The following is a 72,089-nucleotide window of genomic DNA, read 5'->3' on the forward strand; positions in this document are numbered from 1 at the left end:
ACCAAGCAGCTACTTGATGGAGTACTCGTCACCATCACCCTCGTTCATTTTCCCAACCTTGCATGTTTACTTTAGCATTGTCGCTTGTTTTTCTTTTGTTTTAGTGGTTTTCCTTAGTGCTTTTAATGTTTACTTTTTAGTGATTTTTCTTATTTCTTTTATATGAACTCATCCAAGTGATCTTCATTTATGTTGCGATTTTAGTGTTTCAAGACTTCTTAAAGTTGAAAATTTATCACTTGGCAATGGATTTGGATAGCGCAAGTTCATTAGGGGAGTACTACTTTCTCTTCCTTCCGTTATTTTTCCTTTCTTACATTAAGGACAATGTAAAGTTAAAGTGTGGTAGAGGGGAATAATTGGCTTTGCTATTTATGCCATGTGACGATATTTTGAGAACTTAAATGCATTAGAAATGTTGGAATTGTGCTTGAAAATATTGCCATGTGGATAATTTTCTTGAAATTGGGTTTGTTGGCAAGGAATTTCTTCCAGTTACAAAGGAAAACTCTATCAAAATTTTTCTAAAATTTTTTTCAATATTTCACTATAGCCCAAAAATTCTTCAAATTTTTGCACTTTTATTTAAAAAGAGCCAAATTGTTCCAACTTTAAGTGTCTAATTCTTCCATTTGTTGAAACTTTATATGTATTTTGAAAAATTTAGTCCTCATTTGACTTGAAAATGGTTATTATGCAATTAGAATTTTTGCATTTTAGAAAGTATATCCGGGAAAGTAAGGAGAATTATGCCTATAACTTTGCATGTTTAATGAGATTTCTCCTCTTTACTTAATTTTGCAAGTAAGTGATTGATATAATCAATAAAAGTTATACTCTTCCTTTGATTATTCTTATATATTTTCTACAAGAAAATATCTATTTATTGTCTTTTACTTTTGAAAATGAAAAAAAGAAGAAGAAGAAGAAAAAGAAAAAAAAAGAAGAATAAGAGTTTTTTGTTCTACTCCAATGATTCTTGTATCGAGTAACCGGGGGTTGGCATCTACAAATGTTGATACTCGCGTTAAAAGGTACTTGAATTAAGAGTATGCATAACAATTTAAATAAATGAAATGTTGAGTAACCGGAGCTCTTCACCTAAAAGAGCCAGTCTTCGCGTCAAAAGATGTTTTCACAATTTAAATAAGATATCCGGCCGTAAATCCCTCTTAGTTAAAAATTTTGAGAAAAAGATGATTATAGGAAAAGAAAAATTATAAATTGACTATGTGATTTGCTTACTTGTGAAATTAGGTTAGGGTGAGAGATTAAATTTAATTTGTTAAAATTAGGGTATAATTATCTTTCTTTTTCTTGATATTATGAGTATTTAGTGTAATTTGAACAATTGTATAATGATTGTTTGCCAAGTCATGAGGAATTAAATTTGAAAAAAAGTGCATATATTGTTTCACCTTTTGAATCATTGTAGTTGATTATGTGTTAATTGCTTGAGGACAAGCAATGATTCAAGTGTGGGAGAATTGACAAGTGACTAATTTACACTATATTTGAATGATATTTTATGTTATTTTTAGTCACATTGGCTATATTATTGGAAGAAAATGGATCATTCTGGCTATAATTAGTTTAAAATACTTTCAAGTGATTAAATGAGATTTTTGTCATTTTTTACTTACATTTTGTCCATAATTTGTATAGGAATTGAATATATACTTCATTTGGATGCAAAGGAAAGTTGAGAGTTTTGACATATTTTCGTATTTCTGCTATAACTTGAGTTACAATGATCGGATTGAGATGATTCTTGAACCATTATGAAGATAAGAGATAGATCTACAAATCTTATGAAGACATCGAAATCCAGTTTGGAGGTTTTCCAGGTCAAAAATCTGAATTACAGTAACTAATTTTCTATGATCGAACCTGAGACCAGGCAGTGAGCAGTCAAGAGTATTTCTATCATTTCTCTGCCTACACAAATCCAAATGAGGTGATTCTTGATGCATTGAAAGATAACTCAAAGGGCTACAAGTTTTATGTTTTTGTCAAGAGTTAATTCAGCTTCTATCATCAAGAAAAGTTCAGTTGAAGTTGAGGCAAAATTGGAACAACATTGAAGATTGAACATAAATTGGACAAGAAGACAGGAGAGTAATTTGGCTAACAATCCGGCCAGATTTTGGCCTGATTCTTGGCCAGATTCTGGTCAGAAATGGCTACTCTCCACTTACACAACTTGTTTCTTCCCCCAATAATTCACAGCTATCGATGGACGTTGACAACCACTTTGCAACTGTAAAAAGGGATGTTTAAAGCCTCATTTCTTGACTAGAGTCCTCTATATATAGCCCTGGACTTTCAAGATTAAAGAGAGTTTAGAGAGTGCAAGAAACACCACAAAAATGTAGTTTTTTGGTTCTTTAGTGTAGAGTAGTGTAGGATAATTTAGTTTTAGATAGTTTATCTTTTCTTGTATGTTAGCTACATGAAGATGAGGGTGGAGATGAAGAAGGCAAGGAAAGAGGTCATGTGATAAGAGTTACTTTACCTTTCCAACTCTTTATCTTTTGTATTAGATTCTAAGTTTAGTTAATATTCAAGTTTTGGATTTTATGTTTATTATGTGTTTCTAAAGTTTATGCCTTGGGTTGGTTGAATTTTCTATGATTGTTAGTGTTTATTATTTGGCTATTTGATGCTATTATTTTGAACAAGTTATTTAGCACTTTAACTCTTTAAATCATGACAAACTTGGTACCATTAATTGTGATTATCTAAAGGTATTGTTTCTTTAATGAAAATTGAGATTTAATACTAGTTCAAGAAGTGTTAAACCTAGGGAGTACACTCACGAGAGTAGAGGTGCACCTATGTAGTTTTAGTGATTCATTTCATGTAATTTCATAGAAGAAATGAACTTGTAGCTAATTTCATAACTACGAGAGTAGGAATGGATTAGTCATAAGTATAGTTTTTTTTTTCCTGCTAACCCCTTATGCGGGAAGGGACGCCGCCCCCTTTTATTATTAGAGACCATAAAGCAAAATTACAAAGTCTTTAATTACGAGCAACTCTAACACGAATAACGGGTAGCTGTGACCTATCTAAACCCAAGACCCTCATTGCCAATCTTGGTAAATCTAACTGTGATGTATAGAAGACAATACCCTCTGACAGTGCCCCCATCTTGGCTAAAGCATCCGCCACTTGATTTGCCTCACGATAACAATGCCCCACTGTCCATCCCAAACCCTGGATTGCCACTAACGCATCTTGCTCCGACTGAATTAACCACGGGCACCTCGATATTTAGCAATATGTTGATTAACACAAGAGAGTCCACCTCCACCTGAATCCGCGAGAATTTCCGAAGGAGACATTGCTGCACCCCAAACAGCAAAGACTTAATCTCTGCTTGGATACATGTCAGCTCCCCAAACGGAGTAGAAAACCCAAACAACACTGCACTGGATGAATCCCTGAGCACACCACCCCCGCCACTAATGCCTGGGTTGCCTAATTAGCAACCATTCGTATTTAGCTTGAAATTCCCTTGGGCTGGAGCCTCCCAACAAACCAGTCTATGTGAATAATGAGGCCTCCATCCAGAGATATTGGAGTAAAATGCCAACTAGGAGCCAAGTCCAATAACCTCCCCTGCATACTTCCCGCCAAATAGCCCCACAACATCTGCCAGGATACGATCCCCAATGGTCTGACTACTCAGGAACTGCCTTTCAAAAATTGCAAGATTTCGTGCTAACCAAATATGCCAGTAGATTATACTAGGCAGCACTGTGTGTATTGATTCCATACGAGAAAGCCAGTCGTGAACGCACCCCTATCCCTCGGTATATCACGCCCGCGCCGTTCCCAAAAAAAGTCCACAAGAACTGAGCTAATTCTCCTTCTGCAAAGAAATGCTCCAATGATTCGGAATCCGAGGCCGAGCAACAAAAACACTTAGATGGGCCATACACCTGCAATCTCCCTAGCGATGACGCTAAAGGCAACCGATCCCGCAACAATAGCACCATGAAAAAAGATATCTTTATTGGTATCGAAGGATGCCAAACCTTGTCAAACATGAATGAAGAAGGTGTCTGCCTACTGAGTAGCACGTAGGAGGAAGCAATCGAGAAATCCCCTGACTCCGTCAACGCCCACACCGCACAATCGTCCGTGGACCCTATTGGGGCCGACTTGGTAACGATTTCTGAAACTATGTCATCCGGGACCCAGCGCCACAACAACTGTCGATTCCACCATCCATTCAACACAAAATCTGATACTAAATGATCCGAGACACTTTGTAGGCGCCGACATAAAGGACCAGAGCCCAGCCAATTGTCAAACCAGAAGTTACACTGACCAGACCAGACCAGCCACCAAAGCTTTTGCTCCGCCATCTCACGTATTTGAAGCATGCGACGCCACACATATGAGCTGCCCTGCATCGCCCCCACCATGCATGGATGACTCTGTCGACAGTACTTTGCCCGCATAAATGTTGACCATAAACAATCACTTGTACGGAACCGCTACCATAATTTGAGCGAGAACGCTGAATGGACCTCCAGTAACGAATGAACACCTATCCCTCCCGAGACGAGTTGGCACACAAATCTTCCCACTTGATCCAATGATCCAAGGAGTCACCACCGCAACTATGTCATTCGCCTTGAAGACCACCGCCGGCTCTCCACGATGGGTAGTAATTGACGCCTGAACTTTCGCAACCTCCGCCGGCGACTGGTGCGCGAATAGCTCAGAAAAAGCCTTTTTTCGAAACGTGGGGGAAGAGGAAGTCGAATGCCCTCCACCCGGAGGTGGAGGGGCAGCCTCAGCTGCCATGCCGCCAAGATGCCGAACCCCTAAACTTTCTAAATAAGGAAGCCCTAAACTTGACAGAGAAATATTCGTTTGCCCTTTATGTGTTCTTGAATATATCAGTATAGTTGATTCACTACAAAAATAGGTTTCACATGCATAAGGAAATTACGCCATAACTAGCAAAGATAGTAGTACTCAGATATCCAAAAATAGCACTTGCATGAGTAGTTAGGAATACCATAACCTAAGGAATTTTCATTTGTTATTATATTGCATAAGTTTAGTATAGTTTTATCTCTTTTAATTCATTGATCAGCTTGGGCAATTCAAGGCTTAACCCGGTATAAGCCTATCCAATATCCCTTAATGTTTAGTGTTAAAATTTTGTATACATATGTATGTTCAATTATTGTATCAAAAAATTATGTTATATGTTGGTTATTTTTAACACTAGTATTATTTAAGAAATTGAGGATACTAATTAAAAGTATCCAAAAATTTAAGTTTTTTCCCATTAAAATCTTACATCTTTGGAAAAATATCAATTTTTAACGATAAGGAATCTGTTAAATATTTTGTTTTGGGTCAAGCCCATTTTGAGCCCAAAGCCTCGTCATCTAATAGGGCAAAGCTTGGGCGGTATTGTTTTGAGCTCGAGCGGGCCAAATTCGGGCTCAAGAATAAGTTATGATATGAGCTTGGATTTGGATTTAATAGAGCCCAACCCAAACGACCCAATTGAAAGCTCTAAACCTGGGGTTAACAAATTGGCCAGAAGAGAACTTTGCTCCATTAAGATTTGTTTTGAGTTGATTTTTTTTTTTTTTTTTTTTGTATAATGGCACATCTAGACTAACCTACTTAAGCCTAATGGTGAACTACAATCGGCTAATTTACTCCTACTCAAGTCTAACATGGTGAATCATCATCGGACCAGAAAGGTGCACCATGCCGTATAAATTTAAAAAAGTCATATATAGTGGCATATTGATGGGATGTAAGGTGTGAATCCTTGACCTCCCACCCCACAATTCACGTGGTGGCCAACTCCTCTAAAGGAAGTTGGTTATTCTTGATGCTTGACTTGCACCCATAATATTAGTTCTGTAACTTTCATTTCCTTTAGGACACTAAAGTGTAAAAGGTAAATGGCTAAAAGATTGACGTCTGGTTACCCTTCCAAGGAAAAGGCTGGAGTGTCATATACAAAAAGCAAAAATGGGATTCCATCCCGACCAGACCGAAAAGGTATCTTCTTCGTCTTCCCAATAAATTTGCTATAACCTTCGTTGTAGCTTCTCAACTTTCTCAAAACAATTTCTTTGTCCAGCATACTTACCCATTGCTCTTTTAAGGCTTCACGTAAATTATTTCTCCATCTATCTTTCAACAAGTCTCTGTGAAGGATTAAAACTCAAGTTTCCACTCCTTCAAACTAAACCAGGTACGTGTTTTATATTTTGCAATCTCTAGTATGTTTTGATTGAGCATGCAAGCAAACGCTCTAAGCATACTTTTGCATAAGTTCCACTGATTTTTATGTCTTATCAAAGTAGAAATATAAGAATAGGAAAGCTCGGTGGTAATATGTATACTTCTTATTAAAATCTTTTATACGTCTTGATTTCTCTTTTAGTTTGTCCAAAAAAATATTTTTCATGGTTTAGAAATGGAAATAAATAATGCCCAAGTTTTCTAGTGTACCCTTCATACGATTTGCGAGGGGAAAAAAATTTAAGTCTTGTTCTTCCAATAAATAGTGTACATACATATCATCTTTGTATCTGGTAGTTGTGTGGTTTTAAAATTCTAAACTGAACTCACACAATGTTGAATATTAATAGATGGGCAATAATGGGAAAAAAGTTGCTTTAATAGTTAGTAAGTTGTGGTTGAAATTTATACCTTTCTTGAACTGTATGCAAAGCTGACTATGATAGGTAAACTGGGACAGAGTACTAAAAAGTGTTAAAAGAGTTGTCAAAGATAAACCTTATTTAGTATAAGAACATAAATTGATTTTTTTTATTCTAGATTTTTTTTTAGCTGTTTCTAGATTTGAACAACTAAGGCACTCCTTTTTTTTTTTTCTTTTTTTGTGTTCAGCTTGACGTATTTTCCCAGATTAAGATTTGTATAAGTAAATTATTTTTATTATTGTTTCCTCTCATATAGTTTGTTTTTTATTTTCTAAACTTAAATGTTTTCTCTCAGTTCAAAAATTGTACAAGGAAATTTTTTTCCTGTCTTTTCCTCTTTGGCCAGTGTAATAGCCCAACTTCTCAATTTGATAATTTTTCTTAGAATTGTATAATTTTTTAATTACCAATTTTATTAGCATCAAAATTGAAAGATTAGTGGTGTTGTGAACATTTTTGTGCTTAGAAAACTTTCAAGTCGGCAACACCACTTTGAATCTCTTATGTCAATTAAAGTGATTCAAACTTGTTTACGGTTCTTTTGATCAATTGATCTTTAAATTTAAAATTTAAATTAGGCGATTAATGGTTCTCAAACCGTACATTCTTCACCATCTTTTGTATGGTGTACACACATGCACACACTGTCTATATATATATAGTATATGCATGTACTATGTAAATACACACATATATGTTTATTTGTGTGTGTATGTATGTCTATATATATATATATATACACATATTTACATACATACATACATACATAAACATATATTTGTTGAGGGTTTGACATCACAAAGCACATTCACTGGTTGTGCTCAGGTAACTTGGTATTAAAGTCTTACTCGGACTGTTTGAGTTTTTGGGAAGTGATAAGAAGCCCTCTATACCTACTGGTTATGACGGTCTCGCAAAAGATGAAGAGGAGTACGATAATTTTGATAGGAGAAGAAATTGATAAATATAAGATTTATTTCTATTAGTAGAAAAAAGTTTAATTTCTATTACAAGAATGAAATGCAGGAAAGAAAAACAGAAAATCTTCTAATAGGTACTCAAATGATATTTTAACATCTCCATATATCATCTTGGAGCTCTTTATAACTGATTAATGTTCTAGGTTTCATATATAAAAATAGTGAAATTGTAAAAAGGATTTAAAATGAACAAGCAAGGGATAAATAAGGACGGATGCCTACGAATCATTAAATTTTCAATTCTGGGTAAATTACTTAATTTAAACATTACATAAACTGCTTGATTAAAACATTACTTTGATACAAAATGATGTTTCATGTAAATACTGTTTAAGAAAAGGTTAGTCATAACATCAGGTAACCCATAATTTTATCCAAAAGCTACAATTATAGTTCATTAGTGGTATTAACAATGTTGCAGAGAGAATGAAAATTTATAATTTCTTGAGATTATTGTGTAAAATTGAAATAAAGCTCTATTAATTCTCACAAATGTTAACTCCATCTATTTTTCTTTCATTTTGTGATTGACTCATTAGTGTTATGCTCGGCAATAAAACGGTCACTTCTTTTACAATTAGTTGGATAAAAGACTTATAAAATAACGAGATGTTTGAAGGGTAAAGTACACCATATGTCATGAAAAGTTTGAAGGGTAAAGTACACCATATGTCACTAAGGCTGCAAACGAATCGACCTATTCCCAAGGAGCTCAAGTCCGAGCTCGGTCAATATCGAGTTTGAGTTGACTTTAAACTGATCAAGTCGAATTCAAATTCAAAAATAATCAACTCGTTAGCTCATGAGTCGACTTGATTATATATATATATTATTTTTTATTTTAATAGTAAAATTACATATATATTTCTAATTTTTTTATTATTTATTAAGAACAATTATTATTATTTTTTTAAGGTCGAGTTTTACATTTTGAGTTCGTTGACCTCGAATTCGAGTTCGAATTTCATAAAACTAAGTTGAGTCTCGGTTCGATTAGGTCAAGACTCGACTCAACTCGACTCGATTCGTTTGTACCCCTATATGTCACCACATTTTTTTAAAATCTCGTCTAATCCATTATAATTTTTTTTCATGCCAATTAACCGATCAAATTCCTAAAAAACTCTATTTTGACCAATCCATTAATAAATCGGTTAAACGAGATGGAACTTGCGGTCAAGTCCCACACTTTTCTATTATTTTGTATTTTTAACCCCAGCTTCTGGTAGTTTTACAATATAGCCCTATGTAATCTAATTTTAATGTAGTCTACATGTAGCATCCCATGAGGTGCAGCATATTCCATTTGGGTTAATCCATTTTTTAGACGGAGACCAAAATGAAGCAGTTTAAGAGTTCAATCGACTATTTGACAAGGAAAAAAAACCTATAGTTGGCCAGATAAGATTTTGAAAAAGTTTCATAACTTTTAGTTCACCTTACCCAAATTTAATATACAAAGTATTATGATTGAAATAGAAGAACTTGTTCTTATTTTTTGAACAAATATTTCTTTATCACATGCTTCTTCGATTGCAATAAGTATTTCTTCTTTGACCACCCTTTCAAATGCAACTTATATGTATACAATAACAATAGTAGTAATAATAATATTGATACTAATAATAACTAATAATAATTAATAATAGTAGGAATAATAATGGTAATATTGATAGTAATATCTATTTCCAACTGTGCAAATTGAAAGAGCGCACAAGAAATGATAAGATGAATTGTTCCTAGCCAATTAGTATTCCTTATATTAAAAAAAATGTAAGTATTTTAATGCATCACCTAAAAAAAAAAATCTATTTCTCTAAATTTTTTTTCAAGCAAATTATCAGCAAAAAGGATAGATGCAAACTCATCATAATTTGAAGTCAGAACAATAATTAGGTGGAGAAAAACAGGCAATGGTGTATTGTGTTTTGGAGATGAAATATAATTCAAAGGAACTGCAGACACTATATAAGATTGCTTCTTTACTATTTTGCGTTTTGCACCGTAGAACTAACATCTAATTAATTTCTCAGTACATATCTCTTATCGTAACCTCTTGACGTATAATCTTGATACATTTTAAAGGCCATTATGTTTAAATGAATAATGTCTAATCAAATTGATCCCCAAATTAAGGTTTTAAATGCGTGTCTGTTTGTGCGTATATGTATTTACATGTGTATGGAAACATTTAAATTAGTAGGTTTCTAACAAAGCATACAATTAAACTTCATTAAGAATAGGTAAAGTTGATCAAATGAATAGTTAGTTATCTACCTCAACAGATTCATGTTCATCATACTTAAAAATCTAGTTAGTCATATGGGTGCATAACATAATAATAATAGCTAAAATCGACATACTTTCAGTGACAGAGCTAAGAAATGTTCTTAATTAGTGGGGGCAAAATTTATTAAACTATTTGCTTAAAGGATAATTTCTTTTTTTTTAATCTCTTACATTTCCTTCATTTATTAATTTTCAAGTCCAATTGTGTATACCATTTTGGGTTGATTTTCAGGTTATCCAACAATTTTTTTTTCACTTTTTACTCATCCCAATTTTATTTTATAGGGTTAACTGTAGAATGCAAGAAAAGTAGACCCATGTACAACTTACAAGATGACAAACAGTTTATATTTAACTTGCAATTTGAAAAAATTATATTGGAATTGGAAACTTTATATTTTTCATGAATGTTCCTATGATTTTTTGTTTGTCTTCTTAGAAATATATAGCTGTGTAGACAAACCTTTATTCTAAGTAATTTTCTTCAATTTATAAAATAAAATTACCAGAATGCATGACAAAAGTAGAAACAAGAAAATAATGTAGCTTAGTTTATAAATGGTTCGAATAAAACTCACTGCAAATGGTATAGACCTTGTGGTTATTAATGGTCTAACATTGCCAATGTCCTGGTGATTGCAAATAGTTGAGTTTATCAATATGATTTTGAAATTTGCACAAGTTTATACCATGCTAGACAACAGGTCATGGCGGAGGCAGGGGGCATCTACTTCATTGATGAGACATAAGACGATCTTTTGAAAAGTAAGGAAATGGTTACAAGCCATAGTTGTGGTGAGGTTTACTTCACTTTGGCTTATGATTGGTTATTATACATAAGTGCAGATGTCTATATTGAGGTCAGGATGAAGATGTTAATTGCAATATAAGTACAGATTTCTATATTTAGGTCAAAATCAAGATGTTTATTAATATTTTCAGAAGTTATTCAGACAACTTGTAGCCACCTGCCCAAAACTTAGATATATAAAGGATACGAAAGTTCAAAAATTTTCAATTTCTTGTAGACTGTCTTATTTCTGCATTTGATCATCTAAAATCTAAGTTTCACCGGCGCAATACTCAAAAGAAAGTTATATATGAGGAATCCCGTCATTGACTTTGTTGGTGTGAGACTTTTTATCTTATATGTCATCGCAAATACGATTTTTTATTGTTAATTAGTTACTCAAGGACATCTAAATGAAAGCAAACCTACTAACAGAGTTATCGCAACAATTTAGCTCTTTTCTTAAAATTAAAGTTCAGAACAATTAGGAGATCTTTTTTTTTTTTTGATGATCTTAAGCTTTAGACCAAGGAGCTCCCCTATAGCTAGTATTTTATAGATTTGGACGTATAAAGTAGATGGGAGTTCTTAAACATTAGCTCGGCTACGAGATACATAATGGACACCCGTTAAGAACGATTTCATAGATTGTTTTTTTTTTTTTTGAAACAGTATAGCTAATTTTAATAAAGTGACTAAATGTAGTGAGTGGATTAAATGTGACCATGTGTTTTAGTATAATAAGTTAGGTGTAATTTAGGTGTGTTAATGAGTGTCAATTAGACACCCCTTAGAAAAATTCTTTAAACATTACCAATTGTATCTGGCATCGTTTCTGCAATATGCATGCTTAGACTAAAAGAAGAAGGATTTGAAAGGAAAGTTTTTCATAAATTTTTTTGAGAGATCAATTTTCCAGGCTTAATCTTCACATTAGGATTTCTAAGTTCGAGGGCTACAATGGTTTTACATGTAATGTCCCTTATGAAATTATTCAATTATTTCCCCGTTTCATATTAAGTCCTTCCTTTTATTTTAAATCTAAGGCTCCTAATTTTGATGTCCCGAATGATTTTTTACTTTTCTTTACTTTTCTAGTAAGAGCTCCCAAGTTTCTTAAACTTTCATATTCATCATGATTTCATTAAAACTAAAATAATCATGAACAAATAATAATTTACTCGTAAGACTTGAAACATTTTGAAGTTATCTTGAAATCAAGCGGGAAGAAAAAAGTAAATGAAGATTTGGAGATTTTTTGGCGGCTGGAGTTTAAAAATCCTCCTGTTTATTCAACTAGCCTTTTGAGATGTCATATCATATACATACAATTTTAATAGAGACTAACATATTTGAAACAAAATTAACAGGAAAAATCGTAAGGAAGGTCCCTCACATTTTGCAAATTGACTTTTTTCGCCCCTCACTTCTAAAAGTGTAATTTTACATTCTTTATAAATTCACATTGGTTAGGTTTGGCTCCTACCTAGGTTTTTGACTAGTTTTTGGCCGGAATTCACCACATGCCTTACACGTGATCACTTTTTAGGGGCAAAATTGTCAAATCAAATTTCATATAATTTGAGCTTTTCGTCCCTCACATTTTACAAAATGAATTTTTTCATACCTCACATCTCAAAAAATAAAATTTTCCATCTCTCACATTTCACAAAATAAATTTTTCACCTCTAATTGATCATGTGTATGAATAGTTTCTTTTGTTTTTTAAACCCATGTGTATATCTATTTGATTTCACACAAAATAATACGAGTAACACGTAATATATTTGTATTTGATTTCATCTACAACTACAATTAACTTATTCAAGTGAAGTTAAATAGAAATATATTATATGCTATTTGTACTGCTCAGGTAAAATTAAATAGACATATATATAAGTTTTCAAAAATAAGAAAAGACTATCGCCCACATGATCAATGAGGGATCAAAATTTTCATTTTGCAAAATGTGAGGGATGAAAAAATTTATATAAGGGACGAAAAAATTCATTTTATGAAATATGAGGGACTATGGATCAGATTATATGAAATATGTTTGACAATTTTACCCCTCAAAAATGATCATGTGCATGGCACGTAATAGATTCCAACCAAAAATTAGTTGAACACTAAGATAAGGACCAAATTTGACCAATGTGAATTTGTAAAGGACGTAAAATTACGCTTTTAAAAGTAAAGGATGAAAAAAGTTATTTTACAAAATGTGAGGAATATTTTGAACGATTTTTCCAAATTAACATTTTCCCTTACATTTATACAATATTTTGCTAGCAGGTGAACGTATTGAAATTTTATATTTTCTTCATAACATTAGTCTCAGATGAATACAAAATAAGGTATGCATAACATTTTTCTGGTGAGAGCAATCTAAATGTTACTAATATTCTTCCCTTTTTATGTAACCAAAACATTTCTGTGAACTTACTCTATGGCCTAGAATTTCTTTCTCTATCCTGAATCTTTACATTCTTTACTCTTTAAGTATTTAGTCTTCCCTCATTCAATTGTTACAAGGTTTATATTTATATCTCACATATTTAATTAAATCTCTATATCTCTATTTTCTAAAACATAACGGACATTAATTTGAACAGAAATATTGGAATAATGGCGATCAATGATTGTGCTCTTACCATTGCAGGCGCAATGGCAGCAAATTGTGTCGATCCAGTTCTGCACCAATGTCAGTATTTGTTTCGCTACAGAAGCAACGTTCTAACGCTGAGGGATGAGATGAAAAAACTTGAACTAAAGAAAGCTGATGTGCAACAATTAGTTGATGCAGCAATTAACAATGGTAAATCAATTAAACCAAATGTCATTGACTGGCTAAGACAAGTTGACGATCTAAAGAAAGAGGCAGACGCCATTTTTAGGCATATGGAAAATGTCAAGATGAATTGCCTTAATGTCAGGCTTCCAAATTTGAAGTCACATTATTTGCTAGGCCGAGATGCTGACAAAAGAAAAAATGCTGCTCAAAAACTTCTGAGCGAGGGGCAGTTTGATGAAGTTGGATACACTGCTCCATTAGAGAAAATGTCTTTTAGTGAATCAACCCTACTGTTAGAGGAAGGACTACCTACTCTGATGTCAACAAAGAAGGAAGTGATGAGAGTTCTAGAGCAGGACAAAACAAATCTTATTATGATTTGTGGTATGGCTGGTGTTGGCAAGACTACCTTGGTGAACCAAATTGCAGACCAAGTTAAGTATGGAAAATTATTTTATAAGGTGGCCATGTTAACTATGTCTAAAAATCCAAGCATGAGAAATGCTCAAAATCGGCTTGCTGAGCAGTTAGGGGTGCAAATTCCAGCACATATTGATGGTGCCAGATTTGGACAAACAATATATAATAGACTAAGCGGGAGAGTTCTTGTTATATTGGATGAGATTTGGAAAGAAGTTGACTTCAAGAGTCTTGGGATTCCTGTTAGCGAGAAGATAAAGGTTATAGTGACATCTCAGTCCCCCTGTGTTTGCAGGAACATGGGAGCTAAAATTGTTGGGGTTAATGCCTTGCCTGAGGAAGAAGCATGTTATCTTTTTAAAGCGGTCGCGGGAATTTCTGATGATTCCGTTTTGAGTGATGTTGCAAAACAGTTTGCAGAGGAATGCAAAGGTATACCTCTCGCGCTCGTTGTTGTCGCCAGGGGATTAAGGACTAACTGTAAAACACTAAAATCCTGGGAACTGGCCCTTGGACAGCTGCAAAAATACACATTCAGAGAATTAGAAGGAGAAAAAGATTTGGTGTATTCAATAGTTGAGTGGAGCTACGACAATTTGGAAAAAGTCGAGGCTAAGTCACTGCTTTTGCTTTGCAGTTTGTTTCCAGAAGATTATAGCATTCCAGTTGAATGTTTGGTCAGGTACGGCAAAGGGCTAGAATTGTTCAACGAGAGAGACACGTTAGGTGATGTAAGATGCAGAGTAGACGTGCTTGTTAATGACCTCAGGAGTTACCATTTGTTGCTGGATGATAGTGAAAGAGAAGACCATGTAAAATTGCATGATGTCATGCGAGAAACTTGCTTGAAAATTGCATCAAAAGGCGAGCATGTATTTTTGGTAGGGAATGCTAGAGAGGAAGAAAGGCACCAACTACCGGATTCATTTGGTCCTTATACGGCTATTTCACTAACATTAGAAGGTTCCATTAGACTATTTCCATTTGGCGAGGAATGTCCAAGGCTTAAGCTATTGCGTTTGGTATTCCAATCAGGCAAAGTGAACCTATCAAAAGATGCTTTCGAAGGAATGGAAGATCTCAGGGTCATGGAGTTAAACAACTCACACACAGAATTTTCGCTATCATGGCCAGGCCAAATGTTAACTAGCCTTCGGACATTGTGCCTGGATTATTGTGTATTGGACACTGGAACGTCATCAATGCTTGGATATATGATGCAATTGGAAATGTTGAGCTTCTTTAAATCCAGACTTCAAGGTGATCAGTTTCCAGTAGAGATTGGTCGGTTGAGTAATTTAAAGTCGTTGGATTTGAGGGTCGAGCGAAGTCAGCAGCCGTTGCCTCATGGTATCCTGTCAAGCTTGAAGAAACTAGAAGAATTGTACATGGGATCTCCTCACCATTTGCGGCTGGGGAGAGACAAAGAAGAAGAAAGAGGATGCCTGGACGAGATCGCATCACTCTCTTGCCTTGAGTGTCTCCAAATTCATGTCTATGACCTTAACCTCCTATTTCAGTTATTGCACCAACTTCCTATTCAGAGGTTGTTAAGATTTCACATTGTAGGAGCTGATCATAAAATTAACCGGAGATATCTTACTAGAGAGTATCAATTTCGGAACAGTTTCGAACTTATTTATTATCGGTATCATAAGAGGAGGTTTGTATTTAAACAAGCATTGGATCCTATAGTTAGCAGCATTGTTAAGAGAGCAGAGAATCTCACTTTTGAGGGCGTGCCCTGCTTGAGGAATCTGGTGAGCGACTTGGATGAAGATGGATTTGTCAACCTGAGAAGGCTTAAATTAGACCATGAGGTACACCAATGCCTTATTGAATCCACCACCAATTTAGTTGCTCGACAGGTTTTCGAAAATTTGGTGTTCATGGAATTAGATCATGTGAATTTGGAAGAAATATGTCGTGGGAATCTTCCACCTCGGTGCTTCAGTCAACTTCGGGAGATGAAACTTAAGTACACAAATATTAAGCATTTGTGGAAGGGGCCAATTGAACCTCCGTCACTTTGCAGCCTCAGAATTGTTGAGCTAAGATACTGCCATCGAATTGTAACTCTCTTCTCACAATCAACGCTGAAATGTCTAGTGAAACTCCAAAAGCTAGTAGTTCATCAGTGTACAAACTTGGAAAGCATTGTCACGAGGGAAGAAAGTGTGAACGAGGAAGTGCTTGAGCTACCCCTACTCGAAACTTTAGTGATGCAAGAATCAGGCTGCTTGTGTTTTGACTCCAAACGTGAAACAGCCAGAGCTTTTCTCAACCAGGTCACTCTCTCTCTGTGTTTCTTTGTCTCTCTTTCTGATATACTTCCTTTGTGTCAAAGAAGTATTTGACCATAATGAGCTCACTGAAGAAGCAATTTATTTTTCCCAAAAACTGTTAATTAAATATTCAAAATTGTTTCAGTGGTCATATTCTAGTCCTTGAATGAGTTTGCCAAAAAAAAAAATTGTTTTTTATTTAATCTTTTAGCGCAAGTAAAAACCAAATGGTGATGAATGAAATTTTGACAATGACAAATTTTGATAGCAAGGATTAATGCTATGATTGATAAAAGATACCTTTCCTCCAGGTCATTGACCGGGCATGCATAAACATACATACATATGTGCGAAGATTCATGTTTGTATTACATAAGTAACTAAATTTTCCAGGTTTCGCTGCCTCGCCTGGAAGGACTACAGATTAAAACTTGTAGGCATCGCCCCAAAGAGTTAGTGGGAGATGGAATGCATAGCGGGTATCTTGAGAACTTGAAGTATTTGCAGATCACCGATAGCTGTATCGGATGCATTGCCAAAGCTGATGGGGTGACAATATTACAAAATCTGCAGAAACTTGTGGTTAACAGTCACGGGATGCAATTACTTTTTGAGTTTGAGGGGCTGAAAGTTCATGTGCTAACAAAAACAGAACTCGAAATTCTTCCCAAACTGGAGTCATTGGAATTACAACAATCCTCAGGATTAACCCACATTTGGAGGAATTTTCCAAGAGGGGTTCGAGTATTCCAAAACTTAAGAAAGCTTATAGTATGGGAGTGCAAATTACTAAAGTTTTTGTTTGATCCTCCTTGTGTGGCGAATATGCTTGTGAGCCTTGAGGTGCTTGAAATTAGTGATTGCTCGGAAATGTATGGAGTTATTGGTGGGGAATTAGGAGAAGATCAGATCAGTCAGGAGGATGATGCTCAGCAACAAGATATCGTTGGAAAACATAGAGAGAGTTCTGCATTGGAAAGAAGCAACAAGCTGGAATTTGTGTTTCCCAAACTGAGCTCTTTAATTTTGATAGGCCTCCCAAATCTTTTGAGTTTCGCTGGTAGTAGCCGCGAGGAATGTGAACTCAAATTTCCCTGTCTAACACATCTGAAAATACTGCAGTGCCGGCAGTTGAAGAAATTGTGTCCAGGAAAGCTGGATGCACCAAATCTTGAGAAAGTTGAAGTGGTCGAGAATGCCATTCCTGTGGATTTAAAGGTACATTAATACATATCCCAATTCTAATTTACCATTTTAATTTTGTCCGATCACTCCACTATCCTTCAGTTTCCCTAGCTGAGAGTTGAGTATTTACGTTTTTCTTTAACTATTTTTGAGTATATATTTCACAGGATAGAAAGTTCATCTTTTTGAGGGACTCAGCGGCCTCTGATTTCTACCGAAGGAAGATATGGGAGTTGTCGTGATATTAAGGTGCACACTTGTCATGGGCTTGCATGCACTCTCTCCTTTTCTGTTTATTTTAGTTCGATCTCATGCATCTTTCATTTATTTATTTTTTTTTTTTAGGGGCGGGGTGGGGGTGGAGATTTGATTTTCAATGTGCATTTATATATATTTTTTGACCTATATGAATGGATCAATCAGGGTGAATTCTTAGTTTATGATGGAAAAAAAAAAGAATTCTACAACGAGGGCGATTTTTGGAGTGTATTCTGCAAATGGGGATCTTCGCATTCCGAAAATGCGAGCTCGCATTGGAGCTCGCATTCTGTGAATGCGAGCTCAGTGATACGTTACTGTTGATCCCAATTCAGAGCTTTGTTTTACTATTTTGTCGAATCACCAAGAAACTCTTCATCTACTCCACTTGTCCTGTGGCTCAATGGAGGTACTGTCGCTAAATGTTGCCAGTTTAACTTTGTTTCTTACGAAATTTAATTAGTTTATCAAGTGCTAGGCATTCCAAGCTCTTTGCAGGTCCTGGTTGTTCTTCTCTTGGAGCCGGAGCATTGACGGAACTTGGGCCAATTTTTTTTAATATAAAAGAAATATGATTTTTTTTAGAGCACATATTTGATGACTTTAGGCACGTGCAAGTTTTAAAATAAATAAAATTTATTCCTCTGCTAATTACAGATTTTTAAATAACATTTCTCTAACATTTCTCCGAAATTTAAGATTTTAGTACAGCTTTTAAAATAAGATTTTATTACCGACAGCATTTTAGTAAAGACAAATTCTACAAAACAAACAACATTTACAGTTAATTTTACATTTTTTTGGGAGCTCGTAAATTTCATTTTAAATTTTTTTCCTAGCAAGTTTGAATTTAATTTTCTGAAAGTCATACTTATAATAAATCTAAAAGATATGACCCAACTACCAAATTATGGTAATTCTATCACTCAAAAAATTTATAACAAAATATAGCACTGCCGCTGTACATATTTAAAGCAAGCCTATTTCATTGCTTACTGCCTATTTCATTTCTTATTAATTAAATTTGAATTTTACAAAAAAAAATTCATAATTGTGTTAATTTTCTAATATATATTACTTCATAATTGTTATAATTTATGGTTAAACCCCCTATTATTAACAATATACCCTTAAGCAATCCAAAGAAATTAATGTGCATACTATATATTTAGTATACCATATATTTGTAATACAAACATCTGCAGGCAACTTAAGGCAAGGAAGTAAAATACCAAAAAAAAAAAAAATTAGACGTGCAAACAAAAGTGTATAAACAAAAGTGTATAGTATAAAGAAAAGTGTAATAAACAAAAGTGTATACTAGAGCTCGCATTCACGGAATGCGAGCTCTACTTATTGAGCTCGCATTCGCTCTATTCTAACCTCGCATTCGTGAAATGCGAGTTCTAAGCTCGCATTTCACGAATGCGAAGACCCCCGGACGGAATTCATTGCCAAAATTACCGCTTTTGTAGAATTTTTTTAAAATTCATCACAAAATTAGAAATTTCTCGGATCAATCATATACTTACATGATAATTGAATTTGGTTTGACTTGTGTTCAAATGATTAGGACCCTAAACAGTTTTTTTTTACCTAATATATATACTTAACTATACTCACTTTTGGTGAACTTTAATTTGATTTACGTTTGTGCTATCTAACATACAAATAAATAATATGTAAGGGAAAAAATTTAAATAGTAATAATAGGTAAGTTGGGGCTGTGGAATTTTGTATTGTCAGTTCTCTTATCAACATCTTTGATGTAGATATTAGTTTTTTTTTTTCAAGCCGTAAATATTAGTATGTTGGATTAATTTTTTTGGGAGTTTCAATATCTAACCATGTAATTTTATGTTGGACATTATTCATATTTAATGTCGGATTGCAATATTCATGCCCTTTGTTTTTTTTATCTGAATGTTGCAGGAGTCGAGAAGTTAAGCCAATAGTGTGGCCCGCTGCTACGGCTGTAACATGACAAGTAAGATCTTGTTTTCACATGTTACTTCAAAGTTTGGCTTTTGCATCTTCAATATTCTTTTGTACGATGAGATCTAGTCATCGTTGGGCTAACGAATTTCGCAGAAGCAATCTTTTTTTTTTTTTTTTTGGCAAAGGGGAGGGACGCCACCCCCACTTTTATTCATAGTAAGCAGAGATACAACGGGCTCAAAGTTGAACAATTTCTGTTTCTAAAATTAAGGTAGTTTCACGTTCCTAATAGAAGGCATTCCAATGAAATCTAGTCAAATTCCCCCACGAGCCAGTCGTGGCCAGTCATTCCAATGCTCATACAATTTGATATCCAGGTGAGGATGAGCTACTCCAACATTTGCCAGAGTATCCGCTACCTTGTTAGCCTCCCTAAAACAGTGGGAGATCCTAGTAGGTACGTCAATCAATTTCCATATCTGCTGGACCTATAATCGAATACACCATGGGCAATTGATTCGACGTTGCAGAATTCCCACCAATAGTAGGGAGTCTACCTAGACGTTAATATTTGTAATTCCCCTCTGATCACATAATCGGAGTCCTATCAAGAGAGCCAATGCCTTAGCCTGGATACTGGATGCCTCGCCGAAGAAAGCTGAGAAACCTACCAAGGGGCGCCCTACCGCGTCCCGTATAACTCCGCCTCCACCAGAAGTTCCAGGATTACCTTTGGAACATCCATCAGTATTCAAAGTGAAATAATCCTCCCCCTCTCTTGGTTTCCATTGAACGAGTTTGAAGCCAAACTTCCGTTTTGTTTGATGGGACTAGTCATATAACTGCGTAAATGACTGACATCTAATATTCTCTTTAAAATGGCCTTCAATTAGCAGTTTAGTCTCCAAAAAGATTGCCTGACAGATAGAAGTAGTGTGCGGTATAATTGCTTCGAAGATTGCTTTATTCTGAGCTTTCCAAATATGCCAACATATAAGGCTTGGAAGAGTATAATATATGACCTTCTGCCTCTCCGAAGCAGGGGAGGACAACCACCAAGAGGCTAGATGAGCTCGAACAGATGAGCCTAAGCTAATGCCACACAGCCCTCCGAAGTATGCCCAAACCTCCTTGCAACCTGGCCCATTAAGAAAACATGCTCAAACGTTTCAACCAACTCGTACGGACAACACCAACACTTGGAAGGACCATAAATTCTGGGATGCAGAAGCAATCTTTAACATAATTGTCTTGAATTTTGTTTTTTCAGGCTTTGATTCTTGACTTGTCCCCATAATATTGCTCGTGTAAGTTTATAACTTTATTTCCATTAGAATAGCAAAAGTTATGGGAAAAAGAATAAAAGTTATGGTTACCATTGTAAGGAATAGTGTAATAACTACTAATAAAAAATGGGATTTTCATTCCCAGGTGCATTAGCAAGGTATCATACCTATCCTCTATAAATTTGCCTTGATGTTGATTGCAGTTTCTCAACTTTCTCACCTATGAATTCTTTATCCCTCATTTTACCTATTCATGACTTCATTTATATCTCTCAGCAATTGTTTGTTGGAATTATCACCGTGGTTTTTCAATCAATCCAACAAAAAGAGGTATGTGTTTATCATTTTCAATTTCTCTTTCGGCTCAGCACTTAAATATGTTTTTTTCTTTTGTTTTTCCGTGGGCATGTAAGCACAAATCATAATCATATTTTTGCATAATTTGTCATAATATCCATGCATTTTTTAAGTAGAAGTATAAGAACAAGAAAAAACGGCTATGGCCCTCTTCTAGCACCAGGATTAAATGGTAAGTTTTCCAATTAAATATTAACTTTAGCTATAAAACTAATAAGTTTTGTTATGATGGTGGTAAGACATAAACATTATAACTACAAAGTACTAATTTTTTTCTAACTTATGATTATTTACTTAACTGCAGTCACCACTTATTTAACAAAATTAAACGGATATTATTCTACTTCAACCAATTGATGCCAGTGATAATAAAACATAAGGATACCCACATTGATCCATCATACATTAATAACCAACAGGTACATGTGTCGTTAAAACACGTATGCCATGAGAAGCTCATTCGGATAAGAATATGATCAGTATAATAATAATAATAATAATAATAATAATAATAATAATAATAATAATAATAATAACAATAACAATAACAATAACAATAACAATAACAATAATAATAATAATAATAATAACAATAATAACAACAACTCACAATTATTTGTATACCAATCCTCAATATAATACTGGCCGACAAATACATGCGTCGTTATGAATGTATTTAATTGATGAGTATGCCATAACAACAACTCACAATTATTTGTATACCAATCCTCAATATAATACTGGCCGACAAATACATGCGTCGTTATGAATGTATTTAATTGATGAGTATGCCATAACAACAACTCACAATTATTTGTATACCAATCCTCAATATAATACTGGCCGACAAATACATGCGTCGTTATGAATGTATTTAATTGATGAGTATGCCATAAGAAGATCATTGGGATAAGGATATGAGTACAGGAAAAGATATATAGAATTCATATGTTACTATTCACATGGCTTCAACTTTCAACTGCTTGCCTTGGGGACTTTTTAATAATTTGATAGAGTTATTTGAGTCTTTTGTGGAACAATGGACTGCTTGGTACATAGGCATTTTCGTAAATTCATTTTTTACCCATAGGTGTAGAAAAACATAGTGCTGATTAAGATTTTAGCCATTAATGCATATTAAGCTCTTGAGATTCTTTCTTTTAAAATTTGTAAATAACTGAGAAGGCCACTAAATTTCTAAATTCCTACAAACGATTTTGGCTTTGTGCAGTTTGGGAATTTTTTTAGTGTAGCTTAGGATTCAAGTTTTGTTTTAAAAAAAGAAAGTTGTGAACAAAGAATTGGACAATTGAGGGGTGAGTAAAGAAAGGAAATTTGGAGAAATTGCGCTCGCAATTTCTGGAGTTAACATGGGGTTGGAGAAGCTCATTTGAAAAATAATGTGCTGCAGGAAGTTGAAGCAATCGTGTTCCAGAAAGTTGGATGCACCAAATCTTAAGAAAGTTAAAGTGGTAGAGAATGAAGCCATTCTCATGGATTTAAAGGTACATATACCCTAATTCTTTTAAGTCCAGCTTTTAATTTTGTGTCTAACTTCACAATATTTTAGTTTCCCTAAGAGTTGAGAATTTACATTTTCTTTAATTATTCTGATATGTACTTCACAGGATGGAGAGACTCTTTTTGAGGCATTCAATTCTATTATTGGTACAGAGATAAGAGACAAAAAGAGTTGTCTGGATATTAAGGTACACACATGTCATAGGCTTCCAAACTCTGCTGTTTTGTTTCTTTTAGTTCAATCTCGTATATTTTTACTTTTTTTTTCCTTTTGTGAGGGAAGGGTGGGTGAGGAGGTACCAGAGGATGGTGATTTTGATTTTCAATGTGCATTATGTATACTTTTTAATTATATGAATGAATCAATGATATATTTACATGAGAATCGAATCTAGTTTGACTTGTTTAAATGATTAGGACCCTGAACAGTTTTAATCAGATAAACACACTTAATTATATCCACTTTCAATCAACTTTAGTTTGATTTACATTTGTTCTATCCTATATTTTTCTATATATAAAACATAAGGTGGGGGTTTGATATTAAAATTTTGTGTCATCTTTTGATTTTTCAATTTTACCCTCACAAAAGTAAAGATTTACTAAAGACAACTACTTAAGTTTAGTAATTTTTGATAACTTCCACTTCCAGTAACTTCTGTTTTTTTTTTGTTTGCCTAAAAAAGTATAACTTCTTTTTTTTTTCCAAAAAAAAAAGAAGAAAGCCTAATAACTTCCATTGGTTATAACAAAAATAACTAAACTATTTTTTCTTAATTTGCACATGCATAGGGTGTACTTTTCCTACTAGTACAAATATATATATATATATATATATATATATATATATATATATATATATATATATATATAAGCATCATTAATACTTGCCTTTTCAATTTTCTTTCATATATATTCACACACTTTATGGAGGCTAACATACTCGGTAAAGCGGTATTTTTGTCCCTAAGATTGTATATTCATAATATTTCGTCACTTATTGGACATATGAAAACTTACATTTTTGTCAAACAGTTAAAAATGTAATATAACTTTGCACCAAACTGTACCTCATGTATTTTCCAAAATAGTTCTAGAAAATTCCAAAATAATCTATGCTAAAAAAAATATTTGTTGGTGAGAAAAGTTTCTAAGTTACTTGTATCCTTTACGTTTGCTTTTCCAAAATCATTTCATTAAATTTACTTCAATGAGCTAACATTGTTTTTCTGCCTTTGTACTTGTACTCTTACGTAATTATTATTACCTTAATTATGTATCTCTGAAGTTTTTTCATATTTTTCATGCAATTCATTAGATCCATTTTCTCTATTTTTCAAATAACACAGTAATAGAAATTTGAACAGAATTTTGCAATAATGGCCATCCAAGAAATTGTCAATTCAATTCTGGGAACAATTGCAGAGAAGTGTGTCGATCCAATTTGGCATCAATTTCAGTACTTACTTTTCTACAAAAGCAACGTTCAAACTCTGAGCGATGACATCAAAAAACTTGAACTAAAGGAAACTGAGGTGCAACAAAAGGTAGATCGAGCAAAAGACAATGCTGAAGATATTAAACCAACTGTTGTTGATTGGCTGAAACGAGTTGAGGATGTCAAGAAAGATGCACATACTATTTTTGAGGGTATGGAGACTGCTAAGGTGAATTGCTTTAATATTGTTAGGCTTCCGAATTTGAAGTCACGGTATTTGCTAGGCCGACGTGCGGCGAAAAGAATGAGTGTTCTTGAAAAGCTTTTAGCAGAGGGGAATTTTGATGAAGTTGGAAGCATTGCTCCATTAGGCAAAATGCGTTTTAGTGAATCAACCCCATCCTCAGAGGAAGGCTTAGTTTCTAGGATGTCAACAAAGAAGGAAGTGATGGAAGCTTTAAATCAGGAGAAAACAAGCCTAGTGGCGATTTGTGGTATGGCCGGCGTAGGCAAGACTACTTTGGTGAACCAAATAGCCGATCAGGTTAAGTTTGAGAAATTGTTTGATGACGTGGCTACGGTGTCTCAATCTCCAGACATGAGGAATGTCCAAAATCAACTTGCTGAGCAGTTAGGGCTGACAATATCTGAGCAAACTAATTGTTTAAGAGCTGAAAGAATGTATAAGAGACTAACCAATAGTGATAAAAGAACTCTTGTTATATTGGATGACATTTGGAAAGAAGTTGATTTTTAGATTCTGGGAATTCCCGTCAAAGGTGAATGCAAGAGCTTAAAAGTAATATTGACATCTCGGCTCTCTGATGTGTGTAGTATTATGGGAGCTGAAATTATTGTGGTCAATATGTTGCCTGAGGAAGAAGCATGCAAGCTTTTTAAAGAGAAGGCGGGAATTTCTGATGATTTCATTTTGAATGATGTTGCGAAACAGGTTGAAGGGGAATGCAAAGGTTTACCTCTTGCAATCGTTGTTGTTGCTAGGGCATTAAGGAGCAATCATACACTAGAATCCTGGAATCGTGCCCTTCGACAACTAAGAAAGGACAGAATGGGAAACCTAAAAGGAGTTCAAGATTTGGTGTTTTCACGAATTGAATTGAGCTATAATCATTTGGAAACTGCTGAAGCTAAGTACCTACTTTTGCTTTGTAGTTTGTTTCCAGAGGATCATAGTATTCCAATCGAAGACTTGGTTAGGTATGGACAAGGGCTGCAGCTGTTCCAAGATACGGAGGCATTGAGAGATGCAAGAGACAAAGTAGACATGCTGGTTGATGAGTTAGAAAGCTCCTATTTGTTGCTAAATGATGGTGAAAAAGAAGACTATGTAAAATTACATGATGTCGTGCGAGAGGTTTGCTTGTCAATTGCATCAAAAGCGGAGCATGAATTTTTAGTGAGCAATGCTGGAGTGGGAGAAAAGAATTCTTACACGGCAATTTCACTAATATCGCAAGATTCCAATCATAATCTACTTCCATTTTGCAAGGTATATCCAAGGCTTATGCTATTGCGTTTGGTATTCCAATTCGATTGGCCATTCGAATTAGGGAAATTGGACCTGCTTATTAGGAATGGAAGCTCTCAAGGTCATGGATTTAAACTTCTTCCATATAGAATTTGCAGTATCATGGCCTGGCCAAATGTTAAGGAGCCTTCGGACACTGTGCCTGGATAGTTGTTACTTGGGTGCTGGAATGTCGTCAATGCTTGGACAGATGATGCAATTGGAAACTTTGAGCCTCTTTGCATCCGAAATTCAGGATGATCGGTTTCCAGCTGAAATTACTTGGCCGAGCAATTTAAAGTTGTTGGATTTGAGGGTTGAAAGTAGCCTCCACCCCTTGCCTGTTGGTATCTTGTCGAGCTTGAAGAAACTAGAAGAATTGTATTTGGGGTTTCATTGTCAGTTGCAGCTAGGGAGAGATAAAGAAGAGGAAAGAGGATGCCTTAAAGAAATCTCATCAATCTCTAACCTCACATGTCTCCAAATTGATTTATGTGACCTTAACCTCCTACTTCTACTATTGCAGGAATTTGATACTCAGAAACTGTCAGGATTTCATATTGTAGTAGGTAAGTATGGAAGAAAATCGTCAGATCTCAGCAGAAACTACCAATTTCAGAATAGCTTCGAACCTTATTTCTCTCATGATGAACCATTGGATGATTTGTCTAGCGCTGAAACATTGAAACAAATGTTTGATCCTAAAGTTACTAGCATTATCAAGAGAGCTGAGAATCTCACTTTGGATCTTTCTGGATCATCATGCTTGAGAAATATTGTGCCTCACTTGGGTGGAAATGGATTTATCTACTTGAAAAAGCTTGATCTGATCAAAGGACAATATGAATGTCTCATTGATTCTGCCGCCAATCCTATTGCTCGACATGTTTTTGAAAATTTGGTGTCCATGAAGTTAAGAGATCTGAAGTTGAACAAAATATGGTATGGATTTCTTCCACCTTGGTGCTTCAGTCAACTCCAAGAGGTGGAACTTAATTATGTAAGTGCTTTGGAGTTTTTGTGGAAGGGGCCAATCGAACCTCCATCATTTTGCAACCTCAAATCTATTGAGGTAAGAAACTGTGCTCAAATTACAACTCTCTTCTCACAATCAACAATGAAATGTCTAATGAAACTCTAGAAGTTAGTAGCTTATGACTGTAAAAATTTGGAGAGCATTGTTTTGAGGGAGGAAAGTTTGAAAGAGGAGGTACTTGAGCTACCCCAACTCAAAGTCTTGACACTTTAGTGGACAAACTTGATGGGCTTCGGCTCCAAAGATAATAAAGCCGGGGTTTTTTTTTACCAGGTATCTCCTCTTTTATCTATTTGTGTAATAATTATATGATATAGTTGAATTCTGGTAAACACTAAAAATACGCTCGAGTACTTTCTTTTACAATATGTTAATTATATTTTCAAAATCAATGTTTCATCAGTTACATTTTAGGCCTTCATCATTAACGAAAATTGGGTTTTTGGTGCTAGTAAAGGTCATAATCGACAAATTAGTTTTTTTGTTAAAGATTCTTTGGCACACGAACACACCCATCTATGCATAACGACGGGTAATCCAAACACTACTGTAACTGCATTTTGCGTTTTGTAATCAACATCATGGGGTGGGCTACGCTAAGTTTTACCAGATTTTCCGGGTTTCACTCCCTTGCTTGGAAATACTAGAGATAAATAGTCCTGGTGATGGCCCCGAACTACTAATAGGAGGTAAAATGGCTAGCAAGTCTCTTGACAACTTAAAATCTATGCATCTCTACCATGGTGACTCTATCCGATGCATTGCCAAAGCTGATACTGTTTCACTGTTACAAAACTTGCAAACACTTGAGCGGTGGTGGGGTAATATGGAATTCCTTATTGACTTTGAGGGTCTAAAAGTTCCTAATATGCTATCAAAAATGGGACTTGAAATTCTTCCCAAATTAGAGTCACTGAACTTATTTGCCTGTCCAAGGCTAACCCATATTTGGAGGAATTTTCCTAAAAGGGTTCGAATATTCCAAAGTTTAAGAAGTATACGTGTAGACTATTGCCCTTTAAACTATTTGTTTTATCCTCCTAGTGTGGCTACCATGCTCATAAGTCTTGAGGAACTGAAAGTTCGTAGGTGCTCGAAAATGTGTGGAGTTATAGGTGAGGAAGATGAAGAGGTCAGCCAAGAAGATAATGCTCAGCAACATGATGCTGGAAAACATGGAGAAATTGCACAGGAAAGAATCAGCAAGGAGTTCGTGTTTCTTAAATTAAACTCTTTGTGGTTGGAAGATCTTGAGAATCTTCGAAGCTTTGGTGGTAGTCACCGGGAGGATTATGAGTTTAAATTTCCCCTACTCTCTAAATTGTTCATAATGAGTTGCCCAAAGTTGAAGAAATTGTGTTCCGGAAATTTGGATGCACCATTGCTTAAGGAAGTCCAAACAACGCCAAGAGATATAGAGAATTTTGAAGCTCCTGTGGATTTAAAGGTACTAATATTCTAACTCTATTTTCAACCAACCCTTTTACTTCACTAGACTTAGTTTCCCTAAGGGTCGAGAATGTATGTTTTGAATAATTATTTCTGAGCATATTTGTCTCATTTCACTAAATTTAGTTTCCTAAGTGTCGCAAATGTATATTTTGAATAATTATTTCTGAGCATATTTTACAAGATACAGAGATTTGTCCTCATCATTAATAGAAAAAGAATCTATGATGGAGTTGTTTGAATGGACGTTAAGGTATATCTTTCTATATTCTCACAAACTTTATATATTCCCTTTCTTCTAATTTTATCTTTATATCTTTTTCTTTTTCCCGTTTGCTTTGGGAGGAATGGAGGTTATTATTACAAGCCGTTGCATTTATGCTTTTGATCTATATATCACATGACAATAGAATCTGATTGATTAGAAGACAAAATTACCCTAAGACGAAAATTTAGAAGTTTTGAAATTAATATGGTTTTTTTTTGAGTTAATATGGTTTGATGTTTCCAAATATTTAGGTAAACTATTGAACAGATTTTCACGTCACATACATATTTGATGATACTTACTATCAATGAACTATACTTCTATACACATTGAGTTCGCATTGTTGGTTTTCTTATTAGCTTCTTTGATCTTAATATTACTATTGCAGATAAAGCTAATGCTGTTAAATCCTGTTTTCCTTCTAGTTTTGCATATATTAGTTGTAGTGTACATATTTTTATGAAATATTTCTTCTTTTACATTTTTTTTTTCAAAAAAATACCACTATGAAAAAATGTAAATCTTTATATTTCAGCTTTCAAAGCTCCAATCTCTTCAAAGATATAAAAGTGAATATGCCATGTAGGAGTTGCCAAAAAAATATCTTAAAATAGAGACAACAAAAAGTAAATTAGAGCTACACAAGTCTGAGTGACAAATTGATACAGTAAATTCCAATGTATAAAAATGTACATTTGTTTTGTACATTGTCAAGTTACAATATTCATGCTTTTGTTTTTTTTTTTTTTCCAAAAAATAATGTAGGAGTCATCAAGTTGATCGAGTAATATGGATCCGGTTACTACGATCTTGGCTGGCGGACAAGGCTCTCGGATAGGGATGGAGATCTTAGTTGGGTTAATACAATAAGTGTGGAACTTATGTAAGCATTATGTTTTGGCATTGATTTTCAAATAATAAATGTATTATATGTATTGTATTATGGCCTTGCACAATATATATGCATTGTGTGTATTGTATCATGACTTTCAAATAATAAATGTATTGTATGTGTTATATCATGGATTTTAGCTATAAATAATGAAAGCTTTTCTCATGGATTTAAAAGTATAGATATCCTAAATCTTTTTCGTCCTTTGAATTTGTCTTTTAGTTGCTATTGCTTTATTACATATAGTTCTTGTGGAACTATCATTCAATTATATATTTCTGTTTAGATTTCTTTTTCACCGTTTGAATTTGTCTCTCAGTTACTATCACTCCACTATACATAGTTCTTGCGAAAATATCATTCAATTACCCATTTCTATTTAGATAGGTCACTCTCACTCTCACTCTCTGTGGCAAACCCAAGCTTAAGAATCTACTCTCAAGTATTAGGTTTTTATTCATCCATTTTTAGGTGAGAGTGGAGTGAGAGGTTTGAATTTCAGAGCTCCATAAGTATGCTTGTTATTATGAATGAATCAGTTAACATTAGTACATGATTTTGTCAGTCAAATTGGAATCCACAACAATAGACCATTTCTAAAGGCCAACAATGGTACCTTAATCTCATTTGATATACAAAATTTTGATCTACTGTTACTCCCGAGACAGCAATCATATAAAGTTCAGAAGGAGTGGTAGAAATAATCACTCTTCTTAAAGTCCCATCACCAAAATAACTACAAAAGGGGAACATCTTTTTTCAAACTTTTTATAGAAGCACCAACCAAAAATCTTCCAATAGGAATAGAACTTTTACATATCATTAAGATATCATGACCAGTTTTTCCAAACAAGATCCACAGCACTCTCAACATCAAGTTTACTACGGGCCCAGGTTCTACTCTTTTTATCAAACCAAACTTTGATGGTCAACTCAAGAAAGCAATGAAACATTTGCAGTGTGCAAATAATGTAATGAGCATATAAATTTTGGCTACCAAAAGTAAGGACAGCTTATCGATTATCTATGAAAAGAATACCAAGCAAAACACATTTATGTGAGGGCATTATTAAGCATCACATCTATGACAGGCCATTGTGTTCCCATATTTGACAGAACTTTCTTTTCTTTCCTCCCTTTTTTGATTTGCTTTGTTTATGTCCTTTTCCTCTTTAGCTACAGCAGAGAAAGGGAAGGGGAGAACTCATGGCAACAATTCTCCATGTCAACAAAGTTCACACCATATGTAGCACCATCAGGAGACGTTCAACAGAAACATATGCAATGCTTCTATCATGTCCAAGTTAGATCAACAAGAACATGGAAAAAAAAATAGCCACGCTGTAATTGTACATTTACTAAAACAACCAAAAACAACTTAGAGTGCATAATGGATATAAAGTATTAGTGTGTTTGAATAGTAGATTATTTGGAATAATTTTTTGAAAAATACTAGCCCTTTTTTGATGTGATGTATGTGAGGTAAAAAGGTGGTTGAAAAATGTATTGATAATGCAAGCAAATAAATTTTGGCAAATAATTCACTAGCCAAATAAACCATATATTACAATGCATCAAATTCAAAAATCAAGAATGGCTAAGATACAAAGTTTGAAAGTTGGAACAACTCTTAACTTCTTAATAGGCTCTTTGAAGACCTTCAAGATCAACTGATCAAGATTCTTTTGCATCCACTTTTAGACAATAATGAAGTTAGTTTTCAGCCTAAAGGTAAGCTTGTAGTTAAGTTTACTTACACAATTTGCAAGAACCGATGAATGCAGTGCTCTCAGACAATTAAGAGACTCCAGCTAGTTAGAGACTTTAAATGAGTATTAGGTGATATAAAACTTGTCATAAACAATTAAAGCATGAGGAGGGCTAGGATTAGACCAGAAAAAGACTTCTTCATTTTAACTAATCTGATGGTAGGAATTTTTCCAAAATGACTTGAATTGCTTCAGTCTAAAGCTTACATTTAAAGAGAAGTTTATTCTTCTTTATCTACAAGCTACCTGACTCTCAGGTTAGAGGCAAGAAGTGGTCCAATTTTAACATCACAGGCTGCGGTAGTGCATAACTTAGAATCATGTCATTCCAAGGTCTAAAGCTCGCACGGTTTACTTGAGACCACGAAACAAGACCCCAAAACAACTCAACAAATGATTAGAAAAGTATATTATAGATAAAAGGAGGAAAAAAAGAAAAACTTAAAAACTCTGGAATACACCCTCCACTTAATTATGTTTTAGCCCCTTGCTAACCCTAAGTATCATAAACATGAGTGGGTAAGGTCCTGCTTTGTCAAACACTTGAAAACATTACCATGATAAGTGGGTAAGTTAAAGGCAAAATAGTAAGACAAACTTTACCAATTGCATGGGCATAAACCGGAAAAGATAGTATGCTTATAAAAAGAGTGTTATTTGCAAACAAGTTAAATTGCTAGGATAAGGGAAAATCCCACAGCACAGCAATTCATGTTTCACCAGTCACTGACAATAATGACAGGAAAAAGAAAATGGAACAAAATACTGCATATATCACTGTGAACCAACCTTTTCTGCTGCAATCTTCAACTTCTTGCCAGCCATTGAAGGAAGAAAAGAATACGACAAGAGAATAACACTACAGTTATTCTGATGCTTGCACTCCATCAACTTGAATGATTACCATGATTAATACCTACAAGAAAATTATCAAGATTCAAAAAACCAAGCCCATTGAGCTTCGCAAAGAAATTTCAGCAACGAAACTGTAATCCTCGGCGAACCTAAACTTAGAGGGAGAGAGTAAACGACCAACCCAAGCACCATTCAACAAGTTAAAGAGCTCAAAACTTGGATCTTTTACCAACCCAAAAACAAGATTGAAAGAGCCTTCAACAGTGTGTAACAAAATCCTAGAGATTGATCATTTGTAAACAAATAATTGAATGCAAGAAGGATGGAGAATGTTTAGAACAAAGCAAAGCAAAAGGCAGTACAGAAGTATTAAAATTACCATGACAGAGGACTTGCTGTTCAATTTATGAGTAAAATATTTGAATACAAACTTTTTGATCTGAGGTCTTCCCAGTTAACTCCTTGCACATTGGCAATCCCTCTGGATCCGAATTTCATGCTTGTTAATAGCACCTGATGCCACTGTTTTGAGTTATCCAAAATTACAGGTACCGTTTCTGATATGAGATCAAGATCATACAAGGAATGCATCGAGCAAGAGCTAGCTGCAAATAAAATTTAGAAAGGTAGGTTAATCATTAAATGACTAATATTTACTGACTTATGTTATCAGGCACTTAAGGAAAATGCCAATCGAATAATACAAACAAAACTTACAAAAATTTTCAGCTGCATCACTTTGTTTTACTCTTTGTAGTTTCATTTTTGTTTTAAAAGCATGTGTAAGCAATTAGTGATACTGGAAAACTTGATATCTTGCATCTTTTAGTTCAAACAAGTAGCTCCTGTAACAACTTCTGCTTACCTTTTTTTCCTATATTTTCTTTTTTTCCATTCAATGTAAGAGGCCAGAGTTTACAGTGATACTAAATACTAGTATACGCCAGAACTCGCCTTTCTTCTGAATTGGCATCAATGGACTGGTGAAGAATCCCTTTCTTATTGTGTATTGGATTGATGCACATTCTAGAAGGCATTACAAAGGTTCTGAAATGTACAAAAGGAGCAAAAGACAGCAATGAGTCATCCTTTCTTTGCAAAATTTTGGGTATTAGAAAAGGAACAAAAACTTGGAATGCTAAGTCCGCCAATGATCAATAACAGATGGTTTTTTTGTTCTTGAGTGAGCAAATAGAATCAATGAGGCCATGAAAGTGGAAGATCCACAAAGTCTGTAATCCAGTAGCACTAGAGCATAATGCTAACTGCTCCAAGTCTTTTAAGGGTTACATCCATAAAGTAAGACTTCCAACTGAATGTGAAAACAGGTCCTCCAAGCACAAAACACTAAGAATGGAAAGCCTTAAAATGCAAAAGTTTGCCACAGTAAGCTAAAATCTCGGAAGTCAAAATTGCAGAATGTACAGGTAAGTAGAACACATTGTCACAATTGTAGAAGGAGTCCAGCAAAAATTCTCATTTATATGCAACTAAAGTCGCATGCTACCACAGCTTACCATGTGCTGGTTTATCTCTATATGCTAAATTTCATCAGCTAACCTCATATTCTTGCAAAGCCTCAAACAGTACTTTAAATCATAAAACAACATTCAAGCAATGCAGTGTGAACTTGTGTCACCCATAATTAGTACTCTAAAACTGTCCTCTTCAATTACAAGTTCCCGTCTTTCCCAACAAAATCCTAGAGAATTACTTGGCTAACAGTGAAATCAAATCCAATCATACATACTCAGGTGAAAGCAATATTCTTCTACTCCCCTAGGCACTGAATTCAATTGAAGGCACTTAAATCTCCATTTTGCAATTTTCAAACATCACCATCTTTCCAAATGATAAAATCTATAATCTTCTCAATCAAATTCACTCAGAAAAGGGGGAAAAGGAGAATAAAATGGACGATGGACTTTTCTTTTATATCAGTAATAACAACAGTACTACCAAGGGAAAACCAATCTATCTCAAGGTAAACTACACCAGATTTAACAATTCACTTCTAGTTAAACCAGAAAATGATGCAGCTTTCCTCTTTGTCAATACCAAACCCATCTTACATCCAATCAGAGTCACAAACAGAACACATTGTAGGCCTCGTGTGTAAGCAAATTTTCTTACAATACGATTATAGCAGTACACTTGTACTTTGCATTGCCAATGTTGTATATAACCATATCTTTCCATATCAGTAAAATTTACAACTTTCTGAACCAAATTGAGTAACAGAAGGGGACAAAGAAAAGGGAAAATCAAAGGGAGATGAACATACTTCTACATCGATATTATATGCATTTTACTTACCTAGAAAAACCAGACCATTTTAGGACAAACTGCATCATAGATAAAGAATCAGCTGTACATAACACTGCAAAAAGATGCAGATCTCTCTCTTCTTCAAAATTAGATCCATTCTATATCCAATCAAAATCACCAATAGACCCATAATAGACACAATGTATAAGCAGAATTCTTTAATCGATACGATATCAAAATTGACTTGTCCGATGTTGTGCTTTACCAATACCTTCTATCATGAACCTTCATCCTTCCAGTGGAACCCCTCAATGAGGAAAGTTGGATAATGAACCAGAAGAGATAAAAACGCAAAAATTTCAAAGCCATGAATAATCACGAATATTCGTCTCATTCTCCTTATAGTAAAGGATCAGCTAACTCTCCTCTCCCTTCTCAAATTTTTAACACATCCAATCAAAATCATCAGTAAATCCAATAATACACATGCTGTATGACCAAAACTCTTCCTCTATTACCACAATAGCATCTCTCTTGTTGCTGACAAGATTGTACTTTATTATATCATGCATAACAAAGCTCCATACTTTACAACCAAAACACCTCCAAAACGAGAATTAACATAATAAAGCGGCAAAAGAACAAAACCCACTAGTCCAACCATTCATATAAACAACATTATTTCGTTTTCCGTCGTAGTTTTTTTACCCCCTCCCCCAAAAAAAGAAAAAAGGTATTTACCTCTGAAGATACATGAGTTTGTTTGGAGAAAGAGAATTTGGAAAAAAAAATTTTGCCTCACAAATCTCAATCACCTTTTTATCTTCCCAATCACCTTTTTATCTCACACACATCACATCACAAAAAATGCTACAATAAATGTCTCAAATAAATCATCCAAATAAACTCTTATCCAAACAAACTCATTGCTTCCTCAAGAGCACACCTGAGGCTGGACTCCAGGTGGCCAAGGCCTTCACAAGACTCACAGTACTTCCCAGGACAGTCAATTCTACTGCCCCAATACACATACTTCTCAGAATCTCTATGATTCTTAGCATTTTTGCTCTGTATACTTGTTCCAGTGATGGAATAAAAGAAGCCTTCTGTGAAAAGAAAGAAGATGCAGCCAACGGTAGCTATGTAAACGATAAGAATGGAAGATCCTGGGTCGTGGTCTCTGTCGAGGTTTTCCCCTCTGGGTTTTGTGTTCAAAGAAAATAGGATTTTTTTTTTCTGTTTCTAATCCTTGTCATTTTTTCTTGGGCAAAGAGCCTGAACAACCCTCGAACTTTCATGTTTTTGTACTTTTAACCCTTCATCTTTTGGGATGATATTTCATTTTTTTTAACTTGCACATTACATGGGCTGTAAATTTGAACTTTTCACAACTAGAGTTAATTAAGTGGCCTACAATTAAAAAAAAAAAAAAAAGAAAGGGGGGGGGGAGGGGTAGTGTAAGCGAGAGGTTTTGGATTCGATTACTCCTACCTACACTAAAAAAAATTATTAAAAAAAATTTACCCCATTGGTGGTTTGTCCAAAATAAAATTTCTTCTATTTTATTCACATATTTGTATTTCAAAGAAATCAAATTACCAAATACTAACTTTTTTTTAAGATACAAAATATTACCTATTTGGATTGTAGTTTTTCAAAGAAAATTTTTACATTTTTTGTAAACAAATTTCTTAATCACTTTTTACTTTCACATATATCAAATCGCTATAGTACATTTTTCTTAAAAATTATTAAAAAAAAGCAATCTAAACAACCTTTTAACCCAAAGTACCTTATCTTTTGTCATTGGTGAGTCATGACATCCAAAGCCCACGATCGAAAATAACAAATAGCTATTATCCAAATTACTTTCTACTTATAATACATTTTTCTCAAATGAAATTTCTCCGAGTTATGGAACCAATTAGATTCTAATCTTTGAACAGCAAAGCATTTATCAATGATTCACTTTCAAGTCATTTATTAGACAAAAGTGACAAAACAAACATATAAACAAAAATAGTGCCAATTTAATTCTTGTAGGTTAGGCAATCTAACATTTAACCCCCTTATAGCTTTTAAACCTTAGCATCTGGTTGGATAAGCTGTACTTGTCAAAAAACATGAACCTAAAATACGCAACTACAATAGCACCTCTTACAATATCACAAAAAAAACCCCAAAAACATCTAAAAATACCCAAAAAAAATAACTTAAAAAAATAAAGCAAAAAAGAGCAAAACACATACAAACACACATATCTCATCATCATCACTCCTTCCCTTTCCCCCATTATATTCCTTTCTCGGTAGGAACCGCTATTGGGCCAATAGCCCTACCATCCATCAACTATCCCCACCTCCCTTACAACTTCTCCCATCCATCCACCTTCCTTTGCCCAATCAACCCTCACTTCTGTAAGAGAGGGAAAGGGAGTTTGACAATAAGAGAAAGGGGATAGGGGTTTGACAATGGAAAAGGAAGGGCTTATGGGTGATAAGTGTTGATCTCGTATGTTTTAAGTGTATTTTATTACTTGGTTTTTAGTGTGTTTTAACCATTTTGATAGCTAAATAACTAAATTTTTAGTGAAATTTCCATTTTGTGGTTTAAATGTGAAAAATTGCATTTCTATGAAGCTAAATGGTGAAAACTTCATGTTCATGTTTTTAGTGTGTTTTAACCATTTTGATAGCTAAATAACTAAATTTTTAGTAAAATTTGCATTTTGTGGTTTAAATGCGAAAAATTGCATTTCTATGAAGCTAAATGGTGAAAACTTCATGTTTTTGTAGGTTTTTATAATTCAATAATCAAATAAAGTGAAGTGAGATAGTTGGTTGATTCTTGATGATTTGAAATGATTTAAAGTGAACATGAAGTATAAACTGATAAAAATGTGAAAAGTAATCAAGTGGAAAAGAAGAAAAGATTGGCAGCTCTAATACCTTTTGATATTTAGCTATATATTGAACTACAAGCATTGGATTAAAATGATTCTTAAACCATTTTAAAACTAAAACATAGGGATACATTTCTTATGAAGATATCAAAATTCAGTTCATACATTTTCATGGTTAAAAAACTGAAACACAATCATGATTTTTTGCTACTGAAGATTGAAATAAAGCTCTAATCAAGCAAGGGTATTTTAGTCATTTCTCAATCTATAGAGTTCCAATTGAGATAATTCTTGATGCATTGGAAACTAACTCAATTATGCACAACTTTCATGTTTTGTGAAAAAGTTAGTTCAACTTCCATCATCAAGAAATCTGTAGTTCAATTTAGAGTAAAAATAGAGCAATTTCCAAAATCATAAAAAATGTGCAAACCTGCAGGGGAAGACAAAACACAACTTAAAATGCGACCCTTCACCTGCGTTTTGACCCCACATATTCATATTTCGGCTACTTTATAGCTGGAAATATTTGCACTTCAACTTGTAGTTCTTTCCTACTATTTTTTGACCAATTTTCTGAATGGATTTTGGCTGGAAAGTGCAAGAAGCATCTTGGAGACTTGGAGAATCAATATCTGGAAATCTCAAGGCATAATTTGTAAAACTTGAAACATAATTGTTTGGAGCAAAATCTTCTATAAATAGGGCCTCTTGTGAACATTTTTTGTAACTTAGGAGCCTAGAGAAACTACACCAAATGTAGTCTTTCACTAGAACTTCCTAGTTCATTAGTGTAGTATAACTTAGTATAATTAGTTTTATCCAATCCTTGTATATAGTTAGACATCAATGAAGTTGAGGGTGAAAATGGAGAGTTTGGAACTCAAGTGACATGGGTGACATTTCTTCTATCACTTTGTTTCTTGTATTGATTTTCATGTTTATTGAATATATAAATTTGGTGCCTATTTGTGTTATAGTTATGTCTTGCTAGTTTATATATCCAGGGGATGGATGAACTTCTATGATTGTTAAGTGAGTTTTTCATGGTTATTTGAGTTTATTTCTTAAGCAAGTTATTTAACACTTTTGTTATTTCAATCACGATTAATTAACCATTAGTTGTGATTATTTAAAGGTGTTATTTCATCAATAACCATTATGATTTAATACTAGTTCATGAAAGTGTTAAATCTAGAGAGTTAATTCATTAATATAGGGTTGCACTTTTGTGGCTTTGGTGGTTTGTTCCATGTAATTTCATAGAGTTTAATGAATCTATAGCCAGTTTCATATCACGTTAGTAGATATGGAGTAATTATGGATATGGTTGGCATATTGGCCAAAGTGTATATCACATACATTTGAAAATTATGCTATAACTAACCAAAGTAAATAAATTCATTTAACCTGTAATTTCACTTATATGAGTAGTTAGTAAATCCATAACTCCAAGAACCTCTTTGTTATTGTTTTTACCAATTCTTTTATGATTCATAGTATAAATTTACTTGCTCTAATTGTAGTAGTCTAACTAATAGAAGAGTTCAAAAATCACTAGTAGTTGACAATCTTTTCTGTGGGATTAATTGTGAGGGTCCGAAAATTACTTTAAATTCTCCTATTTATGAAAAATTAATTTATATTTCCTTTTAATTTTACTTCACTTGCTTATTTGCTAGCTTTAATTTGATAGTGATTTTAAAGGTTAGGTTAAGATTTTTCTCTTTTCCTTTTATAAATTTGGTGCATGCCAAGTTTCGTAGTGCATTGTAAAAGTGCGATTAAGTGGTGAGGTGTGTATACTAAATTTGGTAGATGAGAACGGGTGTGGTACTAGTGGAATTATGCGATTAGAAGTGTTAGGAGTGTATTAGATAAATACAAGATGGATGACGGGCGCGGGGTATACATATACAATTAGCTCACCCACAATCAAGTTTTACATTTATAACATCCTAAATACTCCACATGCAATTTTTCTGCAAGTATTCAGATTGTGAATGAGTATAGGGTATTAAGAGTCGATCCCACAGAGAAGATTTTCAATTACTGATGATTTCCGAACTCCTTTATTATCTAGACTACCATAAATATAAAAGTAATGAAAATATTACTAGAAAGCTTCTAGATATATGGAATTCCTTACTACTCTTGCAAATGACATTACCGGTTACTTGTATGTTATTATCTTGGTTAGTTATGATGTAATTTTCTAATGTATGCGAAACCTACTCTCGTAGTAAATCACCTATACTTGTAGCTAAACCATACCTATTCTCATGGTTATGAAATTAACTACAAGTTCATTTCTTCTATGAAATTACATGAAACAAGTCAATAAAGCCACAAAGATGCTCCTCTACTCTCGTGAGTGAACTCCCTAGATTTATTACTTCCTTGAACTAGTGTTAAATTCCAATTTTCATTGCAAACTTAATACCTTTAGATAATCACAACTAATGGCTGGTTAATCATGATTAGAAAAGCAAAAGTGATAAATAACTTATTCAAAATAATATCATCAAATAACCAAGTAAACATCACTAACAAGATATAGAAAGTTCATCCATAACTCTAGGCATAAACTTTAACTAAGCATAAAGATAAACAAAGCCAAGCTTGTATTATAGCTAAACACGAATTCAACTACAAAAGAGAAAGTAGTAGAAGAGATATCACCCTTGTCACATGAGATCAACCTCTCCATCTTTGCTCCTCAATCTTCATCCAGATCTAACTACAACTACAAGAAGGAAAAACTACACTAACTACTCTATACTACCCTAACTAATGAACTAAGAAATTTCTAGTGAAATTCTACATTTTTGTGGAGTTCATCTAGCCTTCCAAAGTTGTGAAAATGGTCTCCAAAAGCTGCTATTTATAGAAGATTCAAGAGCCAAATGAGTTGCTTCCAGTTGTTATTTTTTACTCTTGAAACTCTCATGAGTTGTTTCTCCAACTTTCCACACTCTTCTTGATCAAATACAGCTGAAATGCTGAGTTGTAGATGAGTTGGAAAGATTGTGCGAACAAAGAACAAGTTGCAACAGAAAATGAAGAATACGCGACTACAAGTCGCGTATTGCCTAGCCACGTATTGCTTTTGTAGGTTTGCACTTTCTGGGCAGAATTCATCTTTGCTCCTTTTTTGGTCCAACTTCAACTAATATTTTCTCGATGATGGAGGCTGAACTAGCTCTTGTGCAAAACATAAAAGTTGTAACCCTATCCATTAAATTTCCAATGCCTCAAGAATCATCCCATTTGGAGCTATGTTGAATGAAAATTGACCAAAATACCCTTGACTGGTCAGAACTCTATTTCAGCTTTTGACCATGAAATTACACTTCTGTATTTCGACTTTTTGACAATGAAAACGACTGAAATGAAGTTTTATATCTTCATATCAAATGTAGATCTATCTCTTATCTTCAAAATGGTATAAGAATCACCTCAATCTGATGCTTGTAGCTCAAGATATTGCCTAAATACCACAATGTATCAAAGCTGTGAAACTTTTCTTTTTTTGTTCTTGATTGCATTTCTTCTTTTGCACTTCATATCTTCTTTAAAACCACTTCAAATCATCATCAATCATTCAATTATCTTCTCAACTCACTCCATTTGATGATTGAATCATTAAACCTATAAAAACATGAAGTTTTCACCATTAAAATTCATAGAAATGCAATTTTCACACTTTAAATCTCAGAATGCATATTTTCACTAGAAACTTAGTTAATTAGCTATAAAAGTAGTTAAAACATACCAAAACTAAATAATAAAATACACTTAAAACACATAAAATATTCAATTATCAATGGATTAGTGATTACAAACACAAGAGAGACAAAGAGTTAGGCTTGAACTAACTCACGCCACTTGTCACCGGACAAAGACACTACTTTATCAAGACCTTTCTTTCATTAATTTCCTTACTTTCCTTTTATTTATTTTTCCCTTGTATTTCTAGGGTGCTGGCCGAATTTGGAGAATGAAAAGAAAGAGGAAAAGAAGAAAATAAGAAAGAAAAAAGGGGAAAAATAGGTGGATGAAAAATGTTGGCCATCAAGCCAACTTTGACCAAAGATTTCTCTAGTTTTTATCTTGTAATTTTCAGCAAAAATCCCTTCATTCTTCTTCTTCCTTGGCTGAAATAAAGAGAGAAAAAAAGAGAGAAAAGCCATCAACTTTTCATCTTGATCCTTGCTTGATTTGGAGAGAAATCAACCTAAAACCCTAAATTAACTATAGAAAGTTGCAACAAGGTGGCAATGAAGCTTGAGGTGGAGTTTTGGGAGGAAGAAAGCTCTTGTCTTGCAACTTATCTTGGGATTTTGAGGTATTACACTAAGAACCTCTCTTTTTCCTTCTTATTTTGCCATTAGGCAACATATGACTTAATTGTGATAGATTTCATGGAAGATTCATGGTTTTGCTTAGTAGGTTACAATTTTTAGCTTTGGAACGTATTGGTTAGTCTTGATATGAATGGTTTAACTTTGATATGAGGTTGGCTATGAAATTTTAGCTTTGGTATGAGGTTATCTAGCTTTTATGTTCAAATTTCCAACCTTTAGTGTTAATTTCCAGCTTTGATTGATATTTTCTAGCCTTGAGTTGAGAGTTTCCAGTTTTGATATGGATTTGTGAGTTTTGATATGAAGATATCTAGCTTGGATATGCCCTTCTAGATTTGTTATATGATTTTTCTAGCTTTAGTGGTTGATTTCCAGCTTTGTTATGTAATTTTCAACGCTTGGAATGCCATTTTCAGCTTTGTTTTCCCCTTTTAGTCTTGACATGGGAAAATTCCAGCTTTAGTATGAACTTTTAGCTTCAATATAGGATTTTCCAGCTTTAGTTACAATTTCCAGCTTTGAGATGAAAAATTCAGCTTTGGTGTAAGTGATTTGAAGCTTGATATATATGTTCGAAGTTGATAGTTTTGTGGCCTAGAGTATGTACCATTTGTCCCCTATAATATGTGGCCTTGATTGAGGTTCATTTACTATGAAACTAAGATTTGAATTGGATGGTTAACTTGAAGAACTATGGAGACATATTGCTGGATTTTCTCCTTGTTGGTCAAGTGAGGGTTGAGGTGTGAATTTAGGGCATTTTTGTTTTTCTCTTGCATATGATTTTACTCAAAACACTTGTTACAATCTATTTCTTTGCATGTGTGTTAGTTTTGAACCAAGGCAAGAGGTTTAAATGAAAGAAAATGAGTTGCTTCAAATCATTTTCTAGTCAGACAATTTCCAATTTTGCACTTTGAAAGTCTTGTTCTAATTTCCTCAAACATTCGATTATAATCGATGCAATTGTGCTCCAAATGACTCTTGCAATATTGATTTAGTATGCACATGAGTTTTTTTCCTCGATTTCAACAAGAAAATATTATATTTTTGATAAGTTATATGGGCATAAAACTTGTAAATTGATGCATTTTCTAAGTGAAGTTTTGAAACCTCAATTTCTTCATGTATTTTGATTTTGTATTACTAGTCTTTTAATATAGTATATGACCACAGGACTCGAGAGAGTTCGGGAGGACGAACCAGGGTTGAAATGAAATATTGCGATTGATTGGTGAGTATTCCTTGCATGTTTGGGCTTTAAATGGCTATGTGGAATGTTGTATATGTTTGTTTGAGTGTTAAATGCTTCCTAATGAATGTTAAATGAATTTTCAATGGGCAAGTGTGTACTTTATCGCACTCGACCTAAATGAAAGTGGATTTTCAACGACCAACTGATTTAACATTACTTGTGCATAAATATAAGCCATTAGCTGAATTGGACCCTTGTCCTTCGTTGCCAGTCGACCCGAGCAGAAAGCGGACTCGGTCGGGAGGCTAGTGATCCTGGAACAATGTTTGGTATACTCGAGTATGACCCCGAAGTCGGGTGGAGTACTGGCGAGTGAATGCAATGCAATGATTGAAATGAATGACTGAATGAATGAAATGAGCACTAAAAGAGTTTTCACTTTTAATTGCTTTTAAATGTCGGAGGTATAAGGGAAATGGACGGCGACTGAATGACTGAATGAATAGCTCCAAGTGAGTACGTATCCTTCCAATTATTGAATATTTGTTTCTTGAATGACTACTTATTATTGTGCAAATTATGTAAATTGTTAAATGTAATACTTCTATGTTTTATCTACCTGCCTGCTTGTTTGGGAATCTCACTGGGCTTTTAACTCATTCCAATAGTTTGTTTTCCTTACAAGAGTGGAGGCCGGAGCAAGTAAGCGCGAATTAGTGCGTATTATCCTCATGTACTCATACTTTTATATATGGAATGTAGTTTGGAGATTCAGTAATGAAATCCTATGTTTCACTTTTGGATTGTAAATTTAGTTGGAATTCTTGGATAAATGGAACCTTTATGTTAATTTAGAGGCGTGAAAGACTATTTCAAGAATGTTAGTGAGTGAGTTCTAATGAGAGATGGGCAGACAGTCCACCAAATCCTTGGGTATGCCCTGGCGGAGGTGGGGTCGTCACATTAACACCTAATATCTCTTATACTCAATAAACGGTCTGTATACTTGAAGAAATGGGGTGCTTAGGTTTTTAAACTTTGGTGTGAAATAAAAATCTCATCAATGGAGGAAAAGAAAAGGAGTGAATAGGGAGACTACCTCATGATCGTGGGTGAGATAAGGGAAGGAGATGAGGGTAGAGAAGGGATGGCGAATCCCAAGGCATAGGAGAGAAAGAAAGGTATTCCAAAACATCTCAAGAACTCTAAAAACACCTTAGAGCCTTGCATCTAAAAACTTTTTAAAAACGCATCATTTTCATTATCATTATCATTATTACTATCATTATCATTACTATTATAAAAGTTACAATCAGTTTGTTTGGACAGCAAATTATTTGGCCAAATATATTTGCTTACATCATCATTACAATTTTCAATACACCTTTTTATCTTACTAATTATTTTTTTATCTCACATACATTACATCATAAAAAGTGCTACAGTAAAAATATCTCAAATAATTTATAATCCAAACATACCGAATGAGTTTTGGTATTTTTGAACTATGCATTTTGATGTTCTTAATTTTTGTTATTCCAATTATGCCTTTATTAATTGATGATTACTGTTTTATATTTTACTTTTACTATAATTGTGACGCCCCCAATTCTCCCTAAGGCGAACCAAAGGGTATCCGCGGGACGCCTGCCTAGCTCTCGCCAGGACTCAAGTAATTCCATTCAAGCTTATTATCGTTCTACCCAACACACGTAAATAACTTAAATACAGAAAATGCGAAAGCGTTCAAATTTAACAATAGTCATCCCTTATCCAGCCCGCACGTCGCGTGTTCAAAGTACATCATAATTCCCAAATATACCTCACGCCCCAAAAGTTACATTTCAATTCCAAAAGTACAACCCAAAACCAAGGGCATAGCCAAAATATAATAGAAATCCTAAACAAAAGCTCATCAGGAGGTTTTTTTTTTCAGTACGCCTCCGAGTTCAAATCTGTTAAGGAAAACAAATCTATAGGGTGAGCAAAACGCTCGTGAGGCCAAGAACACACATGCAGGCACATAGTTCAGGTAACAATCCCAAGTAACAGTTCAAGTGATAACTTGCAAGTAATTAACAATGCCAACAAAATGTAAACAGAAACGATTCAAGGATATGGTAGCTCTCAAGAGCTAAGTTCCACTTGCTTTACCAGTTCATTCGTATATCTTCCCGTGATGACTCTCCGTCAACCGAGTTGATATTTCCAAACCGTAGATCACCACTTACTTCTCATCCGTCCACCATACACCGCTTCGGGCCCGCACGACATTTATGAGGCGATACTCCACGATTATGCCAAACAAGATCTCTCCAATAGATCAAACTTATCATGTGAATCTCATGGCTCACCGAGGTTCCCAACCAAGCCCATGCCGGCTCGAGTTCCAAGGTCGGCCTATGAGTTTGGGCGTCCCCCATGTATCATGTAAGTGTCGAGGAGATTCACTCCAACGACGTATGCAATCATAGTATACCATGTCATGTATTCAAGCATTTGACAGGTTTAAGCAAGCATTTCAAGTCATGTAACCAGGCAAATCATGTTAAGCATGAGTCATTCGTTTCAAATGAGAACGAGTGCGATCAAGTACACACTCGACTCCATTTTTGTCAAAATCGAATAGGCTACGCATGTAATCAGGTAAGTCAAGCATGAATCAAGTCCCTAGAGTTCTAGTAATCATACACTTGACACTCACCAAGTTCTGCAAGCAAGTAGGTTGGATTGAGAGTTCAAACTTCCACGGTAGGGTCCTCTTGGAGGTCCTCGTGCGTGCCTGAACATCGAATAGTAGATAATTACTATAGGTCCCCAAGTGGTGAGAAAGTTTGAACACGAGTAAGATTCGGAAATATTTTAAAAACTTCGTTTGGCTTGTTTTTGAAGTTGGGTTTCCAAAAGGGTGCAGGACTCGAGTAAAATCGGATTATTATCCTTAAAATCATTGGTTGGAAACGAGTACGAGCGAAACAATTGCTAAACGAACGATCGAAATCGGAAGTGAGCTGGCCACGTCACAATCCGGCCGGATTCTTGGCCGGATTGGAGGCAGTAGCCATCCACATTTTTTTCAAATTCCAACTACAATCCGGCCGCCTTTCTGGCCGGATTCAAGGCCGAATTCTAGAAAAATGCTTCCCGAGCGGATTTCTTTTGAAATTCTAGAATTTTCGATTTTTGGTAAAATCTTTGAAAAATCATAACTTCTTTTCTACTTATCAAAAATTGATAAACTTAGTACCGTTGGAATCGTCTTTGAAAGTACTAAAAGTTCCTAGAAGACACTGTTCCACGAATCTAAATGAAAGGTATTCAAAAATGAGTTTAAAGTTGCTGTCCCAGATCACCCAGGATTGAGCCGGGGTTGGTTTTTCGCTAACTTTGGAAATTCGACAGAATTCACTCGTTGCAAACCAGCCCTTGAAATTTATAGCTCAATTATAGGTGCAAGTAAGGTTTAGGGCAGAACAAACGGATCGAGAATCGGAGCTTCGAGCACCAAGATATGGTAGCTCAACGTTGGGAAAAATTCAAGACTGTTACAAAATTTCCAGATTTGGTTCTGACTTTGGACCTTTTGTTAAGTGTCGAAACGGACTTGAATTGATACCAAATTTTGCAGTATGGTACTCCTATATGAAGGGTATTTCTCTATCAAATTTTGTGGAAAAATACCTTCGGGAAGGTGGTTAACCAATCAACCAAAGTTTGGAAAAATTCTCAAGGCAATCTGCCCTTAATCCTTTTCTTCCCAAATCCAATCGTTTGGCTAAGAAAATCCTCCAATCATGGTTCATATGTGAAAGGAAAGTTTAAGAAACATTCATGGTACATTTGGTAGGTGTTTAGTATCAAGAATTTAATTTAGTAAGACCACCACAAATGTCACGTCAAATCTGTCCAAATCCAAGGCTTTCAAGAACAAAACAGTCACCGTATTTTGATCATAACTCACTCAATTTAACTCGAATTTGAGCATGGTTGATAGTGTTAGAAAATACATGCATAGGAATATAATTTCACAGAAGAAATCGTTTTAAGTTTCAGCATACAACTAGCTCGAAATTAAGCCTAAAGTTGCAGCATCATCAAATCATTTCGGCAGAACGGCGAACCAGGGCAGCTGAATTCAGATGAGTGGTGCGGTTCACACATTTGGAACCAGAATGTACATTATATACCGTTGGAAAGATGGGAATGTCTAGTTTCAAATTTCGCTAACGGCACTTGATTTCGACGTCGGAGTACGGAGTTATGGACGAAATACGAACACTGGTCTGGATTACGACGAAACCGTTTTCCAGATTACTAGCTTTGGGAATAAATTCGTTTGACCAACCAAAACTCAGTATTTTTCAATGAAAATTTTTACACAACTACTACAACATATAAACAACACAATCAAGCCATTAAATCCTCAAATTTCTGCATCAAAGTGACCGAACAGAGGAGGGGTAAAATGGGAACTTTTTGCTTCAAGAGCTCAATACAGTTTCTGGCGATAATGCACCTCTAATCTACTTTCTTAAGCACTAATTCAACAATAAAACCATCATCAAACATCATCACAGCCATCAACTCAAAGTGGGAGTTCATAGAGCCCACATTTAACAATTTCCAACAATGATAAGCTACCCATAAGCATAATCAAGCTCTTAAGTGTAAGTTAGCCTTCATTGAACTAGATTTGAAGAGTGGATCATGGTTACCTTACTTGTGTGCTAAAAGGTCAGATTCTGGTGTCCAAAAGTCCCAAGAAAAACCGTGAGTGTGCAGCTCCTTCTTTGTCCAAGTGATTGTCCAAGTGATGAGCTAAACGTATGTGAAGTTTTGGTTGAATCTATGGAGCTTTGGTAGATTTTTGTGAGCTTTGTAGAAGGAATGGTGAAGAGCTGCGGCTGCAAGCTATCCGTCCATTGCAGCTAGAAGAACTGAAATGTGGTTCTGATTCCTTTGCGTACAAAAGACGCTTGACGTCTAATATTTTAAGTACGTAAAATTTAATTGCAACTAGTGCCCTACTCGCGCGTTTTGTGTTCAATTTCCCCTAAGTTTGTTGCACTAGTGCACTAAACCTCTAGGGTACTTACATTCATATAAATATTATTCATTCTTAATTGTCCCAAAATAATTGTCCAAAGTCCCTCAATTAAGCGCGCACGTGAAAACACGTATTTCCAATTTAGGCGCAATAAAATGAAACCTTCGAGAAATTCTTATAACGATCGTACCACTAACTATCACTTGAGTACTTAAATCTAAATTTACCTATTTTAGGTCCATTGTACATATCCCCAAATTTTCGAGCTTAGTGTACTCCCAATTGGCTAAAGTGTTTAGACACGTTTTCACTTTTTCACTAAACAAGCTTCTAAGAAAATAATTTTTGAAACGAGATACTTTAAAAATATAACAAAACTATAAAACCATGTACTTAGGTCTAATAAGGATAGAAAATAATATTCGGGGCAAAAATCCAAATAGATAATTAATTGAGCCAAAATTAGGGGTTTTTAAAAATAATAATTTTACGAGTCCTCACGTGAATTGAGTATTAATTCCTCCATTAACCTTTCTTAATCTATTATTGATCGTTCTTAATTCTCCAATAAATAATACACTCCCGATTCAAGTATGGCCTAGAAAAAAATGCACCCGTTATTCCGGACTAAACAAATTTTCGAAAAGCGAATTTTTCAACAAAACGCTTTAAAAATATAAAGAGACGTCATTCCATATAAATGGATTTAAAATGGTCGAAATAAATAATTCGAAGAAAATGAGTGAATAATCATTTAAATATTCCAGTAATATTCTATAAAAATAAGAAAATTTTCGGGTTCTCACAATAATTTATGATGATTGAAGTTCATTCTAGAAAATATTGGTTGACGACAAGACAAAACATTAATTGATACTTAAGTTCACTATATTGTATCGTACCATTTTAATTTTTAAAGAAAAATCTCATTAAACTTGTAAACACAAAATGAGTTGAGAAACGTTCAGCAAATAGATGAATTATAGTAGTTGTATCCATCCAATTCAAACAAAGAGGAAGAATTTTGCATGTCACACACAATGCCACAATTTGATTTTAGTATGAATCCTTGTTAGTTAGAAGTATAAGCAAAAATTTTGGTTTTATGTTTTATCACATCAAAATTACCATTTTCTCCAATAATTAGAAACATTTTACTACATTTCAATAATAATAAATATCAATTAATATGGTTCATGAATACAGTTACAAAAATGAAATGTCCCTTTGAGTAATAGTGTATTAATATCTAACTGTCATGTTAAAAGATAGTCTTATAACTAAAATAGCACTATGCATCATTTACAAGTCAATATTAATAGTAAACAAAAGAAAAAAGAAACACAAAAAAAGACCAAAACTAAATGAAAAAATCATGATATGACATAAAGAATGATAAACGTTACCCAAAAAAATTGCAAAATTCAAAAAAAAAAATTTTGTCTGAAGTGACAAGAATTCAATTCAAATATCATAAAAGAGAACATTAAGATCGGATTCAATACGGATCTTAATGAATAAAAAATATTCAATACGGATTCAATACTCCAGCGGCGATGCCTTTGTCCTTGGTCCGTTAGAAGGGAGGTGGAGCAAATCTGGCACCTGGTAGAGGGGACTCGGTTTGAGCATTGCTACAGAGAGGCAAATAAGGTTGCTGATATACTAGCGAATGTGGGGGTATCTCATCCGCAAGAGCTGGTCAGGGCTTACTGTACTGAGCGCACTCTTCCCTCGGTGGCCCGGGGAGAGTGCAGGATGAATAGACTTGGGGTGCCATCGGTTAGGCGTGTTAGGATAGGGTGTGCATAGGCTGTAGTAACTGGGGTTCTTCCTGGTGTTCGTTGTCTTCGTGATCTGGAATGAATAAAGTAATTATTTAAATAAAAAAAAAAAAAAAAGATCAACCAAATCAAACAAAAATATAAAAACATAAATATAGATGTATATATAGATACTTTGATATCAATAGTACCAGCCATCTTAGTTAGATTGAAGTGTTAGTATAATTAGCTTCAGTTTCAGTGATGCCCAAAGTACTCTACATAAAATGACACAAAGAAAGACAAAAAAAATGACAAAACATTGAAAAATTCAACTCAAATTATGGATATTTTGATATCCAATGTGTCATTAGTCTTAGATTAGAGTGTTAGCAGAATCTAGTCTTAGTTTTTAGTGATGCCTTAAGTACTCTCTTCTCGAATAATATTCAATATTGGTAATTATTACAAAGAATGAAGCACCAAATCTGAATTATGGAGACAATTAAAATAATAAAGCACTTTTATCTAAAACTGTCCCTTTGTGTTTTACTCCCAATTTATCTGTTAATGAAAAATTCTTGATTATTCACAATTCTAAATCCAATTCCAAGATCATCAGAAGTATTAACATGGATACTACAAAAATGGTGATCCGAGGATAAAAAGTTATTGTTGCTTTTGCTTAATTTGCTTTAGAGAAAATAAAGAAAGCCAACTAGCTAACAATTCAAAGACATCTAGAAGAGTAAAAGAATATTGACATAGTATATGAGTAGATGATTTACTGAATTGAATGTAAAATAAATAATTTAGTATATCCATGTGATACTATTGTTAAACTATAATGGCTGTTTGGGGGAAAGGTTGGGTTGGATGGTACGGGGGAGGGAGTGTAAGCAAGAGATTTCGGGTTCGAGTCCTCCCGCTTACACTGAAAAAAAAAAAAACTATAATGGCTGTTCATAATATCTAAAAAAAATTATATTTTAGGATAATACAATCATATGTAAAATACGTGAAATATTAGTAGTCTACAATAAATTCTCTAAACCATTCCAAAAAAAAAAAAACTTAACTCAAACATGCACTCAAATTTTGCCAGCATGTGTTCTGGACCAAAAGGTGATTAATCAATAATTTTAGAATTTAATTGGGCCTACCTTATTGGTTTCTCTAAGGGTGGTTTTAAGAAAATTGAAGTAATTGAAATATGTTCCTTTATTAGTGCGTTTCTAAGATATAAATATGGTTGACTTCGTCTTCTAAATGGGCAGAATCTAAAAAATATATTGTTGAAATAGAGATTTTTATGGTATTGCATTATACAAGTGGTCACTGGAAGCCGCTATAGAATCTAGGTCAGGCCCAATCAAGGCTGAGTCTAGCATGATTCAAGTTGGATTCGCATTTAATTCAGGTCTATTATTTCGATCCAATGCCTATTTAATCCAATTAAAGATTAGGTTCACGGTGCTTTTTTTGAGCCAAACGAGTTGACAATCGTATTTATACTTTTTTCAATACTTATTTTTCTTATTGAAAAGTTTATAGAATACTATATTAAAAATTTGTGTCCCTACAACTAAGGCAAAGCACTTTAATCCTTCATCACAATCTTTTGGAACCTGCAGTAATCTTTACTACATGGCATCTGTCCTTTTATTGTTTTCCACAAGTCAAGTCAATGAAGATTATAATTCCTGACAACAAAAGGATCCTGCATTTTTTTTCTTTTGAAGTTGTAGAATATGGATTCTCTTTTTCTAAATTACTAGTCTTTTGCCACCACCCATTTGCGTGGCTCTACACAGATTTGAGTGTTGGAAATAATTAATATAGAACTCTCTATGATTGCAAAGTTTTACATTATACATTGTAGAGCTTCTATTATTGCAAGTACATAGGTAGTACACGAGTATAACGAATATCTGAATATCAATTCCATAGTAAAGATTATCAATTACTAGAATATGATTCAAATTCCTTTATTATTTAGACTATCACAATTAAAGTAAGTAAATCTATTTTACAAATATGCAATAAAAGTAAGAAAAATGATAAGAACAAGGATCCTAAGGTTATAGAATTCCTTAGTACTCTTACAAGTAGTATGAGTTTTTATTTTTATCTAGACAAATATTCTAAAATTTACTAGTTAATTCCAGTGTAGTATATGGATGAACCTTCATGAACTTGTGCATAAGTTAAGAAGTTCCCAGACATGCCTACACTTGAGTTCTGCAAAATATTGCCTTATGAAGTTATTTCTGTTATACCATTGACTTAATTGTTCCTCAAGTAAAGTTAGTTAAACCTGCCTACGAAAGGGAGGGATGGATTGGATAGTTCAGGGGAGAGAGTATAAGTTAAAGATTTCGAATTCGAATCGTTCCATTTACGCTCAAAAAAAAAAAAAAAACTTGCCTACAAAAGAGATGTAAGGGTTGATATTAAGGATTATCTATTATTTCCTAACCATCAACTTTCTTCCTTCTTCTTCCTCCTGTTTCATACCATATGCATCGTGGACATGTACCTACAGGAATGAAATCACTTACAAGGTAATAGGGACCACTCGACTTTTCTTCAATTCTTTAATCCTCTTCTATTCTTCCTTGTCTAATTCTATAGATCAAAACACTTCCTTCTAACAGCACAATTATACATCTAACCTATATCAAAATGTAAACAACTATTTGACTGCGGGTTGGAGGCATTTGGACAAATATATTCAATTATTTCACATTTTAACTTCATTTTTCCCTTTTGCATCTTCATATTCTTTTGTGGGATGAGATATAGCAATTGTGGGGCTAACAAATTGGGCAGAAGCATACTTTGCTCTACTAGATTGTTTTGAATTCGTTCTTTTGAGGCAAAAGGCAACTTCAATATTCCTTTGTCCGATAAGAATAACAATTATGGGGGTAACAAATTGGCTAGAAGCTAGCATTCTTTGCTGCATGAGATTATTTTTGAGTTTGTTATTTTTGAGGATTGCGATTCTTTACTTGTACCATTAAAGTAGTTATGGGCCATCATTCCTTCACAAAGTAAAAGTGACAAGGAAAAGATAGAAGTCATGATTACATTCCAAAAGCCATAGGACAGAATGTTATAGCTACAGAGCAAAAATGAGATTCCAACTTTCGGTTACATTACAAAGTATCTTCTCTCTATATAGCAAAGGATTTTCTATTGTACAAGTCTATGTTACACCCATGTTATACCTCTGGTTGGTGTAAGTTGTTGAATATTTGGTGTGTCTTTCCACTGGGTTAGTGCATATCAAGACTAGCATCAAATATTGTAAGACTTACACCAATAAAATACAATTTTTGTGTATGCCTCGTGTACACTAACTTGGTTAAAAAAATACACCAGATATTGAACAATTTACGCTGACCAAAGAGTGTAACATGAGTATAACAGGTAAGTATATAATAGAAGATCTTTTGCCCTCTCTCCCCTGTAAATGTCTGTTAATTCTCGTTATAGTTTCTAAATTGTTTAATAAAAATTTTGTTAGGTAATAAAACATTCTAAGACAACTGCTGTATTATTAATGAATAATTAAGGTATGCATGTGACTTTAGATATGGTTTGAGTCTTGATGAGGATCTGAGTTTGGATTGTAAAAAATCAAACCCTGACCCAACCTATAATTCTCATATAGAGTTTGAGGATGAATATGGTTTCGGCTTAAATTTAAGACCCAAAAAAAAAGGGATTGGTTGAATTGACTTTGTGTAAGATAGATTTATTGACATGCCTAACATATCTAAACTATACTTAAACAAAATTTTCCTTGAGGGTTGGACAAAAGAGATTTGGGACAGGCGAAGTTGTGGTTTCATCCAATTTTGTACGATTATCATATTTTCTATATTATTAGGTGTATGGTCATATTATATTTATTTGTAAAATAGTAGATATATAATATATATGACTAAAATATTTTACGTATATTCTATACAACAAGTTTGATGCAAGGATGGAATGAAAAATTTTAGTTTGAGGGAGCGAAATATATATGCATATAAACTTTTGAATCAACCTAACATTTTTTTTTTTAAATTTTGGTTGAGGTAAGCAAATAGCTTAAAATGCACAGGAGTTTTTTCAAAATTTTCAAAATTTTAAAGAAAAAAAAAAGAATATCGAGAACTTAAGAAAGGAGAAAGGGGGAGAATATGGTCCTTCATGCCCTTCCATAGTTCTGTCCTTGGATTGATGTAAATTTAATATTATAGTGACAACAAGTAGGCAAAACCAGACATAATATAAGGGTACCTTCTCCAGATTCAAACAAGTGTACTTGTATAGATGTGTGTATGACGAATGCAAGAGGGGTAGGGAGGCATAGTTGTTAGGAAAGCGATTCGGACCAAAGGATCATACGATTCTATGATCCGGATCAAGGTTAACGATCCAAATTGTAAGTAGGATCGAAAATTAGTCTTAAATTAACAAGATCAATTGGATCACGATCCTAATCGTAGGATTGTACATAAGATCGTGCGATCCTGATACGATCCTACTATTTTAATAAATTAAGTAACAATTTTAGTATTTTGAACATATCTTTGTGTAGAAAAGTCCAAACTGAGTGTCGTTTGTTGCGTTGTAAACTATATTCAAAGTGCTTTAAATCCATGTAAATAACTAACCCCAATTCTAAACCTAGAAAATTTATTTTTATTTTAGTACTTTGACTCATATAATTCACTAAAGTGAATAGATGATCTCTGTCATAGGTTATCACATGGAGCTAGTGTTTTGTGTCTTTATTATAATAAATTAATATGGTTTAGAGTCTTTAGAAATGAATTAATACTTTTGCTAATTCTAAGTGGATAAGTGGTGGGTTATAAATTTGAACCCAAAGTACACATTTTTTAGCACAAAATTCTATTCTCAAAATTTTCTTTAATTATTTGTTTGTTGCATACCAATTTTTCTATCAATTAAAATATATTTGAAACATTTTATTATATATGTAATATTTAATTATCCTATTATATAAAAATGATGTAATAATCAATCACTAAATCATAGTTAACTAAATGTATTGTGTTTAACTATTTTATTAATAAAATAATTTATACACATATAAAGTCAACTTTTCCATGTATATTGTTCCATAATTGAATTTGGATTTACAACAAGAAAGAACAAGTTGTTTAGTTTAATCAAAATACATTTTGAATATATTATAAGTAGTCCCAAATTTCTCTATATTTTTCAAATTGTCCGAAATACTTTATATAGCACAATTTTAACCTTATAATTATATTGATTGCACATGAATTACATTATTTGTCACTATATTTATGAATTGCAAACTTAAAAATTATAAATATGACAATTTATTATATTTTTTGTAGGATCTACCGATTCTACGATCCGATCTTGCCAACCAAAAAATGATTCTAGATAGGATCCCGATTTTGAAAACCTTGGGCGCAAGTGCCCTCTTAAGATTTTAGAAATTCTTTTATATCCCTTAAAAAATTTATTGATATTTCACATATATCCTTGTAAAAATTAGATTTTTCCCTCCCAAGATTTTAAAGTCCTTTTATACTCCCTTAACATACTAAAAGTTTTCACTTGTATCAATGTAAGTACCCAAATTTTTTTGTACAAAAGTATAAGAGTGCCCCTTAAGCAAATATATTTATAAATTTTGCCACCCAAATTCCAAGCTTTGGCTCCTCCCGTGTATGTGTGTACATATTAGACATAAATATATTGAACAATGAACATAACAAGTTAGATCTTGTTTTTCACATGTTAAAGCGAAGTTCACCTTTTGCATCTTCAATATTCTTTCGTGAAATGAGATCGAGTCATCGATGGGCTAACGAATTTCCAGAAGCACTCTTTATTATACCATAATTGTTTTGAATTTTGCTTTTTCAGGCTTTGATTCTTGACTTGTCCGCATAATATTACTCGTCCAAGTGTGTAACTTTATTTCCTTTAGAACAGTAAAAGTGACGGGGAAAGAATAAAAGTGATGGTTATCATTCTAAGGGGTATGGTATAGTGTAATAACTACTCATCAAAAATGGGATTTCCATTTCCAGCTGCATTAGCAAGGTATCAAATCCATTCCCTATAAATTTGCCTTGATGTTGATTGTAGTTTCTCAACTTTCCCACTCATGAATTCTTTGTCCCTCATTTTACCTATTCACGACTTCACTTATATCTCTTAGCAATTCTCTGTTAAGATCATCATCCTGGTTTTCAATCAATCCAACAAAAAAAGGTATGTACTTATATTTTTTAATCTCTCTTTCGATTCAACACCTAAGTATGTTTTTTTTTTGTGGTTGTATAACCACAAATCATAATCATAATTCTGCATAATTTGTCATAATGTCCATGCATTGTTTAAGTAGAAGTACGAGAACAAGAAAACACGGCTATGGCCTTCTTCTACCAGCAGGATTAAATGGTAAGTTTTCCAACTAAGTATTAATTTTAGCTGTAAAGGTAATAAGTTTTGTTATGATGGTGGTAAGACATAACATTATAACCAAAAAAGTACTATGTTTATAACTAATGATAGTTTACTTAACTACACCCACCTTTTATATAACAAAATTAAACAAATATTGTTCTACTCCAAACCAATGATGCCGATTATAATAAAAAATAAAAATACCCACATTGATCCGTAATACAATAATAACCAACAAGTACATGAGTTGTTATAACACATATCTAATTGATGAGCTATCAGAAGATCCAGATAAGAATATGAGTAAAGTAAATAATAATAATAATAACTCACAAGCATATGTATACCGACCTATAATATAATAATAACCAACAAGTACATGCATTGTTATGAATCTAATTGATCAACTAGCCATGACAAGCTCCTTGGATAAGAATATGAATAGGGGGAAACATATATATAATTCATATGTTAGTATTCACACGAGTTCAACTTTCAAGTGCTTGCTTTGGGACTTTTTAATAATTTGAAAGAGTTATTTTATTCTTTTATGGAACAATGAACTACTTGGTACATAGACATTTTAGTAAATTCATTTTTTAACCCTATGTGTAGGAAAAAAAACAAAGTGCTGATAGCTATTAACAATACATGTTAAGCCCTTGAGATGATTTCTTTAAATTTGGTAAATAATTAAGAAGGCCACTAAATTTCTAAATTCCTATAAACGAATTTTATCCTCAAATATAGTGGTCCCTTTTTATAGTGAATTCTTGACTTCCCTCCCTTGTATCTTCTTCTTCCTTCGACTCTCCTTCAATGTCATTGATCTGCTTTTTCATCATTCGCTGCATTATTGATTGTAACTTCCATATTAAGTGTCCAAAAAATCTATGCTTTACCATTGTTTTGAAACTGGGGTTGAACTGGTCGGTTTAATCAGTCGGACTGCGAATCAGCCATGATTTTGATCTGGTTCATACTTTGAATTGATTGGATTTAAGAACTAGTAAGAACTGTGCGAACCATTCATATTAGAATGAACCATTGAACCAGGTTTTTTGTTTCTGGCTATGAAATTGAAAAAAATAAAAATAAAAAAGAATAAGTTCTCCTTAACCATAAAGACTAATCATTAATTGTCATACCCACTCACTTTCTTCTCGGTTTTTGTCTTTTATCAAGTTTTCATCTCTATTTTCTAGTTTCCCAACTTCCACCAGGCTTCAAATTTTATTTTTAAAACAAAATTGAAATCTTTAATTCTAAAAGATATGGTTTAAACTTTAAACTCACAATGTTGGATACCCAAAGAATGTTTAAGTTCAAGTTCTTTGAAAATATTAAAATTTTTATCAAATAAAGTCTTAAATTAGTCTATTGGATATCTTATTCTATGCACATATATGTACATAATTTATTTTTAAAAAAATCAGTGAATCGGGGTTAAACTGTGACCCGAATATATAGCCGGTTCAATTAAAGGCCGGAGTTTCAAAACACTGGTCTTTACATTCCATTCGAGTCGTGATGTCTACTTTGTTATTCTTCAATTGGTATGCTTATTGTGCTTGGTTTGTCACGGCATGAATAATATCTTCAAGTAAGATTTTAGTGTTTTTTCATTAAAAAAAATGTTTTTTAGCTACTATGCTAATTTTGTTCTTCATATTTTGCCTTTTGTTTTTCACGTTTAATTTTTGCATGCAATCTACTACTACATATTTTTGTATGTTAATAATATATTGGAAGGAATTATTAGGTATATGAGGAGCTGATTTTGGCTTTGCGTAGTTTAGGATTTAAGTTTTGTTTGTGAACAAAAACTTGGACAATTGAGGGTGAATAAAGAAAGAAAATTTGGAGAAATTGCACTTGCAATTTCTGGAGTTTACATGGGGTTGAAGCTTTTAAAAAGACAAAAGGACTTACTACAAAAATCACTATTATCTCATAATTATTTAAAAAAAAACTATAATGTACCAAATACCTATGCCTATATATAACAATACTTTACGTAAGTACAAGGATCATATGCCTCCAAAATCTTCTAAATTTGGTGATAGCCACCGCGAGAATTGTGCATTCAAATTTTCCTATCTAACTCATTCGAAAATAATGTGTTCCAAGAAGTTGAAGCAATTGTGTTCGAGAAAGTTGGATGCACCAAATCTTAAGAAAGTTGACATAGTAGAGAATGAAGCCATCCTTGTGGATTTAAAGGTACACATATCCTAATTCTTTTAATTTCAACTTTTAATTTTGTGTCTCAATTCACAATATTTTAGTTTCCCAAGAGTTGAGATATTAATTATATCTGAGTATGTATTTCACAGGAATCAGAGATAATCTTTTTGAGGCATTCAATTCTATGATTGGTACAAAAAGAAGAGGCAAATAGAGTTGTCTGGATGTTAAGGTACACAAACGTCATAGGCTTGCAAACTCTATTGTTCTGTTTCTTTTAGCCTAATCTCGTATATCTTTACTTTTATTTTTCTTTTGGAAAGATGGATGGTGATTTTAATTTTCAATATGTATTATGTATACTTTTTTATTGATATTGACGAATTAGTGCTATACTCGCATGACAATTGAATCTGGTTTGACTTGTTCAAATGATTAGGACCCTGAATAGGTTTTTATCTAATATACATACCTTTTTAAAAAAAAAATTTTGTTTAGTGTAAGTGGGAGCATTCAAAGTTGAGATCTCTCACTTACACTTTTTTCATCTGATCTAATAGACACGCTTAACTATACTCACTTTCAATCAACTTTAGTGTGATTAACATTTGTGCTATCTTCAAATTTTCTATATATAAAGCATAAGGAGGGGATTTCGTATTAAAATTTCATATCATCTTTTAGATTTTCAATTTTACCCTTACAAAAGTAAAGATTTACTAAACATAACTACTTTAAGTTTAGTAAGTTTTAATAACTTCCACTTCCAGTACGTAACTTCTATTTTTTTGGTTTGTTTCCCTATGAAAAATCATAACTTCTTTTTTTATTTGTCAACAAAAAATTCAAATAACTTCTATTGGTTTTAACAAAAATGACTAATTTTTTTTCGTAATTTGTACACCCACAGGATGTGCTTTTCTCACTAATACAAATAAAAGCAAGGTTTCGTGAGTAGTCTCTAGATCTGGACCAACTATTTTGTGTATTTAAATGCACAAAATAGATTTGTGTTATACATTGATGAAGAACTTATTCATTGTTTTACTAAATGTCGCTAGAATTGATTGGTGGTTTCTACAATGTACACGTGTTAATTTGATTAAACTTTGATTAAAAGAAGTCATTGTACATTTTTTTTCTTCAAACAAAGAAGTCAATTAGACTTCCATGTCTAATCTCCCTTTGGGATTTCTAAATTCTACAGTTGTATTGGTTCTACTAGTAGTAGTTTTCCGAGATGACGTTTTGGGTCATTGCTTTATGTCAAGTCAAGGATTTTCTTATCTCCAGATTCCTAAATTTCTTAAATTGTTTCATGTTCATCATAATTTTTATTAACATCAAAATTATCATGAATTAATAATGATTTACTCATCAGACTTGAAATTATTTCGAATTTAAACATGTAGAGAAAATATACACAGGTTTTGAGACTTTCGTCTATTTGAGTTTAATAATCATGCTAAATCAATATATATGTCTTTTGAGTTTTCTTTCATACACATTGACATACTTAATAGAGACTAACATACTGGGTTAAAGCAGAATGTTTTGTCCCCACGATTGTACATTGACGATATTTCATCAGTTGTTGGACATATGAAAACTTATACTTTTTTGTCAAACAAGTGAAAATGTAATATATTTCTGCACCAAATTGTACCTCTTGTATTTTCCAAAATAGTTCTAAAAAAAATCTAAACCAATCTATTCGAATATATTTGTTGGTGAGAACAGTTTATAAGTTATGTAAACAATTCATTAAATTCAATTCAATGCCTAACATTTTTTTCCTTCTTTGTACTTCTACTCTTACACAATTTTTATTACCTTATATATGTATCCTTGAATCTTTTTCATGCAATTTATTAGATTCCTTTTTCTATATCTTTCAAATAACACAGTAATAGAAATTTGAACAGAATTTTGCAATAATGGCAATCCAAGAAATAGCCAATTCAATTGTGGGAACAATTGTAGAGAAGTGTGTCAATCCAATTTTGCGCCAATTTCAGTACTTAATTTTCTACAAAAGCAACGTTCAAACTCTGAGCGATGACATCAAAATACTTGAGCTAAAGGAGGCTGAGGTGCAACAATTGGTACGTCAAGCAAAAGACAATGCTGAAGAAATTAAACCAACTGTTGTTGATTGGCTGGAACGAGTTGAGGATGTCAAGAAAGATGCACACACTATTTCTGAGGGTATGGAGACTGCTAAGGTGAATTGCTTGAATATTGTCAGGCTTCCGAATTTGAAGTCATGCTATTTGCTAGGCCGACGTGCGGTGAAAAGAACGAGTGTTGTTGAAAAACTCTTAGGAGAGGGGCCATTTGATCAAGTTGGATCCATTGCTCCATTCGAGCAAATGCCGTTAACTGAATCAATCCCGTCCTTAGAGAAAGGCCTAGTTTCTAGGATGTCAACAAAGAAGGAACTGATGGAAGCTTTAAAGCAGGAGAAAACTAGCCTAATGGCGATTTGTGGTATGGGCGGCGTAGGCAAGACTACTCTAGTCAAACAAATTGCTGACCAGGTTAAGTTCGAGAAATTGTTTGATAAAGTCGCCATGGCAACTTTGTCTCAAAGTCCAGACATGAGAAATGTCCAAGATCAACTTGCTGAGCAGTTAGGGCTGAAGATAACAGAGCAAACTGATCTTGCCAGAGCTAAAAGATTGTATACGAGACTGACCAATAGTGACGAGAGAATTCTTGTTGTATTGGATGACATTTGGAAAGAACTTGATCTTAAGAGTCTAGGAATTCCTGTCAAAGGTGAATGCAAGAGCTTAAAAGTCATACTGACGTCTCGGTTCAAAGATGTTTGTAGCGGCATGCGAGCTGAAATTTTTGAGGTGAATGTCTTGCGTATAGAAGAAGCATGGCATCTTTTTAAAGAGGTTGCAGAAATTTCTGATGATTCTGCTTTGAGTGGTGTTGCAAAGCAGGTTGCAGAGGAATGCAAAGGTCTACCTCTTGCAATCGTTGTTGTTGCCAAGGCATTAAAGAGCAATCATACTCCAGAATCCTGGGATCGTGCCCTTCGGCAACTACAAGAGTACACAATTAGAGAACTAGAAGGAGATGAAGATTTAGTGTTTTCGAGAATTAAGTTTAGCTATGACTATTTAAAAAGCGCTGAAGCTAAGTCACTACTTTTGCTTTGCAGTTTGTTTCCAGAGGATTATAGTATTCCAATCGAATGTTTGGTTAGGTATGGTAAAGGGCTAGAATTGTTCCAGGATACAGAGAATTTGAGAAATGTAAGAGACAAAGTAGACTTGCTGGTTGATGAGTTAAAAAGCTCCTGTTTGTTGCTAAATGATGGTGAAAAAGAAGACTTCGTAAAATTGCACGATGTCGTGCGAGATGCGTGCTTGTCAATTGCATCAAAAGCAGAGCATGAGTTTTTAGTGAGCAATTCAGGATTGGGAGAAAAGAATTCTTACACGGCAATTTCCCTAATATCCCAACTTGTCAATCATGATCTACTTCCATTTTGCAAGGAATATCCAAGGCTTAGGCTGTTGCGCTTGGTATTCCAATCAGAATTGGGAGTCCGATTAAGGAAATTGGACCTACCACAAGATTCTTTTGTAGGAATGGAAGCTCTCAGGGTCATGGAATTAAACCACTTGCAAATTGAATTTCCACTGTCATGGCCTGGCCAAATGTTAAGGAGCCTTCGGACACTCTGCCTGGATTATTGTAGTTTGGGCACTGGATTGTCGTCAATGCTTGGACACATGACGCAACTGGAAACTTTGAGCCTCTTTCAATCCAGAATTCGGGATGATCGGTTTCCAGTTGAAATCGCTCAGTTGAGTAATTTAAAGTTGTTGGATTTGAGGGTTGAAAGTAGCCTCCATCCCTTGCCTAGTGGTATCTTGTCAAGCTTGAAGAAACTAGAAGAATTGTATTTGGGATCTAGTGATCATTTGCAGCTAGGGAGAGATAAAGAAGAGGAAATAGGGTGCCTTAAAGAGATCTCAGCAATCTCTAACCTTGCATGTCTCCAGATTGCTTTGGATGACTTTAGCCTCCTACTTCTATCTTTGCAAGCATTTGATACTCAGAGGTTGTCAAGATTTAACATTGCAGTAGATAATTACAGAGGAGCAATGATAGATCACCGCAGAAACTATCAATTTCGGAAAAGCTTCAAGCTTTATCTGTCAGGTCATGGTGATGAATGGTTGAAACAACTTTTTGACCCCAATGTTACTAGCATTGTCAAGAGAACTGAGAATCTCACTTTATATCTTTCTGATCAGTCATCATGCTTGAGGAATCTTGTGCCTGACTTGGGTGAAAACGGGTTCATCAATTTGAAAAAGCTTTGTCTAGACGATGGACAATATGAATGCCTTGTTGATTCTACCGCCAACCTTGTTGCCCGACATGTTTTTGAAAATTTGGTGTACATGAAGTTGAGACTTTTGAAGTTGAAAGAAATATGTAACGGATTTCTTCCACCTGGGTGCTTCAATCAACTTCAAGGGGTGGAACTTTATTCTATAAGAGCTTTAAAGTGCTTGTGGAAGGGATCAGTCAAACCTCCGTCACTTTGCAACCTCAGATCTATTGGGGTAAGATTTTGTAATGAAATTACAACTCTATTCTCACAATCAGCACTGAAATGTCTGGTGAAACTCCAAAAGATAGTCGTAGCTAGTTGCAAAAATTTCGAGAGAATTGTTCTGAGGGAGGAAAGTCTGACAGAGGAGGTGCTTGAGCTACCCCAACTCAAAGCGTTAACCTTAAGCTATACAAACTTTATTGGTTTTGGCCCTGAAGATGATAAAGCTGTGGCTTTCTTTGACCAGGTCTATCTTCTCTCTCTCTCTCTCTTTTAGTTTGTGTAATTATATGATATACTTAATGTAGTTGAATTCAGGTGAACACCGAAAACACACTTGAATATGCACTTTCTTTCTCAATATGTTAATTATATTTTCAAAATTAATAATGTTTCATCAGTTAATGTGATGCGGAATTTCTAATGTTGACTGCTGTAAAGGTAAAACTAATGTTCCAAATTGACGACTCATATTAATGTCAGTCATTTCACATACAGATGTACTGACTATTAAATTGTGGTGGAAGTGAATTTGAAGGCTGTATGTAACTACTCCCTATTGTTTGTTACTTGAGCAAATTCTACCTGGAGTCCAGTTGTACAATTATTCATGGTAGTTATTAGTGATTATTTAATTGTAATAAAGACAGCTTGTGACGATTTAAGATTAGATGTGGTAAACTAACTCAGATACTCTTCAGCCAACGAAGCCCCCAAACAAAAAACAAAAAAAAAAGGTTAAAAAACAGTAATTAAAAGAAAAAAAGAAATAGGGTTGTTTGGTGTAGTACTAGTAATTAAAAGTCCAGTGATGATGAAAAAAAATAGGGTAATAAAAATATTGACAACAATAATTTTGGTGCGCTAGCGACGTGTTGGTGTGTCTGTCACGTCATCAAGCGTAACAAACAGATTGCTAAGCAGTTGGATGGATCCGAACACTACTGTAACTGCATGTTGCATTTTGCATTATGGGGCTAAGTTTGCCAAATTTTTCAGGTTTCACTCCCCCGCCTGGAAGTACTAGAGATTCTCAGATCTGGTGATGGTCCCGAACAACTAATAGGAGGGAAAATGCCTAGTGGGTCCCTCGACAACTTAAAACACGTGCAGCTTTGGGAATGTCGCTCTATCCGATGCATTGCCAAAGGTGATACGGTCACATTATTACAAAACTTGCAAGCACTTTGGACGTGGGATTGTCAAGGGATAAAATCCCTTGTCGACTTTGAGGGTCTAAAAGTTCATAATACTCCATCAGAAAAGGCATTTGAAATTCTTCCCAAACTTGAGTCACTGGGCTTGAGTGACTGTTCAAGATTAATCCACATTTGGAGGAATTTTCCTGAAGGGATTCGAGTATTCCAAAACTTAAGAAGTCTACATGTGAGCAAGTGCCCTTTAAAATGTTTGTTTCATCCTCCTAGTGTGGCCACCATGCTCATAAGTCTTGAGGCACTTGAAGTTTATTGGTGCTCGGAAATGTGTGAAGTCATAGGTGAGGAAGATGAAGAGGTCAGCCTAGAAGACAATGCTCAGCATCATGACATTGGAAAACGTAGAGAAATTGCACTGGGAAGAACTAGCAAGGAGTTCGTGTTTTCTAGATTAACCTCTCTGCGGTTGCAAGCGCTTGAGAATCTTCGAAGCTTTGGTGGTAGTTATCGGGAGGATTATGAGTTCAAATTTCCCCTACTCACTGAGTTGATCATATCTTATTGCCCAAAGTTGAAGAAATTCTGTTCCGGAAATTTGGATGCACCATTGCTTAAGAAAGTCCAAATAATGCCAAGTGATACAGAGAATTTTGAAGCTCCCGTGAATTTAAAGGTACAAATTTCCTAACTCTATTTTCAACCAACCCTTTTAACTTTGTCTCACTTCACTAGATTTATTTCCCTAAGAGTTCAGAATGTATATTTTAAATAATTATTGCTGAGCATATTATATTTTACAGGATCGAGAGATTTGTCCTTTGTTAATTTGAAAATGACATGATTATTTACATATTAAGGTACGTACCTTTCTATATGTTTACAAACTTTATCTTTTCCCTTTCTTTATAATTACAAGCCGCAGTATGCATGCTTTGGATCTATATGAATGAATCAATGAATGGTATTACATGATTGTGGACTATAATTGATTACAAAATTATATGAACTCTCATGGAATTCCAATGATTGTGGGAATTCCAATGTATTATACCATGTATATTTGTTTTGGACATTATGCCAGAGTTGTAATATTCATGCCTCTGTTTTCTTTCACAGAATGTTGTGGGAACCATCAAGTTGATCGAATAATGTGGTCTAGTTACCACAGTCTTGACTGAACCGGTGGATGGAGATCTTAACACATATGGTTAATACTATAAGTGTGGAACTTATATAAGTTTTGTGTGCTTGCTTTTGTCATTGATATTCAAATAATAAACATATTGTATGTATGTATTGTATCATGACTTTCAAATAATAAATGCAATGTACGTATCATATCATGGACTTTAATTTCCTGTGGATCTAAAGGTACATACATACATCCTAATTCTCCTGACAATTCTTTTTTGGATGATTGGTGAGGCTAAGATCATTGTAATCTTCCTTGAACATTCTGATGAATGTCCTGGCTCCCATCATGATTAGTCTCTCTACCATAAAGAGTTGATATTTGTTTTCAATTACTGGATTCAAGATGCTGCTGCAGTTTGATGAGTATGCCAAGTTGTACACAGTGCAATACATCCATGTTGAACTCTCTTCTTGTTCAATCTATGCAACAAAATTACAGAAGTCATGAAGACAATAAAAATCAAACACTATTGCTAAACAACATAGCGAGGATTGCCACATCTCTTCGTGACAAACTTGGAGCTTGGAATATATCAGATAGATGGTTTAGAGAAAAAGAATAGGAAAACAAGGATGGGAAATTAATCCTCAGCATGCCAAAAGAAATCCTCAGCATGCCTCTCATCCTTTGCAGCTGATTCTCTTTCTCCAAGCTGCTCTACCTTTCTTTCTTTCACACACACACACACACACACACACACACACACACACACACACACCCCAAAAGAAAAGTTTAAGCAACATTAGAAGCAATCATTAGGACTTCTTCCATCTAGCTTCCATTGAAAATTTAAAAGCACCAGCAGATTAGTATGCATCCCAACTACTGCTTTTATCATCCACATCTTTCTCACTCTACACTAGTATTTGACCACACATGCATCTTATCACTACATACAACAGTATACAATGTGTTTGTGAATAGCTTCACAATGTGAGACAATAAAAATATTGGAAAACGCATGCAATTTGTAGCTGCTAATTCAAAAATAGAATTAGGGGAATAGGGAAGAGTATGGCAAACCAGTTCAAAGCAATCGGACACGCTAATTTCAGTAAATTTTAACTGCATGGGAGTTGCTTTTACATCATTTTGTATATAATAGTAACATTACTACATCACTTACAATACAGTCAGAAGAGTATTTGTACATTACATAACTATGAGAAAAGACACAAAAGGGTAATGCTACTTTTCCCGAGTAGCTTAGCACAACCAAACTATAACTCGAGGAAAAATTTTCCACCTAAAAGTAACTCCTGGGCAGAAAGAATATTGACACAAGGAACGGTATTAGAACTCATACACCTACCAAGGCAAAGCAATTTCTCCAAATATTTGATAAGTAAAAGGCCTTTTTCCTTTTCTTTTTCTTTTTTGAAAAGAGAAAGAGGGAGGGGGGTTGCAAAGGATATACAAAATTTTGATCTACTGTTACTCCCGAGATGACAATCATATAAAGTTCAGAAGGATCAGAGTAGAAGGTAATATACCTTGAAGCAAGATGGGCAAAGAAACCTGGGGTCCTCCCATTTGAAGCAATAAAAAAGTTTGCTCTAGTGGGACCCATTTTGCAATTCTGCAGGAAATAAATTCTGGACGGCTACCCCTGTCAAGATAAGGATACAAAGTCCAATCAATGCCAAACCTATCCTTACAAGTTTTCAATTTATCACCTCGTCTGACATGGATAGCATCATAATCGCCAAGAAGCACCTTAATCTGTACGAATAACAATGGAAAACAACATCAATCATAATAAATATCAATCACTTAAAAACAGAAAATTTTAAAGCAAAGCAATGTTATAGCTGACTGCAATAGAACACTAGCCATTCGAAAGCATCAATGATGTCATATTAGAGCTTTTGGCTCCCATAAAGAAGGTATTCAAACAGGTGCCCACATATGGATGACATTTGACCACAATTAGGCCAAGCCATTTTGAGTGACAGATGAACCAAACATGTGTATGAAACTTCTAAATATATGTAGAACCCAAAGGTACACCCAAAACTTTTTTGGTATACACTCTTGACTCTCCAACTATAAATGCAACACCAACCAATGATCAGCACCTCGGACAAAAATGGTTTGGGGCATACACAAACAGCCAGCAGAAAAGAATGGCTCTGAAACCAAAAAAAAAAAAAAAAAAAAAAAACACTGTCATATTTGAACACCAAGGTTCATTCTCAGATCTCCTGTCAAATATTCAAGCCCTACACTGTGTACCAAAAAGTATAATCAAACAACCAACCAAAGGAGCCCACTGGTAAAGCATGCAGCAGCAGTGAAATGGCTAACCTTCTTGTACAAATTTCAGGTGAAACTCACAAGCATAATACAGTTTCTCTATATGGTGAATTATCACCCTCATCTATAAGATTAAGCCGTATAAAAGAAAGAAATTACTTATCAAGGACTCTCACTTGCCCCCTGACATGTATGCTGGACTCCTTTCAATGCAAAGAGCACCTGACGCACCTATTACGAGTGGTGCCAAACATTAACAGAGGATCTATGCTTACCCTGACACTGTTCATTTACGGTCATATGTAGAAGCTTCAACTGTCAGACGGGAAAAGGAAATATTATTTTTTCTAAAAAAATTAAAAGCTCACAACCTGTTTACGAAGAGTGACAATGCACCTTACAACTAATTGCAGTAGTCAAGCTTTTACAACATTAATGTTTACCTTGCCAGGGAGCAGTGAATGGTAGAAATAATCAGTCTTCTCAAAGTCCCATCACCAAAATGACTACAAAAGGGGAACATATTTCAAACTTCTTGTAGGAGCACCAACCAGAAATCTTCCAATAGGTATAGCAATTTTACGTATCATTAAGATATCATGACCAGTTTTTCCAAACAAGATCCATAGCATACTCAACATCAAGTTTACTACAAGCCCAGGTTCTACTCTTTTCATCAATCCAAACTTTTGATAGTCAACTCAAGAAAGCAACGATACAGTTGCAGTATGCAAATAATGTAATGAGCATATAAATTTTGGCTACCAAACATAAGGACAACTTATGCAAGGGCATTATTAAGCATGACACCTATGACAGACCATTGCATTCCCATATTTGACAGAACTTGCTTTTCTTTCCTCCTTTTTTTGATTTGTTTTGCTTAGTTTTGTTTCTGTCCGTTCCTTTCCTGTTCAACTATAGGAGAGGAAGGAAAGGGGAAAACTCATGGTGACAATTCCCCATGTCAAAAAAACTCACACCATATATAGCACTTTCAGGAGAGTATCAACAGAAACATATGCAATGCTCCTATCATGTCCAAATTAGATCAACAAGAACATGGAAAAAAGAATTGCCACATTGTTATTGTACATTTACAAATATGACCAAAAACAATTTCGAGTACCTAATGGATATAATAGTGTATTTGGATAGTAGATTATTTGGGATAATAATTTGAAAAACTACTGTAGCACTTTTTTGATGTGATGTATGTGAGATAAAAAGGTGGTTGAAAAATGTGTTGATGATGCAAGTAAATAAACTTTGGCAAATAATTCACTATCCAAATAAACCATATATTATAATGCGTCAAATTCAAAAATCAAGAATGGCTAACATACAGAGTTTGAAAGTTGGAACAACTCTTAACTTCTTGATAGGCTCTTTGAAGACCTTCAAAATATAAAATCAACTGATTGAGATTTTTTACATCCACTTTTAGACAATAATGAAGTTAGTTTGCAGCCTAAGTGTAAGCTTGTAGTTAAGCTTGCTTACCCAATTTGCAAGAGCCAATGAATGCAGCACCCTCAGACAATTAAGAGACTCCAATTGGTTAGTAGACTCTGAATGAGTATTAGTTGATATAAAACTTGTCATAAACAATTAAAGCACCAAGAGGGTAAGAATTAGACCAAAAAAGACTTCTTGATTATTTAACTAACCTGATGGTGGGAATTTTTCCAAAGCGACCTGAATTGCTTCAGTCTAAAGCTCATATTTAAAGAGAAGTTTATTCTGCTTTATCTACAAGCCACCTGACTCTCCAATTTTTACATCAATCAGGTTAGAGACAAGAAGTAGTCTGATTTTTAGATCATAGGCAGCCATAGTGCAAACTTTAGAATCATGTCGTTCCAAGGTCTAAAGCTCACACTGTGTACTTGAGACCACGAACAAGACCCCAAAACAACTCAACAAATGATTAGAAAAGTATATTGCAAATAAAAGGAGGAAAAAAAGAAAAACTTAAAAATTCAGAATATAGCCTCCACTTAATTATGTTTTAGCCTGTTGCTAAAATTAAGTATCATAAACATGAGTGGGTAAGGTCCTGCTTTGTCAAACACTTGAAAACATTACTATGATAAGTGGGTAAGTTAAAAACAAATAGCAAGGCAAACTTTACCAATTGCATGGTCATAAGCCAGAAAAGATAGTATGCTAATAAGAAGAGTGTTATTTGCAAACAAGTTAAATTTCTAGGACAAGGGAAAGTCCCACAGCACAATAATTCGTGTTGCACCAGTCACTGATAATAATGACAGGAAACAGAAAATGGAACAAAATACTGCATATAGCACCATGAACCAACCTTTTCTGCTGCAATCTTCAACTTCTTGCCAGCCACTAAAGGAAGAAAATAATATGACAAAAAGAATAGCACTACAGTTATTCTGATCCTTGCACTTCATGAACTTGAATGATTACCATAATTAATACCTACAAGAAATTTATCAAGATTCAAAAATGTAAGCCCATTGAGCTTAACAAAGAAATTTCTGCAATGAAACTGTAATCCTCGGTGAACCTAAACTTAGAGGGAGAAAGGGAATGACCAACCCAAGCACCATTCAACAAGTTAAAGGGCTCACAACTTAGATCTTTTACCAACCCAAAAACAATATTAAAAGAGCCTTCAATAGTATGTAACAAAATCCTAAAGATTGATCATTCTTAAACAAATAATTGAATGCAAGAAGGATGGAGAATGTTTAGAACAAAGCAAAGCAAAAGGCAGTGCAGAAGTAAAATTACCATGAAAGAGAAATTGCTGTTTGATTTACGAGTAAAATATTCGAATACAAACTTTTTGATCTGAGGTCCTCCTGGCCACATTGGCAGTCCCTTGGGATTTCAATTTCATGCTAGTCAATAGCATCCGATGCCACTGTTTTTAGTTATCCAAAATTACAGATGCCGTTTTTTATATGAGATCAAGATCATAAAAGGAATACATCGAGCAAGAGCTAGCTGCCCAACTAAATAATAAAATTCAGAAACGTAGGTTGATCATTAAATGGCCACTATTTACTGACTTATGTTATCAGGCACTTAAGGAAAATACAAATGGAATAAAATAAACAAAACTCACAAAAATTTTCAGCTGCATCAATTTGTTTTATTCTTTGTTGTTTCAATTTTGTTTTAAAAGCATATGTAAGCAATTAGTGATACTGGAAAACTCGATATCTTGCATCTCTTGGTTCAAACAAGTAGCACCTGGAACAACTTCTGTCTTACCTTTTTCTCTTATATTTTCTTTTTTTCCTTTGAGTGTAAGAGGCCAGACTTTGCAGTGATACTAAATGCTAGTCTTCGCCAGAACTCACCTTTGTTCTGAACTGGCATCAATTGACTGGTGAAGAATCCCTTTCTTGTTGTGTATTGGATTGATGTACATTCTAGAGGAATTACAAAGGTTCTGAAACATATAAAAGGAGCAAAACAGAGGAATGAGTAGGCCTTGTTTTGCAAAATTTTGGTCTTAGTAAAGGAACAAAAACTTGGAATGCTAAGACCACCAATTGTCAAAGCAGATGGTTTTCTACTGCTTGGGTGAGTAAATAGAGTCCAAGAGGCCATGAAAGTGGAAGGTCGACAAAGCCTGAAATCCAGTAGCACCAAAGCATAAATCTAGCTGCTCCAAGTCTTTTAAAGGTTACATCCATAAAGTAAGACTTCCAACTGAATGTGAAAACAGGTCCTCCAAGTGCAAAACACTAAGAAGAATGGAAAGTCATAAAATGCTAAATTTTTCCAGAGCAAGATAAAATCTCGAAAGTCAAAATGCAGAACGTGCAGGTAACTAGAAAACATTTGTTTTAGTCATAATTGTAGATAAAGTCCAGCTAAAATTTTCATTAATATGAAACTAAAGTTACACGCTACCAAAGCTCACCATGTGCTGGTTTATCTCTGCATGCTAAATTTCATCAGCTAACATCATATTCTTGCAAAACCTCAAATAGTATTTTAAATCATAAAACAACATTCAAGCAATGCATTGTGAACTTGTGTCACCCATAATTAGTACTCTAAAACTCTCCTCTTCAATCCGTATTTCCCAATAAAGTCCAAGAGAATTATGGGACTAACAGTAAAATCAAATCCAATAATACATACTCTGGTGAAAGCAATATTCTTCTATTCCCCTTGGCACATAAATCAATTGAAGGCACTTAAATCTCCATTTTACAATTTTCAAACATCATCCTCTTTCCAAATAATAAAATCTATAACCTTCTCAATCAAATTCGCTCAGAAATGGGGGGGAAATGAGAATAAAATGGAGCATGGACTTTTCATTTATATCAATAATAACAATAGTACTTACCAAGAGAAAATCAATCTATCTCAAGGCAAGCTACACCAGATTTAACAATTCATTTCTAGTTAATACTAAGAAATGATGCAGCTTTCCTCTTTGTCAATACCAAACCCATCATACATCCTATCAGATTCACAAACGGAACACATTGTATGCCTCATGTGTAAGCAAATTTTCTTACAATACGATTGTGGCAGTACAGTTGTACTTTGCGTTGCCAATGTTGTAGATAACCATATCTTTCCTGATTAGTAAAATTTACAACTTTCTGAACCAAATTGAGTGACAGAAGGGGACAAA

General features: G+C 34.2%; 4 protein-coding genes across 4 annotated transcripts; all 4 read left to right on the plus strand.

Annotated features, from left to right (window-relative positions):
• Positions 1 to 13,475: 13,475 nt before the first annotated feature.
• LOC113693144 (disease resistance protein At4g27190-like) lies at positions 13,476 to 17,712 on the plus strand. Its single transcript, XM_027211717.2, has 3 exons — positions 13,476 to 16,280; positions 16,671 to 17,495; positions 17,630 to 17,712. The coding sequence occupies exons 1-3, from the start codon at positions 13,533 to 13,535 to the stop codon at positions 17,702 to 17,704; spliced, it is 3,648 nt and encodes a 1,215-aa protein (XP_027067518.2). The 5' UTR covers positions 13,476 to 13,532; the 3' UTR covers positions 17,705 to 17,712.
• A 3,462-nt stretch (positions 17,713 to 21,174) lies between these two features.
• On the plus strand, positions 21,175 to 25,017 carry LOC113693145 (disease resistance protein RFL1-like). The gene is made up of 4 exons (XM_072053287.1): positions 21,175 to 21,274; positions 22,713 to 22,806; positions 22,930 to 23,010; positions 24,190 to 25,017. Exons 1-4 carry the CDS (start codon positions 21,198 to 21,200, stop codon positions 25,015 to 25,017), a joined length of 1,080 nt encoding a protein of 359 aa, XP_071909388.1. The 5' UTR covers positions 21,175 to 21,197.
• A 2,120-nt stretch (positions 25,018 to 27,137) lies between these two features.
• Positions 27,138 to 29,554, plus strand: LOC113693733 (uncharacterized). Its single transcript, XM_072053288.1, has 2 exons — positions 27,138 to 28,271; positions 29,307 to 29,554. Exons 1-2 carry the CDS (start codon positions 27,519 to 27,521, stop codon positions 29,319 to 29,321), a joined length of 768 nt encoding a protein of 255 aa, XP_071909389.1. The 5' UTR covers positions 27,138 to 27,518; the 3' UTR covers positions 29,322 to 29,554.
• Positions 29,555 to 60,197: 30,643 nt separating this feature from the next.
• On the plus strand, positions 60,198 to 65,355 carry LOC113693730 (disease resistance protein At4g27190-like). Its single transcript, XM_072053534.1, has 4 exons — positions 60,198 to 63,092; positions 63,845 to 64,675; positions 64,803 to 64,859; positions 65,119 to 65,355. The coding sequence occupies exons 1-3, from the start codon at positions 60,198 to 60,200 to the stop codon at positions 64,830 to 64,832; spliced, it is 3,756 nt and encodes a 1,251-aa protein (XP_071909635.1). The 3' UTR covers positions 64,833 to 64,859; positions 65,119 to 65,355.
• The last annotated feature ends 6,734 nt before the right edge of the window (positions 65,356 to 72,089 follow it).

This window comes from Coffea arabica, chromosome 6c (genome assembly GCF_036785885.1).
Source record: "Coffea arabica cultivar ET-39 chromosome 6c, Coffea Arabica ET-39 HiFi, whole genome shotgun sequence".
NCBI lineage: Eukaryota > Viridiplantae > Streptophyta > Magnoliopsida > Gentianales > Rubiaceae > Coffea > Coffea arabica.

Bases quoted from the DNA above. Each gene is read 5' to 3' on its own strand.
- LOC113693144 (XM_027211717.2), top strand. From the start codon at position 13,533: ATGAAAAAACTTGAACTAAAGAAAGCTGATGTGCAACAATTAGTTGAT. The intron at 16,281-16,670 runs GTCACTCTCTCT...TAAATTTTCCAG, and splicing joins CCAGAGCTTTTCTCAACCAG to GTTTCGCTGCCTCGCCTGGA. The intron at 17,496-17,629 runs GTACATTAATAC...TATATTTCACAG, and splicing joins CCATTCCTGTGGATTTAAAG to GATAGAAAGTTCATCTTTTT.
- LOC113693145 (XM_072053287.1), top strand. From the start codon at position 21,198: ATGACTTCATTTATATCTCTCAGCAATTGTTTGTTGGAATTATCACCG. The intron at 21,275-22,712 runs GTATGTGTTTAT...AATGTGCTGCAG, and splicing joins AATCAATCCAACAAAAAGAG to GAAGTTGAAGCAATCGTGTT. The intron at 23,011-24,189 runs GTACACACATGT...AAATTTGAACAG, and splicing joins AGAGTTGTCTGGATATTAAG to AATTTTGCAATAATGGCCAT.
- LOC113693733 (XM_072053288.1), top strand. From the start codon at position 27,519: ATGGCTAGCAAGTCTCTTGACAACTTAAAATCTATGCATCTCTACCAT.
- LOC113693730 (XM_072053534.1), top strand. From the start codon at position 60,198: ATGGCAATCCAAGAAATAGCCAATTCAATTGTGGGAACAATTGTAGAG. The intron at 63,093-63,844 runs GTCTATCTTCTC...CAAATTTTTCAG, and splicing joins CTGTGGCTTTCTTTGACCAG to GTTTCACTCCCCCGCCTGGA. The intron at 64,676-64,802 runs GTACAAATTTCC...TATATTTTACAG, and splicing joins AAGCTCCCGTGAATTTAAAG to GATCGAGAGATTTGTCCTTT.